The sequence below is a fragment of the Gekko japonicus genome, unplaced genomic scaffold, assembly GCF_001447785.1.
Source record: "Gekko japonicus isolate JY-2015 unplaced genomic scaffold, Gekko_japonicus_V1.1 scaffold1969, whole genome shotgun sequence".
Classification (NCBI taxonomy): Eukaryota; Metazoa; Chordata; class Lepidosauria; order Squamata; family Gekkonidae; genus Gekko; species Gekko japonicus.
This window is the reverse complement of record NW_015173195.1, coordinates 226,879-298,967: the sequence shown is the minus strand read 5'-3', so window position 1 is coordinate 298,967 and position 72,089 is coordinate 226,879. Positions and strand designations below refer to the sequence as shown.

Genomic DNA, 72,089 nt, shown 5'->3' with positions numbered 1-72,089 from the left:
CAAAGTAAACATAAACCAAAAAAAACCCCTGAATAATGTCCTTTTTTATTTGTTTGTTTGTTCAAACAGGAAATTGGATTGGCTTCCCTGGGAGCACCAGATGAATTCATCGAGAAACTTGCTACGGTAGCTCTAGAATTTTATTGGGATTTTCAATATGGCCCGGCACTGATGGACTTTGAAGGGTGCAACTGTTTTTAGGGTGGCACTGTAGAGTACATAAATAACACTGGAAGATGGGCCATTGCTCTACAATTTCATCATTTGTTTGTCTTGCTCAGCATAAGATCACCAGGACTTTATGCACAGATACAACTAATGTTTGTACTTTATCTTACCTCAGGTTTACTGGTTTACAGTGGAATTTGGACTGTGTAAAGAAGGCAGTGACATAAAGGCCTACGGGGCTGGGCTGCTGTCATCATTCGGTGAATTGCAGGTATGGACCCATTGCTGTTATTCTTAATTCTGCAAAGCAGTTTGATTGTTTTTTAAAACAATAAAAATTAGGTGGTAATTCCATTTATAAGGTTGCAATTTATATGCATCATAGGGTTTTAACAGTAACTGTGATGGTCAACAAATCACAGATTGCTGTATAACTGGTGGCTGTGAATGTGAACTTTGAGCTGGAAGTCAGCCATTTATGAGCCACAAGCAAGCCACTATCTCTCAGTCCTCCCCCACCTGTTACACTGAGATGATAATACTGACCATCCTTATAGAGTTCCTGTTGCTGCTGCTGCTGCTGCGTTATTTACAGACTCTATACTCTCCCTTTCTGCCTTCATCAGGGCCACCAAGGCAGCTAACAATAACACAATTTAAATAATTAAAACCAAGTTAAAATGCACATAAAATAAAATACACATTCATAAAAAGGACAACTAGTGACACGGCAGGAAGGAGGGATCACAGAGAAAACGCCAGATGAAACAAAGAGGCACAAGACAGCAGTGAAGGGGACAGGCGAGCCTCCCTGGAGAGAGAGTTCCAGAATCTGAGTGCCATGACTGAGGAGGACCTCTCCTGGGTTGCCACCTGCCTCATCTCAGAAGGTGGGGGCTACGAAAGCTAGGAGGATGAACGTAGTGGTTGGGCAGCAGTTCCTAGTCGCAAGCCATGTAGGGCTTAAAAGGTCAATAGAAACACCTTGAATTATGCCCAGAAACAGACTGGGAGCTTGTGTAGATATGGTCCCTATGACACAGTACAGGTTGTTGAAAGGAGTGTGAATTTTAAAAGATGGCAATGAGCAGGGACCACTTAAGAACAACACTATGGAAGTACTCAGTATTGGCTTTATAACCAGTCTGGGAGAGGAGATACCATTGCCCTTCTGTCAGAGAGATCAGACTGGATCAACCATTATGCTAAATAATTTGTAGAACAATGTCCCTGCTACAACATAGTTATCTGTCCTGATGAAGAAAGAGTCAGCATCAAACAGTCTGTACTTTGCACCTTAAAAATGCGTAGTAATCTGGATACCCAATTCACTGTGAGCTGGCTGTGTTCTCAACTGGAAAAATATTTTGATAGACCGGCAACATCAAGAGCACAGTGAATGCTATAGACTGAGCCAAATATGGATCTGGGTATGCAGGAAGCTCTGTTTATGTGGCAAAGGAGAAAGCATGACTTATGGGCCCAAATGATGTGATATCTTGAAATATACTCAGAAGGGCTCTTAGCCATCCCTATTAGGAGTCCTGGTTGGGTTCAAATCCCAGCTCCACCTGGACTGGTATTAGGTGCTTTGGACAAAATCACTGTCCCATAGTTCATGTGTATAAAATAGAAAAGATAATGGCCTATAAGCCACAGGTCTGTTGGACAGATGAATGAGGCAAGGATACGTTTTCCGTGGCTGGGATCCTAACTTATGTGAGCACTGGGGGTTTCCAGTCTTCAAGAATAGGGTAAGGTAAGGTTGCCAAGCTCCAACTCAGGCGAGGGAATCTCCTGGAATTATCACTGATCTCCATACAACAGAGATCAGTTCTGCTTAGAAAAATGGCTGCTTTGGAGGGTGGAATCTATGGCATCATACCTTGGTGAGGTCCTGCCCCTCTCCAAACCCCACCCTCCCCAGTCTCCACCCCCCCCCCAGATCTCCAGGAATTTCCCAAGCAGAGTTGGCAACCCTAGGTGGGGGATCCCGGAATTACATCTGATCTGCAGCTACATAGATCAGTTCTCCTGGAGGAACCAGCAGCTTCAGAGGGCAGACTGCACGGCATCATATCCCTGGTGAACTCCCTCCCCTCCCCAAACTCCACCCACCCCACGCACCACCGCCAGATCTCCGGGAATTTCCCAAGTCAGAGTTGGCAACCCTGGTGGACATAGCAGCATGCATGGAAAAGAGTTTCCTAACCTTCCCTCTCCTTCTGGAACGTGCCATGTCCCCCAACATTTTTTACCTCGGGGGAGGGGGTCACTGAAGGTTTGAAATAGCATGGGAGGTGAAGTAGGAGTGTTCCCTCTAAGCTGAGTTGGTGTGAGCTAGCTCACTGTTCTTTAGCCTCTAGCTCACACATTTTTGTCTTCACTCAGGAAGGACGGCTCCAGAGCAAACTAATTTTTGCAGTAGCCAAATTGCTCGCTCACAGCTTTAATGCCAGTGGCTCACAAAGTAGAATTTTTGCTCACAAGACTCCGCAGCTTAGAGGGAACATTGCTCCCTTCCATGGACAGAAGTGGAAACGGAGGCTAGGCTCTACGCTCAGACCTCTGTCCTGTCACTCCATTCTAGCAGGGGAAGATCTTTGAGTGGAAGTAGCCTTAGGCACACACAGCCAACGCAGACATGTTTCTGGATATGTGACTACATCATCACATTGATCTTGGCCCCACTGAACTGGATGAATGCATCGTTTGATCAAAACCTCTCTGTCTTTCCCCTTCAGTATTGTTTGTCAGATAAACCTGCCATTGAGCCTCTCACCCTGGAGAAGACAGCAGTCCGGAAGTATCCTGTGACCGAATTCCAGCCCATTTACTATGTTGCTGAAAGTTTTAATGATGCAAAGCAAAAGTTAAGGTAACAAATCTCTCCCTGTTAGTGGAGGTCCTTTTAAATGTTCACCCTGCAGGAAGGGACACAGAGCAGAGCTGAATCCTGACATTCTCCTACAGTTTATCCAGGCTGAAATTAAATACAAGGAACAGCCTGAAAAAATGTATGAGGAAAGAAGTCTTGGAGCAACCCCAAATTCACCTTCCATCCCAAATGGATGAAGGAACACTGGCGGTCAGTACCTGTAGTTTCACCCATGGTTCTCATTCTCTGTGAAGCGTCAATGGCTGAGATGGGGAATTAATTTTATTATATATAAATACAATTATGGAACATGGGTGCCATCATTAAGCTCTAGTGTAATTGCTCTACAAATCTGTCTGATTTAATGTGGTATCTCCACAAGAGTGTACAAGAAATAGTATACAACCAGATAGAAATACAAATATATACATATTGATGTAAAATTCATGGCTTTTAAAATCCATTTTGGGCATCCAGCTATAACCACTGGCAATTTAAAATGGCATCTGAAAATGTCTGAAATCTTTCCCCAAGGCCTGTGCTTTGCATGCAGAAGGTCCCAGGTTCAATCCCCGGCATCTCTGGTTAAAAGGACCAGGCAGTCGGTGATGTGAAAGACCTCACCTGAGACCCTGGAGAGCCACTGCCCGCCTGAGTAGACACTACTGACCTTGATGGACCAAGGGTCTGAGTCAGTATAAGGCAAATTCATCATGTGTTCATGTACCTTGAAACCCTGGAGTCTACCCTGCGGTGTTGTCGTGTGCACACCTTGAGACATCAGCTCATGCTGTGCCCCACCTCTACAAGTGTGGGTTGGGAAACTTTGAGCTGCAGTGCAAGTGCTGTGCTGCAATCTGTACACACAAGGGAGAACTACGAGCACATCTGGGAGAACTATGAGCACATCTGGAGGAACCTTTGGAAATCCTGCACTTGCACGGTCAAATGGGCAAGCCACTCTTCAGTGAGATTGGATCTGTCCAAGGAAATAAAATTAATGATGATCCATAGATTAACAGTGCAACCCTACAAAAATTGTTGGTAGTGAACCCTGTTGAACAGACCTGCTTAATATTGCTCTCTAAGACCTTCTAGGCCACTCTCAAAGATATCACAGGATCTGGCAAATGTTTTAGCTGTCTGTTCAGTGTATCATTTATTTTCCGAAGCTGTCTACCTTTTACCTTTTACGCTGTTTGTGAAGGTTGCCATCATTAAAGGACAATGTTCTTAAACACACATTTGGATGCATTTGAAGTTTCTGTTTTCTCCTTCAGGAAATATGCTTCCACAATTCCTCGTCCATTCTCAGTCCGCTACAACCCATATACCCAAAGGATTGAGGTCCTGGACAATGCAAAACAGCTGAAGAATTTAGCTGATTCCATCAGCAGTAAGTAGTTGTATTTGCCGTTTTATTCCCCCTTCAAATAAATGCCCAAATCTAGATGCACTTCAGCATTCATAGAGGCCTCTTGGGTCACTGTATTCATTCAAGTGAAGTCAAATGAATGTGCATTTGCTTTCTATGCACTTTGGAGTTTCTGACATCATAGGAAATAAATAGTGCAACTAATCAAAAGAAATTCTCTCCATCCCAGTTAAAAAAAACAGGTATATTCTTTGTTCAGCAGAATCAGCTCACCTATACATTTCTTTGGAGTATACCATTTTCTCCAGTTGATTGTCAGTCTGAATTATTTTTTCGTAAATAATGGGCTGATTCACACCATCAGGTGATGACCTGCTTCTTGCAGAGAACAAGTATAAAGAAAACAGTTGTGAGTGTCTGACCCACAAATCACACAGTCAGCAAGACTGGCAAAGAAAATGCTTACTATGTATTACAATCTGAAGCACTACAACACAATAAATCAATACCTACAAATCATAAGAAAATCCTAGTGCAAAGAGACATCATCAACGTTCTCTCCGGATTAAATAACAACGTTTCAAAATTGGATCTTCCTCAGGAAATGTTAGAGTGGTACAAAAATTATCTTGTTCATAAAGTGCTTTACAAGAAGTCATGAAAGATAATACATTCAGATAGCACGCTGATCTCAGTAAACGTTCCGGCTCAAGTATGCTGCTAAGCTTCTAATGGATCCTAGGCGTCTCACTGCTTCTTGCAGTACGTGTAGACCTTCTGTATCACCTCTAGCACAACACTTTTCACTGGGGATATTCCATATATTCAGCATGAGGAACAAAGGTGAGAATAGACTCTACTTCCCCACCTCATGTCATATTGCCTCACTTCTGAGTCATGGTGTTCATGTGGCTGAAATCTCAGAAGGACTGGAGGCAGACAGAATGTAGATTTCCTAGCAGTCTAAGGATAAGTCTTCAGTACCTGCCTAGATCTTTGCCTATCCTCTTGACCCACAGACAGAAATCAATTTATGCAAATATGCAAAAAATATGTCCTCTGTTACTAGCAGTAAGCAGGTTTCCCACTTTCCATTATTTTATTGTTCCAGTATATTGCTGTCCACTGAATTTGCACATCCATCCTTAATTCTGTTTTTACTAGGACAATTTGTGAAATAAATTCCAGGGCTGGATCATGCAATTCATGGTGGCTTTCAGTTCCTTCCATTGTTTAAGACTGCAACAAAGCAGACTTCACACAATCATGTTGCATGAAGAGTCTTTTTGTGTGGTGTTTTACTGATATGCACAAATGTACTGTGCATTGGTAAAACACCATGCAAAAAGAATTTCGATAAAGCCATTTGTGCAATCATCTCAAGGTTAATCTTTTGTAGTGTTTTATCAATATGATTTGCCCTCTGCAATGAGATAGCCTATTCTGACTCCTCCCCCAGAACATATCTAGAAGAAGAAGAGATTGGATTTATACCCCGCCTTTCACTACCTGAAGGAGTCTCAGAGCGTCTTACAATCTCCTTTCCCTTCCCCTCCCCACAACAAACACTCTGTGAGGTAGGTGGGGCTGAGAGAGCTCTTTCGAGGTCTGTTCTTGAGAGAACAGCTCTGAGAGAACTTGTGACTGACCCAAGGTCACACCAGCAGCTGCATGTGGAGAAATGGGGAATCAAACTCAGTTCTCCCACATTAGAGTCCGCGCTCCTAACCACTACACCAAACTGGCTGTGACAAGGAGGCTGCAGTCATAGACGTTGATCTCATTGGGCTGCCATGGAAAATACTCATCGTCTAAGACTTTGTGGGTGGCATTCATGGCAGGGCAGTTGTGCTGTTTGCCTCTTTCTGTTGATTCGAGACAGGTTTTAAAATGGAATGGAAGCCAGTGTGGTGTTAACAGATAGAGTGCTGGGGTCCTGCAAGGAAGACCTGGGTTCAACAAATACCTTCATATCTTTTTCTGACTGTAGCCTTCCTAATCTTGTTAAGATCAAATGGGAAGGATGCTCAGTATGTGTTGCTTTATGCACCCCAGAGGAAGGACACGAGGCCGTAAACGAACTGACTTTCTTGATTTCTTTGTAGATGAAATGGGACTTCTCTGCAATGCTCTCCAGAAGATCTAACGAAGATGCCGTCACCTCTATCAACACTTCTGGTGGCTCTGAGAGCTTTGTGGCAAAAGGATGCATTGAAACAAATATCAGACATTTAGAAGAAAAATCAGGACACCAATCATTAACATTTATGTAGCCAATATTTCATATTATTTTACTGTAATTGCTCTTTGCAATTCATTATAAAGAGACATATGGTAAGTTAAAGGTCTGTAGGCAAGTAATTAAAAGTAAGCTTTGCAGCCTGCTACATGATTACCTATAACACAAGTGTAAGCAACTCATTGCCATAAGCAAGACAATTCCGGGCTCCTGTTGTCAAAGCCGCATACTTTCTAGGTCTTAGGATATGCCGCAGGTAATGCACAAGGATCTCAGTCTTCTATAAGAAATTCTTTCCAGAATATTTAGTAGTAGAGATACAAGACCTTGAAGTCAAGGAGTACCAAGTTCCTTGGAAAATTTAATATTTGATCAAGGGTCCTATTTAGGGGCAGCCAAATCGCTTTCTATCGGCATGATTTAAAAAATAGATTGGTAAATCTATCAGGTAAGAATATTTGTATGGTTATGTTTCCATTCATGCAAAGACTAGCAAGGGGTTCTTTCCTGATGTAGTTTTATCATTGCTATCCTTTTTCACGGGAGTTTTTGAAAAAGGAGAGGTCATATGGGAAATTTAAAATATGTACAAAAATCATAGGAAACAGAAATACCTATGACTGTGATATTTACATCTTGAAACACAATTGCAGACACAATTACAGACAGGAATGGGCAACGTCTTTGGCCTGGGGGAAGTGTAATCCAATTTGACTCTGAGCCACTTTAACTCTCCCCAGCATTTACAAACAGAAGGAAAACAGCACAGAAATTGTAAACATTCATTTCATATTGTAATATATACGAAAACATTTTTTTTAACCTCTGTTAAAATACAATCTGTCAAAAATTCAGTACATATCCAAAGGTCACTTTCACAGACAGAAATTTAAGAAACGGGCACAAATGTTCAGAATCAGTGTATCATAAATAAATAAATCTGCCACTTGCCTGTACTAATAACTGGAAATCTTCAGAAACTGGCCTTTATGTTTTAGTTATAGTTTCAGAAGGTAGCTTTGTTGATCTGCAGTAGAACAGCTAGATTCAAGTCTAGGGACCTGATGGGACCAACACGTTTTTAGGGGTGTAAGCTTTCAAGAGTCAAAGCTCCCTTTGAATATAAAGAATTAACATCTATGGTAAGTAAACAGATGTTGTCATCAACATGTACACCCTTTATTGTCTGAATACAATGAGTAGCATCATGAATAAAGGTGGTAGAATTTTTAACAAAAGGTTCTAAAAAGAATTAACAAATTGAGCTAATGATTCTAAAATAGAATCTGTACCTGAGATTATTGGTCTACCTGGTGATGGAAAACCTTTCTTATGGATCTTCAGAAGAATGTGCAATGCAGGAATCCTGTATATGTCTCTCATATGAAAGGAAGCAGTGGAATTATCAATATACCCTAAAGATATAGCTTCCTGAATTGTGATTTTGATGATAAACTTAAAATCTCAGAAGGAGGATCCTTATTGATAGCTCTATGACCGTCAAAATACCCCAACTGATGATATATCTCATGGAAATAGCCTTCCTTATTTAAAATAACAATAGCACCTCCTTTAGCTGCAGATTTAATGACAATATCCGTGGTTTTGGACCATTGATCCAATGCTAGCTTCTCCGACCGAGAAAGGTTACACCAGCTTCTTTGCTGATTAGTCTCAAATTTTTGTACATCCCTCAATTCCACCTTTTCAGATGTAGGATTTATTTACCCAAGGAATATACCAAGGCTGTGATCACACGCACAATTAGACCCGCCATAGGTGTGAATGCCTGGTGGATTTAAAGGCATAAAGACCACAACATCTGGGAAGCGCCCCACAGCTGTCAGCAACCCATTCTGCTCCGCCGCAGAAGTGGAGTTAAAAGACACCAGGGGAAACCCTGTAGTAAATGGGTTGTGACGGGCCATGGACAGACTTTCCCATGCCTGATCGCTCCAGCGCATTCTCATGGGGTTGGGATGGCTTGGTGTGACCATCCCAACTCCGTGCTGTTGTTCCCCCCCCCCTTCGCAGTATGTGCATCATCACAAACTCCACAGGGAGCCCACAGTGTGGAGGTGCAATTCATCAATCCCTCATTTAAGTGCATGGGGGGGAAACCGCACAAAAAAACCATGACTCATCTGCAGTTGCATCTGATCACACACTGATGGACTACGCCCGCAACTTCAAATTCCTCTAGAAGAAATAGCCTCCCTCCCCCGCATTTTTCTGGCAAGTGTGACCACAACCCAAGATTTAGATTTAAAACATCTATTAATAATATCAGAGGGAGGACCTAAGAACTGTCTTAATCAACCGTGTCAATTTAGACAAATCTGTTCTAGTCTGCAAAGCATTGTATTTGAGAGTAGGAACAAATGATAAACCCTTGTTGAGAAATGAATGACGTCTGTGTTGGACTCAATTCATATGAAGAGAAATTCATGCCTAAATTCTTCTCTTTCTGGGATTTGACCACCCTTGAGTGTTCCTGAGTCTCATGGAATGTTTGGGGAGTGAACCCCGACCCCCCCCAAAAAAATCTCTATTGAAATTGTCTGCCCTTTCCAAATCATCAGAAGGCTCTGCTGTGTCATCACTGTGTTCACTTTCAGGAGGAAAACTGGACATTTCCTGACAATGGGCTTTCTTCTGGTGTAGAGGTTTTTGATTCACCCATGGATATACGTTCTCATTGATGTAATCTAATTCATCTCTTTTAAATTTCTTGACTTTCAATGATTTACCATCCTCATAAAATTGTCTTTTTTTAATTAGTTTTCTTTCATACGTACATATATTATCCATAATTGGATGATTTACATTTGAGTCTGATTTTTAACATTATTATCTATCCATTTGTAAAGTCTCGACCATTTTTCCTGGAAACAGTCTTCTCCTTTTCCCTGAATCAACAGGCTCAATTTGTCCATTTCTGCTAAATTCAACAATTTCAAACTTATTTCTTCCCTAGTCGGAATTTTTTCAGATTTCCAATATGTGGCCAAAAGTATTCTGGCTGCTGTTATTATAAGTATAACTAATCTTGCATCACCATGACTGAGATTTTCTGGTATTATATTTAACAAATATATTTCTGGATTTAACATCAAATATATATTCATCATTTCCCAAATTATTTTCTGTATTTTCTCCCAAAACCGTTGAATTTTTACACATGACCACCACATATGATAAAACGATCCTACATCAGCTTTACACTTCCATCCTCATATTTTTTTCTAATTCATGTGGTTATGTGGTTTCCCCATCTGCTGATATATCCAGCGCACAGTGCTGTTGTGATATATTATTTTCTCTTGAACATTTACTATTGTCTTTGTGCATAGTTTGTAAGACATTACTTCTGCCACACATTATATACATTTTTAACGATTGAAATTCAGCTGCAATTGTGTTTTTTGTATTGGTAAGTTTATGTGGCACAGTTTTTGTTCTAGGTTAGATATAGTTCTTTGCTCTTCTGTATGAGATACAGTCGTTTATCAGAGGTCCTAACCTGGTTGGGGTTTCTTTCGCTTGTTGGTTTTGCTTTGTTAGTAGGACTTCTTCCCATATCTTTTGGTGTTTGCATATCATGGTTAGAGTATCAGGTAAGGTTTGCGGAGACTTGAGTTCAAATCCTCATTTTTCCATAAAGCTTACTGGGCAATCTTAATCAGTCAGTCACTCTCACTCAACCTAGCCTAGCTCACAAGGCAGAGGGAACCATGCTTGTCACTCTGAGCCGTGTGGAGGAAGCTTGGCATTTGAATAAATTGTAATCGAAACAGGTAATGTTCCCACAATATGGCTCCAAAAATGAGTGAGATCTTCTGTGAAAGGGAGAACCTCCTATGCTCACAGAACTCTACCAGGTCCAGCAATGAGGACTCTTGCTGTACAGGATGCTAGGTGATCTGTTCTCTCCCGCTATCCGTGGTATTGTGAAAAAAATGACTCTTCTTCAAACAAGGGAGAATGAGAAGTAAACAACTGCCTCAGAGAATTAGCAAAAACTTGATAAACTTGTCTCCCCTTCAACAAGGCTCACTTACATGTCATTCAACTGGTGATAGAATCCCTCTTGATCCCTTTAGAAGCCCCTAACCCAGTCCTGCAAGCAGAAACAAGTTCCCCTGGGTGCCTAGAAGGGAAGGGAGTTTACCACTTCACTGGTCCTTTCCAGTTGGATGTGTGGCACGAGATTATGGAAATACAAAGATGGCCATAGACAGGCTAGGAAAAATCCAGTGGAGAAATAGAGCCCATTCTTCTTTCAAGCAACGCATTTTGTGGTGCTGAAGGAAAATCATCACCACAAAGAAGGTTTCCAGTAGAAATATGATAGCAGCATCTCCTGAAACGTCATCAATATGCTTTCATAGCAAAGTGAACATGACTTGTTTGGAGTCCCTCAGTTACACTGATCCATTCCATTCCTGATCACTGCACCTCGATGTTCTCTGGGGCAAAGTCTGCTGTGGACAGAGTTACCACCAAGCTAACCAGCTTTGCACCCTTGTCCAGCCACTTGGTCTTAGCACCGGTAGCCGCATTTGCACAGTTCACACTAAATCATCTCCTTTTACACGAGAAGGGGTAGCATCCCCTGGTGTCATGGTTATCTCAGTCCTTAAATTGACATACTTATATAAAACATGGAATTGCTTGCATTTAATATATTCTTTGTGCCTGCAAAGACAGATGCATTCTTTAAATTACTGACAGTGGCTAGATTGTGTTGCCTGCTTTTTACTCTTGCCAGCCAGTGGCATCTGTTTGACAAGTGATCACAAGACCTGTTGCAGAATAAACTAGGTTCATGGGCAGACACCGAAGGCACACAGAAATACTAAACAGAAAGTCTCTATTGAAAAATATCAATGAAGTTATGAAGAACCAGGACATGCGTCCCAGGATAAAAAGGGATATTTTAGCCTGTTGCTGTATGGGTCCCATTTTGGCCCAATAAATCTCCCAGGAAGGTGGAAGTGAGACAGATACTTAGCCAGAGAGTAACCGTACTGTCCAAGATCTAAAAAAGAAAGCTGGGAAATCAAGACAAAAAGTACAAGATGGAGACTAATTGCAGTAATACCACAACAATTTATTTTTGTAAAGTCCTAGCATACAGCCACGTTACTTGAAGCTAAATACCTAATTTAAGTTACATTTAGTCCAAATCGTGTTCTTTTCAAGTGGCTAGTTCAGACCAAACCAATCCAGAGAGAAGAGATAGGTGAAGGGCTATCAAAAAAGGACAAAAATGTGTGGTATAATAAAATAGGAAGGGATTTCAGATTAAAAAGGAAGAAATCCCTAGCCAGGTAAGGAGTGCCGTAGGAAGTGACTGGCTGGCAGTAGGGCAGACTGGCCAAGAATGAGAAATAGAGAAACTTAGAAAAGAGGAATAAATAGAAAGATGTGGAGGCTTAAATTCCAGTAGAAAAGCAGAATAGTAGAGAAGAAATCATATTTTACCTGTCTTCAAGAGGAAATGTTTGGTGCTCTTCTGCCTGTGGTTATGGAAGAAAGTTTTGGAGGAAGAACCAGCTTCAAAGATGGAAGGCTTGGGATGCCCTTCTTATGCATGTGATTTTACCAGGGTGCCAATGGAGGAGTCCTGCTATCAGCCTAGCTTGGTACAACTGGGGTCCACAATGGCTTTGGTCCCAAGTTTAGGATTCTAGCTGCCCATTTGGTAGACTTTTGGTTGCACTCTGACTGGTGCAGCCTTGGGATCCAAGACTCCATCAGTCAAAACCCAGGATCCAGACTGTGATAGGATAACTTCAGCTGTCCTGCATTAGGGCATCTGAAGGTGCTCAGGAAATGTGCTGGAGAGGATAATTGAGAGGGCTGTGTTTGTAGGTGACTGTTAGAATGGGAAGGAAGGCTTAGATATTTGGAAGAAGATGAAGAAGAAGAGATTGGATTTATACCCCACCCTTCACTACCCAAAGGAATCTCAGAGTGACTTACAATCTCCTTTCCCTTCCCCTCCCCACAAAAGACACCCTGTGAGGGAGGTGGGGCTGTGAGAGCTCTTTCCAGAACTGTCCTTGAGGAACTGCTCTGAAAGAACTTATGCCTGACCTAAGGTCACACCAGCAGCTGCGTGTGAAGGAATGGGGAATCAAACCCGGTTCTCCCAGATTAGAGCCCGCTCTCTTAACCACTACACCAAACTGACAGTAGCCAGGAGACCGGTTGATGGCCCTTCCTAGGTTTATCATTGAATCATCTGGGAGATACACTGTAAAGTAGCTTTCCAGTGCTTTGGTTATTGTCCTGAAAACCTGGGTCAGTGTTTATAGCAAACACTGATTCAAAAAATGGATTTTATCTGTGTTATCTTGGATTATTCAGGCAGTTGCCTCCTCCCTCTTGAAAGAACCTAGAGGGATTCCTGCCTTTGATTGAAAGACCCTGCTTTAATATCAAACAGATGCACTTCCCTGCATCTGAGGCATCTGGAGGCCGAATGATCTGGGGGTGCAAATGGAGAAGAAGAAGAGATTGGATTTATACCCCACCCTTCACTACCCAAAGGAGTCTCAGAGCGGCTTACAAACTCCTTTCCCTTCCCGTCCCCACAACAGACACCCTGTGAGGTAGGTGGAGCTGAGGGAACTCTGACAGAAACTGCTCTTTTTCAAGAACAGCTGTGCCAGAACTATGGCTTGCCCAAGGTCGTCCAGCCAGGTGCAAGTGGAAGAGTGGGGAATCAAACCTGGACTGGTTCTCCCAGATTAGAGTCCACACACTTAACCACTACACCAAACTGGCACAATCCTTCCAAAACATACCCCTTCAGAAATGAACCATTAAATCTGATGGGACATTTTCTAGATTAAATTCAGTCAATTTCTAGATGCAGGCTATTAGTAACCTGTTTCAATATTCTATACTTTCTGAGTCATTTTCATTATTTCCGTTTCCATTTTGGGGTGTACTAGGAGGGTACAATCCATCCCAATTTAAGTTTTTCCCCCCATTAATTTCCAGGGAAGAGATGTGAACATACACTTAAATCAATGGGGTCATAAGGATGTTTAACTCATTTAAAATCGTGCCCACAATAGGCAATGTGATAGAAAGAGCCAGGAACAAATTCAGAGAGGAAGGCGTTCTTAATTAGAGCATCCAGTGAAAGTGGAGCCATCCGAAAACAGCAGATAATATAGCCTTCTGTTGTAGAGCTTTGGTTTGGAGGTATGTGCAGGGCATATGAACTGAGACTGATGTATAGATGGAGTACCGGGGGACCGAATAACTGGAACGGTGGAGCAGATGTGGCTTTGCTTTTGCTGTATATCTCCCTCCTGGAACTGACCACCTGTGGGAAATTCACAATCTGTGGCAGGCAACTCGGTTCCAGCATCACGCCTCAAGAGCTTTTTATTTTAAATTGTTTTTTGTGGGTATCGAACTTAAAAGACGCTGGATCTATTACCATCCTTCTCGGTCCTTTCGACCTACTAGATGCGTGTAGATTTCATTATGTCAGTTTCACTCATTGTTCTGGAACTGGAGCGGGAACCGCTTCCCTCCGGCTGAAATTGCCGCCTGCCTGATCCCGGCTTTAAACTTCCGGTATAGAATTGTGCGCATCACCTAACGATCTATTCGTCCGTCTGTTGCAGTCCTTTGTCATCATACCAAGAAGGAAGCGATAATTTAGAGACACTTTTAGAAATAATGTATTATGCTCTCTCACACACTGCTGTCTGCCTATTTTTCTAGATAAACCCGCGGTTCTCCTCACAATTCCTGGTTTTCCTCTGTGACGAGCAAATGTTGTGTTCGGTTCAAGTACTTTTAAAAAATTCAAACCTTGATTTCTCTTGTATTCAAGCTCAAAGGGACTTGCAGAAAACTGCTGACTGACTACTTGCCTTGTAATTCCATTGAGCCGTGTGTTGAGTGACCCAGCCCCTGCCCGTTATTCCAGATTGGTTCCTTTTATCAATGTGTTTCACCGTTCTTATGATTTATGGAAAGTGACAGCAGTTTCAAAAGCACAAGACAGTTAAACTTAATGTGTTATTAAACTGGGGGGGGATGTACAAAGCCCCTTTCTCAGTCTTTCTTGATAGTTAAAAGATGTCTCAATAAACAAATATTTCTACTTATCTAGAATGTTTCCCTCAAGGAAAACTCTAGGAGTTAGATCTCCTTCCGCGGGGAATTGGTCGAACAAGTTACACAACAATCGTAATGGCCCAAGCAAAACATCCCGCGGGAATATCTATCAATTTGACCCTGATATGGAATCCGGAATGGTGACAAGGAGAAGACGGGGTTTCAGCACTTCGGATAGCAGCCGCACAGAGGGACAGAGAGGGAAACGGGATGAAGTCTCATGTACCACGTTGGACTCTCGAGATGACGATCCTGGTTCTTTGTCAGCAGAAATGTATTGTAGACTGCGCGTCCACCCCAGGGAATGAGAGGAATAACAATGGGCTCTTTGACCTCCCACTTCTACAGCCCATGGGAAAAGCGCGTGCTAAACATTAAATCCCTCCCGCCTTTTACTGTTACAGGACAGGTTATGCAGGTATAAGACATTTTGGTCCCATTAGTTTCTTTACGATAGCACTGTAAGACGTGGTAAGTCCTAGTAAGTCCAACAGTGTGGACCAAAAATTCCTTATATTTACTTGTGTTCACCTTACATAAATGATGATGAGAGGAAGAGAGATGATGTTGATGATAATGATGATGATGAAGAAGATAGATGATAGATAGATGATAGATAGATAGATAGATAGATAGATAGATAGATAGATAGATAGATAGATAGATGATAGATAGATAGATAGATGATAGATAGATAGCTAGATAGATTAGATAGATAGATAGATAGATAGATGATAGATAGATAGATAGATAGATAGATAGATAGATAGATAGATAGATAGATAGATAGATGATAGATAGATAGATGATAGATAGATAGATAGCATTTTAGCAGACTACTACTAAATGTAGCTCATAAATGTAACCTGGACAAACTGGGAAATGTCAACAACCTGGTGCTAACCACAACAGACAAATTGGGAAATGCTTGCTAATACTGACCTTTGGAGGGCGGCTCTTGCTGGACCCTGTAATCATGGTCGGTGCTTTTTGTTTTGTTTTTGTAATGAAGGGACAGCCTTAGAAGCCGTTTGCTCCTTATGGTTTAGTCATTATTATGTTTTTGTTCTGAACGTTGTTCTTGTGCCTGGCAGTTTTAAAGCGTCCTTCCTTTACAAATGGAACTCCATTTTGTTCCCACCTATCAGGAGATTTGAGGTCGTGTTCGCGCGATCATGCTTTCCTTTCCCAAATGAAAGGGCACAGGCAGAAATTACTCGGCCATCAATCCCCCTGGTGGAGGAGGCATATTCAGAAGTGACACCGATTTTATTAAACGAGGCTTACTCTCAGGAAAGTGTTCTTAGGGCTGCATCGTCGGTGTGTTTCAGAGGAATGTAACCAATATAGGTAACCAAAAGTGATGGAACCAAAAGGGCGGGGGAAATGGGTGGATCCTCTAATCGCCTTGCGTTTGAAACAAAGCATGCGTTTGAAACAAAATTTTACTTAGGGCCAAGATCCAGCCGAGTTCTTTGCAAAAACCACATCCTATCGCCCAAATGCATGGTGGGTTAGTTTTGTTTTGTTTCTAAACAAAAGGCGGGCGGGCCAGATCTTCGCACAAAAGTTCGTGCAAAGGAACATTTTTGTGTTAGATTGCTTTAGTTTTTAAAAAATCTAAAATCCAGGCATATTTGGAGGGACAAACAGTTTACATAGGCGTGCTTCTTCCGCCCAATAACAAACATTTCAAGTGGTCAAAGTGCTGGAGTCCTTACAACACCCCTGCAAAGTTACTGTGATTATTCTCATATTTGGGACCAGGAGAAGAGAGCTGTGGCTCGAGAGCGGCTTGCCCGAGACCAATCTGTAGGATAAGCAAGATTCCAGCTAGACAATTGCACCATTACACCATCCTCATACACCCCCCGGCTCGCTTCGATAGGTTTAATATCAGGATGCAAAGCAGAAATGGCCAAGAGGCTACAGAGGACATTAATTGTATCTGTTTGTTCGTTTATTTATAGCCCGCCTTTCTCGCCGAGACTCAAGGCGAATCACAAAGCAGAAAACAATGCACAAGACATCCAATACCCATTGCAATAGGACCAGGGTTACATAATTAGAAAACTACGTGATCAAAAAGCAGGATAAGACCTGACACACTGTAGACAATGCAAACAGTAGAAAGCTTCTAATTCAATTGATCGCGCTATCCTTTTTTTTGTGTGTGTGAAAAGATTGCCACTCTAGCCGAATCCAGTTATACCGAACACGATTTGTTTTATTATAGCCAGCTTGCAATCCCCCCCCCCCCCGGACGTTTATTCTCAAATAAACGAGTTCCAGAAATTGTCCTGTTGACTTCGAGACATCCACTATCCTCCATCAGATGCTTCAACAGGAAGGTGGAGGAACGTTTAAGGTAACCGCTGCACAGTTATTGAAATTGCCTTAAACTGGGCAAACCAATAAACAGATGGGAGAGTCGGCCTGGAAGACTCCAACCGACCCCCTGGTGAGGCGCCATTCCTCGTGCCCGCGCCCCGCCGGGACCCTGCTCTCCGAGCGTGCTGGGAAATATTTTATTGGAATGGGTGGAGGTAAGTCAGTTTTTTCCACGGGGCATAAAGCAACTTCCGGGGATCCTTTTTTTAGCTGGGGCTTCTTCTCCCCAGCTTTCCGGTCCTGATCGGAATGGGGCCTGCGGGTTTGGGATGTGATTTTTAAAACTGCGAGTTCCTGATGCGTCCGCCTTCTTCTTCTTCTTCCGAGGAGTCGGTCAAGCCGCGTGTCTGGGCTCTGGGCGCCAGGACGGCGCGGGATGCCACTGGCAAGAGACCGGGGCTCGCTTGTCTCGCGCTCTGCTGCGCACGGGGGGGAGGGGAGGGGAGGGGGCGCTCTTTCCTCCAGGCGCGGAGAGCCCCCAGAGGCCTCCGCCCCGCCCCACTGTCGGTCTCCCTCCCCCCAGCCTGGAGCCTGAGAGCTCCGATCCGCAGGGAGGGTGAAGTCTGAAGGGTCCAGCCAGGTGGGGCCTCTGCCTGCCCCCGTTGCCGGGACGGGACGACCAGGGACGAGTCGCAGCGAGCAGAAAGAGAGCGGAGGAGCCGCTGGCGATGGAGACGTCGAACAAGGCGCGGGATCCTCCTTCCCGGGGAGGAGAAGAGGAGGAGGAGGAGGAGGAGGAGAGGGTCCCGCTGAGCCTGACGTTCGCTGTCCGCAGAGCGGCACCTCCCGGGCGGCCAGAGTGTTCGAGGTACGATCCGATGCCCGCCCGCCCGCCGGAGGGCAGAGCCTTCCACCCCTGTCGCGGTAGCAAACTTGGCTGGGCCATCGACTCTGTAGGCTGAACGGAGAACTCGGAGGAACTGCGATTCTGCTCTTCCCTCCGGGAGCCCTTTGGGAAGTACCAAGTGCCCAAGACCTGGGTGATGACAGGGATCCCCACATGTCATGACAATGCTCACTTCCTTTGTGGCATCCATTCTGCTCTTTGCTCAGAGACTCGCTCGGCCTGCTGAGGCCAGGTGGACAGGGGTCTTCATTACTGAAGTAGCAACGTGTCAGGTGTGAGTCCCAGTCCATTGCTTGGACATTATTGCTGTCGTTCAGAGTGCAGAAGAACCCATTAGGTCAAAGCCGGGGGGGGGGGACTTGATTACAGAAGAACCCATCTTCCCAATGTGGGATGTCCTGTTTCTCAGACAGCTTCTTTGCTACATCTGTGGTACTCCTTATAACACGTCCCCCCCTCCATAATAAACATGATGCTTTGTTTATTTGGAGAGTGTCTTCAGATTTGCAAAAGTGTCTCCTATGAACACTTATCTTGCTCAGCTTCTCAGCACATCCTCTTGAAGTTTCATCAACTTTATTTTTAACAGTAACATGGATCTTTCCAACAAACTGGGCATCTACTTTTTAATGTTATGAAAGTGTGTTATGATATTGGTATAGGTTGCAGGTAGTTTCATTGGTCCAAAGGTAGGCTTGAAAAGAAAAGTCATGTAACACTTTTGATTAGGACCCTAGGCTGTTTTGTGTTGTGTAAGCAGGTCCTAGTAAATAGTATTATAAGACATTTGGGGTCTGAATATTGATAGAGATTCTTTTAAATCTCTGACTGGACGATTTTGTGAGTTATGAGTTTTGTACTGTGTGTAATCAGTTAAAAACCTGCTGATTTCTGCACATAACAACAACCAAAACTGTGAAACAAATATCAACGTAATAAAAATACCATCCGTTATATAGTTTTCTTATATATCTAAGTAATCCACTTACAAATTATGTAAACAAGAGACTGTATACTGAGTATTACAAACTGTAATAGTGTACACTTGAACAGAGGATAGTGACTCTGGAGTAGTGAGCAAACCCTGTTTGGTTTTTTCTGCAGGTGAGTGCTACTCCTCCAAAACAATGACTCTTTCAGAAACACAATTCCGTATATACATCCACAAAATAGTCCGACACTAATGTTTGTAGCTTTTCCTGGTTCTCTTTCCTCTTTCCCAACATGTGAGCAAGCCTAATATCTCCACATTTCACTTCAAAGCTTCAAAGCTTTCTCAGGGTTTAAAGAAAGATTGCTTCAAAAGTGGATATTCTATCACTTAAGCATCAGGACACTGTGCTGGATTGTGCTGATGTGGAAATGATCATAACATTATTTCTCTGTTTGTAACATTTGGCATCTTCCATATGAGCCATATATATTGCTCTGAGAATCTGGCTGGGTCCCTTAGTTGGGGAGGGGGAGATCGGGCTCTAGACTGCTTATTCCAGATTGTTGCATTGCTATTTTAGTGTTTTTCATTTTGCTTCTTGTCATTGTGCCGTGCTGTGAACAAAAGAGTCGGAAAAGTTATGTGTATGTGTGTGTATATGAGAGAGAATCTTTACATGTCTTTTAAAAAATACAAATATACATGTTTGTATTTTACAGAAGTTTGAAGCTAAAATCCATCACCTTGAAAGCAGAGCAGCTAAAACACCCAAGCATCTGGCTGATGATGACCTTGATTTCTTTGTGAAATGTGAAGTTCTGAGCTCTGACGTCAGCAGCCTTGTGAATTCCTTAAAGAGGGTGGCAGAGAACGTGAAAACCCACAGAGAAGAAAGAGGTATGTAATAAGTGAAATGTCTGTTTTCCCCAGTGGATGAAATTGGCTTTTTAAAAGACCTTTGAAGATTTACATTCCCATTCTTCCATATTACACGCTAAACGCTAAGATCAACTCCGAATTAGAATATTCACTTGGAAATAAATATTCAGATGAGTCGAATGAAAGGCAGATTTTGGAATGCCCCCCCCCAAAAAAAAATCAAGTTCAAAGAATGGGCGAGTTGCTCCGGTGCACACAGTGCTGCCTATGCCTGCCTCTTGCTATGGTCTTGCTTTTAGTCTACCAACCTGGGAACACGCATCAGTGCAGCCATAAAGAGGCAGGCAGGTGTGCAGGGCTGACATTTATTTCAAGAAATATTTGAATTGTGTCTTACAAAGCATCTCACAATGAATTTAAAAAAAAATTAAGATAGCAACAAAACACAAGGTACAAAAAAGAAGAAGAGCTGTACCATCAGAACCCAGTTAGCAGCAGACCACTGCCCGGGGGGCCAGTTGAAGATATTTGCTCCCCCAGGCAAGGTGCACTCATTGCTTTCTCCTGTGCTGCTGCTGGCCAGATCCAAGCTGAGCCACTGTAGCATGGCCACAGGAGCCTGACCTGAACCTAGACAGTGGTGGCAGCAATGCCCCCTCGAAGCTGTGGTGTCTTGCGAGCAAAAATTCTACTTTGTGAGCTACTGGCATTAAAGCGAGCCATTTAGCTACTGCATTTTGCTCTGGAGCCATCCTTCCTGAGTGGAGACAAAAATGTGCAAGCCGGAGGCTAAAAAACTGTGAGCGCGCTCACACTAACTCAGCTTAGAGGGAACACTGGGTGGCAGATGTCCCCATTCCAGGGCCAGTTCCAGGTTTTGGAAGGCCCTGGGCAGACAGTGCCCACCACCCCCATCTGCCTGCCCCAAGGGCCCCCTCATGGCTTCGTTTCCACCCTGCCTGTGTGTCCTTCTCCCACTTGCAAGCCCTTCCAGTGCCTATGCTCAGTTGCCTTTACCTCCTGCACTCCCATCCCCTGACAGCACCAGCTAGTGGATGCAGCTGGGAGTGCTGCTGCCATGGCCACCAGGAGTGCCAACGCTTTGCACCACCACACGTCCTTCCTTAAGGACTCTGGGCAGGTGGGAGCACAGGCACAGAGGTGGCAGGGGAGGTGCCTTAGTCAGCAGCCGTGGGCCCCACCAGAAGTCCTGGGGCCTGGCAGCTGCCCCACCTTAGGGTATGCTGACATTGCCCCTGCCCCCATTTCTTCCTGTGCTACCAAAGCCAGGACCTAGCAAGCCCCTCGAATGGATCACTGTGCCACCCTCAGCAGTCACATCATGTGTGGCTTGAGTAGGGAACTGGACTTCCTGCCACTGCCAAAAGGACTCTTTGAGGCCAAGTACTCTCTGGAATAAAAGAGCTTTTGCCAGGCATTTGCAGGACAACAGAGTTGGGGAAGAGTGAACTTGGCTAGGAAATGAGTTCCATAATTTCAGCGCCACTGTCAAGAAGGCCCTGTTCTGAAGACCAATGCAGGCCCTCCATTTGCGCCTCAGACTCACACAGCCTGTGTCATTTGTGGCACACATTCTCTAGACTGGACACCAGTGTACTAAAACCAGCCAGGCCCAGTGTGTGTAATTAGTAAACAGAAAGAGGCTTCTGAACCGTCTTGCTGTATAGGTGTATAGACACACATCCAGCAATGGTGTAATTCTTGAGTAACCCCAGATAACCCACACAGATACCCTTTATGCACATCTCAGCAGCCAAACCAGTGTGCAGGCAGCCTTTGCTGCTCATACAACTCTCTGTATCAAGACCAGCAGCGGCAATCCAGAAAACAACATTATAATCCAGCCCAGAAATTGCCAGCTCAGTCCAGCTGAACTGCATATTTTTATAGACAATATGATGGGTTACTGGGTTAAAATATGATTTATCTATCAGGAGGGTTGTGCTGGGACTATTGTTTTCATCAGTTCCATCATCCTAACTCATAAATATAATGTTCTCTGTGTAGTGCATATGGAACTGTGGTTTGCAGGCACTGACTGCTTGCCTCTGTGGTTCATTTGTTGTTTGAAGTTCTACTATATGCTGATAACATAACTCTTAGATTTATTTTCATGAATAACCTGAACATGTGATGGATGGATGGATGCTGATGACCCCTTATACCAAAGTGAGAAATTATTGACTAGGCTTGAAAGAACAGCTGTGTACTGTATTTGACAGGTCTTTGTGTGAATGGTCTAACCCTTGAGGCCATCCAAATGATTCTATACACTTGTCAGGGATGCTCTAGGCTGATCCTGCACTGAGCAGGGGGTTGTTCTAGGTGGCCTGTATGGCCCCTTCCAACTCTGTGATTCTATGATTCTAGATCAGCAACAGCTCCTTCTTCTGTGCGGTCCTCACTGAACATGCATGTGCCATGTACTTACAGTCTATTCTCCAACAGCCTTGTGGTTTCCAAAAAAGATACGGGACCTTGACAACTGCCATCACCTGATCTCTAAATATGACCCCGATTTGGATCATGAGCATCCGGTGAGTTATGAAGACACTTTCCAAACTGTTTCAGTCTGAAGGTAATTTAGTGCACATCAAGTACCATGCAAACAATCATCTATAATTAAGCCTTTTTCATGTTGTGATCCTATTGAGACCAGTTGTGTCAATGTACTTTTCCCATGAAGTCTCTCTTTGTTGCTTCCCCCTGCTCTGCATGTCCGGAGGGTATTGTGCCTTTTAATTGGGGCTGTTTGGACCTCTTCAGCCATTATAGTTTTGGGGGAGTGACTGGAGTGCGTGGAGATCCTGTTCTCTGTTGCTGGTTGTTTTTGAGAGAATAAACTAGTTATGCTATAGGCCTGTTGAGCCTCATCCTTACTACTACCAGACATATCACTTCTTTGGGCAACAAAGACAGGATCCTTCCACCATAAGAACATAAGAGAAACCATGTTGGATCAGGCCAATGGCCCATCCAGTCCAACACTCTGTATCTCACAGTGGCCAAAACCCAAGTGCTATCAGAAGGTCTACCAGTGGGGCCAGAACTACAGATGCCCTCCCACTGTTGCCCCCCCAAGCACCAAGAATAGAGAGCATCACTGCCCAGACATAGTGTTCCATCTATAAGGTATGGCTAATAGACATTCATGGACCTCTGCTCCATATGTTTATCCAGTCCCCTCTTGGAGCTGTCTATGTTTGTAGCCACCACCACTTCCTGTGGCAATGAATTCCAGGTGTTAATTACTCTTTGGGTGAAGAAATACTTCCTTTTATCTGTTCTAAGTCCAAAGGAGGTCGAACCATAGATTTATACAGGGACATTATGACACTGGCTGATTTGCTTTCAGTCCCTTTCCTAATAAACCCCTGCATAGCGTTTGCCTTCTTTATTGCCGTCGCACACTGAGTCCATATCTTCATTGAGTTATTCTCAGGAGCTGGGCCGGGAATAGTGCAGGGCAAGCCGTTAGAGCCTGAAGTGAGAAGAGCAAGGTCTCCAACTCAGGCAGCATAGTCCAGGTCCGGGCCAAAGTCATGCACAGAGTTGAAAGGTCCTCAGGGGTCTGGTCCAAAGATCAGTTTGTACAGCCGGGTCTGGAAGTCCAAGAGTTATCCACATGAGCAGGTTCAGGGGTGAGAGGAAGGCAAAGTCAGGGAACGGTCCAAAGAGTCCAAAGAGTCCAAAGGAATAAGGCAGAATCCGATGCAGTGGCCGTAGTATCAGAGGAATGTTGACTTGTTGCTTCCATGCTTAACCCATCTTCTGCTTCCCCATTTATGCTTGATTCACAGCTAGGTTGCATTTGGCTAGTGTGTGGGCGATCTTCCTGGCTTGTTAGCCCCTGGTATTTCCGGGCTGCTAGGTGTGCGCTTTTCCTTCTCTTGAGTAGTTTTTATTTATTTTTTTAGTAGTTTGGCGTAGTGGTTAAGTGCACGGACTCTAATCAGGGAGAACCGGGTTTGATTCCCCACTCCTCCACTTGCACCTGGCTGGATGACCTTGGGCAAGCCATAATTCTGGCACAGCTGTTCTTGAAAGACCAGTTCTCTCAGAGCTCTCTCAGCCCCACCTACCTCACAGGGTGTCTGTTGTGGGGAGGGGAAGGGAAAGGAGTGTGTAAGCCACTCTGAGATTCCGAATGAAAGCTGGGGTATAGATCCAATCTCCTCCTCCTCCCAACTCCTCCTCCTCTTCTTCTTCATTTATTTGGGGAGCTTTTATCCCACCCTACCCCATGAGCAGGCTCAGGGTGGCTTACAACATATCATCATACTGAGCCCTCTGCCACCGGTGTTCCAGCAGCTCCGGGGACAGGGGGAGGCAACACATGGGGTCTTGTCTGATCCCAAGTCCTGGACTTGGGCCACTGCTTTCAGGTGACAGCTCCTCAGTTGATCAAGTGACAGAAACTTCGGGGGGTCAGCCATCAATGGCCAATTGCAAGCTGGGGCCTGCTTCTGTTGTCTCCTCACCCCCTGCAGCACTTCTAGCTATCTCTGGCTGACCCATGACAGTTATCTACCACGACCTCAAGATCTCTCTCCTGATCAGTTACCGCCAGATCAGACCCCATCTCTCCTTATATATAATTGAATAGTGGGTGCCAAAGTTCTAATTCTAAAATGCACTCCCTTAGTGTATGGCTGATGGCACTGCTCCTCAGCATATATCGCCACCAATCAGAAGGCAAAGCCCGGGTCCCGCCCACACCACAACTGCTGCAACAACCTGGTCTTTTGCATATGGAAGCTGATTGGACTTCAGTCCATTCCACACCTCAAACTCCCCCCCCCCCGCAAGGCAGTTGGAATTTTCAGTTGCATAACACACCTCATAGGGGAGAGGAGAATGGGTAACAATGGTTACCACTCTCCAGGTGAGGGCTACAGATAACTCAAACATACAAATGCTCTTCAGGTAGCAGAGATCAGTCCCTCTGGAGAAAACAGTGGACTCTGTCATTAAACCCTGCTGAGGTCGCCACAGGAAACTGACACTGTTGGCCCAAAGCCAGAGCACTCTCCAAGAGCCTCTTTCTAGATCCCGTTGTATTTATTTCCGCAACGGGCATTATTTCTAGTCAATGTATATTTATGGTTAGGACTCTTGGCTCCAATGCGCATTGCTTTCTACTTGCCCATGTTGAACCTCATTTGCCATGTTGATGCCCACTCTAATGTATTTGAAGAAATTCTTATTGTCGGTCTTTATGTTTTTTTGCAATATGTTCCTCATTGTCCCCTTTTGCATGCCTGATCATAGACTTGCATTTTATTTGCCAAAGCCTGTGCTCCCTAACCTGAGGTATCTGAGCTTCCAGGATTGTAGTTTGAAATAATATCCAAGCTTCCTGAAGGGATTTGATCCTCCTTACCTTTACTTTCAGTTTCTTCTTCACAAGCCTCCTCATTTGAGAGAAGTTACGCCTTCTAAAGTTGAAAGTGGTTGTGTTGGGCTTTTTGGGCAACTCCCTATTTGCATAAATACTATACTTAATAGCATTAGGGTCACTGTTCCCAACTGGTGCTATCAAGTTCACATCTCTCACCAGGTCTTGACATTATTTAGGACCAAGTCCAGGATCTCCTTCCCCAGGTCGGTTCTATTATCATCTGCTCCTTGGCACAGTCATTGAGAGTATCTAGAAACCCAATGTCTTTCTCCTGACTTGAATATATATTGACCCAATCAATGTGTGGGTACTTAAATTCATCTATTATGACACAGTTATTTCATCTAGCTGCTTCCTTCAGTTCTTTTGCTGTTTTAAAATCATCCTCTAACCTTTCATCTGGTGGGCGATAACAAAGTCCCAGAGTTAAGCTTTCCTTTGGGCCCACTATTTCCACCCATATCATTTCTGTAAGCGATTCTTGGTTTTACTGGACTGTATACTCCCTCTGACATACCTAGCCACTCCACCTCCGACCCTTCCTTCCTTATCCTTTCAGTATCATTTACAGGGCTCTAGTCAGGGGGGAGCTCTCAGGTACGGAGCTCCGGAATAGAACCTCTAGGGGGCGGGGCGGTCACGTGGTGAAGCCCCGCCCCCTTCTTTACCCCGCCCTCTGCTTCGATCCTCATTCCGTTTGGGAATGAGGATGAAGCAGGAGGGTAAGTAGCCGGGCCTTCTGACACACTTCCGGTGATGTCAGGGGGCGTGGCATATGCAAATAAGTTATGCTAATGAGTTATGCTAATGAGCTCCGGCAGCTCTTTTTCTACAACAAGACCCCTGATCATTTATATCCAGGAATCACTGTATCCCACTGATTATCCTCCTCTCACCAAGTTTCTGAAGTGCCCACAATATGTTCTCCTCTGACACTAAGCATTCCAGCTCCCTCATGTTACCTTGGACACTTCTAGCATTTGTATATAAACATCTGTAAATTCCCAGACACATTAGGCCTGCAACCTTCCTCCTGTGGCCTCTAGACCTTGTCAGGCAGTCAATATTGTTTGTTACCCTCTCAGTGGCCAGTCCTAATCCATTTCCCTCTAGAACAGTAACAGCTACTCCTTCATCTCTTAGAGATAAGCCATCGTGAACCAGAGACATTCCATCTCCTGTTGGCTTTCCCCCAAGATTTAGTTTAAAAACTGATCTGCCACATTTTTTATTTTAAGCGCCAGCAGCCACCTGGTTCCTTCTCAGGACAGGTGGAGGCTGTCTATTTTGTACAGGTCCTGCTCGTTCCATCATGGAGGTCACTGGGCCTGTTGCCTACAAAGTTCAGCCTGCAGACGGGTCAGTGTGGCATTGGCATGTAGATCAGTTGAGAAAGTGATGTGATCATTGTCAAGTGGAGAGATAATAGCCGAGTCCTCAGAGGCACCAACCGTAGACCATTCCGGGGTTGTTCCTCCTCCTGCTATGCCCCCTGATCGCTTGCCAGAGCCATCACACTTTGGAACTGTATATGCGCCACTGCCTACAGAAGGGACTGAAGCAGAATCACCTGGAGACCCTACACTTGGAAAGAGTATCCCGAGAACTAACTGTGAAAGAGTACCACCTTGTTGGAGGAAGGACTGTGTTGGCTGGGTGTGTGTGTGTGTATTATGCACGTCAGGAGGGTATTGTGCCTTTTAGTTGGGGCTGTTTGGACCTCTTCAGCCATTGTAGTTTTCATCCCACTGACTTGCCAAATTTTCTGACGGGTATAATGAAACATAACCTCAAACACTAAAATCACCCAGAATGTAAATTCATATTCTTTTTAGAATACAAATATTGAATTTCAAAACTCAGATCTCATTTTCACAGTCACTTAAGACTTTAGATGGAGTTTTGTGGCCAGACATTGGGCTGCATATTTATTTCTTTTTTCCCCTGATTTTAGGGATTTGCTGATCCAGAATACAGGAAGCGGAGAGCCTTCATTGCTGACTTGGCCTTTAACTTCCGACAGTAAGTGCTGCAGGCAGACTAGGACGTTAAAATGGACCAGGAGATGACAGGCAAGCCCACACCCATCGTCAGCAGGGCCGGACTGCCCATTTAACTTCCAGGGAAATTTCCTGGTGAGCCACTGCCCTAGAGGGCCACTAGGAGCCAGGAACAAACAGAGCCAAGCCCCAGCCACTCTGCCCAAGCCTCAGTGGCCCACTAGCCCAGACCTCTCCTCGGCAATGGCCACTGGCATCAGCTCATCAAACTGTCTCCTCCTGCACAGTTTCCAGTTTGGGGTAGGGTTGCCAAATTTATTTTGGCCGGGAGCGGGGGGTCCCAGCTGGAATCCTGTGTGTGCGTGCGCCGCGTGCGCATCACCCGGAAGTGATGTCACATGCTGGGGGTGGGCCACGGCCATTTGAGGGGGAAACTCTATGTTTTCCCCTCAAATGGCTGTGGCCCGCCCCCCGCGCGGGACGTCACCTCCTGTCACTTCCGGGTGACACGCACGCGGGGGTGGGGTTTCCCCCGGGCCCGATTTTTGTCTCGTCACGCGGGGGTGGGGTTTCCCCCGGGCCCGATTCCTCGCCCCCTGGCCCGATTTGGGAACCCTAGTTTTGGGGAAAATGCAATGGGCAAGCTAATGCCCATTCTCATCCTCACTGAGTTGAGGGGCCCCTGTAGGTGGCTTGTAGCACAGCAGGGCCTGCTCTGCTTGACTTGCTCCAGGGCTGTTTTCTCTGTAAAATGGAGCTCTTCCTCCAGGCCTTCGACTAGGAGCTGCCACTGGAGCCATCAGAAACTGAACATGTTACGGCCCTATATCACAACGTCGGTACATGGCCCTCTTGCTTCAGACCATGTATACTAACAACCGCCATCTGTATTTATTAACATATATGTAAATTGCTGCTTTTGTGAATTTTGACAATTTTAATGTATTTATTGTTTTATCTATTTTATTGTGTACCTTGAGCCAGTTTGCCCTGGCTAGGCGGGAAACAAATCAAAAGTAATAAATACTGTGCTGTGTTTCCTGTTGAAGCCAGTAATTAATAAATAAATAAATAAATAAATATCTGACTCTGGCCTGGTACCTCAGCGGGAGTGCTGGCTAGCTCACATAGTCAGCCCTTCTGCTTGTCTAATCAATGCTTGCTTCACCTCCAGGCCACCCATAGCCGAAATAACTCTTCCCAGATCTTTCCTTAGCATGTCACCTGTGCCATCTAAATGTATTTCAATCCAATATGCTCTCTGTTCTTTTAAAGGGGTGATCCTTTACCAAGAGTCGAGTACACTGCCCAAGAAACTGCTACGTGGTGAGTGTTGGTTTTGCATGACATCATGATTGCTACGTGGTGAGTGTTGGTTTTGCATGACATCATGATTGCTCATCAGCTATCGAAGCACACAGGGAAGCTCCAGGGCTGCACCCATCTAGTACTTACACTTCTCACAATGCACGTCTGTTTTGAAAATGGCATGTGATAGTTGTGCATCAGCTGGGTTGGGTGTGCAATGAACACATTCAGTATAACACCAACCTATCCCGTGAAACACATTATCTAAGGATTGTATTCTGTTACAGCCAAATATGTGGGCTGCACAAATTGAGCCTCCCCCACCCCAGAGGCATCATATAGGGCAGGCATGGGCATTTCTTCATCTCTCCAGCCAACATAGCAGTTCAGCACACTGTGTGATTCTAATGTACAAGGTATGGATGTTAAAGACAGAGATCCCTTGGTTTAAGAGGTTTGTGTGGCTGATAGTCATGTGTTGAAAACACTGTTATTGTCTGTATGAGAGGTTAAAAGGGGGGGAAGTACAAAGCAATGTCTTGGGATGTCCATCTTCCCTTCTTGGCTCAGCAGTGCCAGGAAGGCTTTCAGGAGCTGTGCAGTTGCCTTCTCCTGCCTCAGATGTCCTGTCCGGATCACCTTCCTTTCCACAGTGAGACCTGATGCATCAGAATGACACTTTCGCATTGCCATTTTTGTCACTCGTCTGTCCCTATTGCTTTGGGTCTCCCCCCCCCTTTTCCACATGTGTTTTGCTCCCTCTGGGACTACTAGAAAGTTCAAAACACATGGGGGGGGGAACCCTGAAGCAATAGAAGCAGACAAGTGATGAAAATCAGAATGCAGAAGAGCCCTACCTGAAGTATGTGTGTGTGTTTACCTTCAGGGACTTTCCCAAATAAGTGAATACTAAAAAGGCACCACCACCCTACTCCTTGAAGTGGTACAGTCCACCTACCACCAGAATTCTCTTTCTGTTGTTTGTGTGGTCCAGAACTGAATACCTTCACCTCAGCCCTTCCCTTCAGGCCATCTTTCTCGGAGGTCAGCCCCCACCCCACCCCAATTCAATACTCCGTTATCCATCAAACAATGTTACTTCCTCATCCCTCCTTTGCTAGCCACAAGAGTGAATTGCTACTTCTGAGGGAGGAACTGTTTGTTTAAAACATGCAACCTTTCCACCCAACTTAGAGTTCAAAACCCCTTACAGAGTTGGAGCTGTCTTGGGGCACATGCTGCCTGACGGTCTGGAGGTCCCAGTGGTGTACTACTCCCACACTTTGTCATCTGCCGAATGCAACTAAGCACAGATAGACAAGGAGTCCTTGGCAATTGTGGCGGGGGTGAAGAAGTTCCATGACTTCCTGTATGGCCAGCTCTTCACTATCTTAACAGACTACAAGCCACTGCTGGGCCTCTTCACTCCAGACTGTTAGATGCCTCAAATACTGACGCCGCAGGTCTTGCGTTGGTCGATCTTCCTCACTGGCTACCAGTACAACCTTCAGTACCGCCCAGGGAAGGTGATGGGATACGCCAACGCCCTCAGTCACCTGCCGCTGCATTCTGCGAACCCCGATCCAGCTCCCACACACCTCCTCATTAAGGAACTCTCCAATTCCTATGCATGCTGCGGACATCACCCACCACTCCACCAAGGACTGCATCCTCTCCCGCATATTGGACTGGGTGTGGAGGGAATGGCCCAGCAGCCGGATGGGCCCAGAGTTTACAGCATTCTCATCTTGATGGGATGAGCCGTCTGCACACAAAGGGTGCCTGCTTTGGGGAAGCCAAGTCATGCTACCACCCCCCCTGTGCCAGCATGTCTTATCGGCCCTACACTAGACACAACCAGGGATCATTCAGATGAAAGCTCTTGCCCGCAACTACATGTGGTGGCCAGGGATCGATGTAGAGATTGAGGCTTGATTCGAGCACTTCCAGGCATGCCAGGGGACCCGACCAGAGCCCCCGCGAGCTCCCGTACAGCAGTGGAAGCCCACCCGCACCCCATGGTCCCAGATGCACCTGGACTTTGCTGGCCCCATTCAGGGCCAGATATTCTTCGTATTGATGGATTCCTACACCAAACCGCTGGAGGTCATTCCTGTCACCTCCACCTCCTTCCGGGTGGCCATCAGGGCCCTCACCCAGATTTTCTGCATGCACAGCCTACCCAACACAGTCATGCGATGGTCACCTCAAGGCTAGACTACTGCAACGCTCTCTACATGGGGCTGCCTTTGTCGCTGATTCGGAGGCTGCAGCTAGTGCAGAATGCGGCAGCCAGGCTGGTTGCTGGTGTCTCTAAATGGGATCACATCCAGCCTGTGCTCAAAGCACTGCACTGGCTGCCTATAGCATACTGGATTCGCTTCAAAGTGCTGGTGCTTACCTTTAAAGCCCTACATGGCCAGGGTCCAGCATACCTGAGGGACCGCCTTGCCCCACATAGGTCCCAAAGAGCACTTTGGTCGGGGTCGCAACATCGTCTTGCGACCCGGGCCCGAAAGAGGCCAGGCTTGCGGCCACAAGGGCCAGGTCCTTCTTGGTGGCGGCTCCTATCTGGTGGAATGAGCTCCCGGAGGAGATCAGGGCCCTGCGGGACCTGTTGCAGTTCCGCAGGGCCTGCAAGATGGAGCTCTTCCGCCAGGCTTTCGAATAGGAGCCGCCGCCACCACCACTACCACCAATGGGGACCGTTTAGCAGCACCGCCGGAGGCTAAGTGGCAGATAACATCAGGAGGCCATAGTAACCTCCCTTGGAATGAAAGGGCATGTGCAATATGGAGAGAGGGTTTTAGTCACGCGGGATCCTTGGGCGTGGCCCATGTATTAACTGTTTTAAATTGTTTTATTGTGTTTTATTGCACTATGTGCCATATTGTTGTAAGCCACCCTGAGCCCGCATGCGGGGAGGGCGGGGTATAAATAAAATAAAATAAATAAATAAATAAATGACAGACAATGGGCCTGCTTTTACATCTGGAGAGTTTCAGGAGTTCTTGGGCCACTACCTGATCCACCACATCTGGTCTTCACCATTCCACCCAGCCACCAATGGACAAGCGGAAAGGATGGTGTGCACCACCGAGGACTCCCTCAGGTGGCTCATCCACGGTGACTGGGAACACCGGTCAGCAACGTTCTTCTTGGGTCACCAGGCAACTCCGAGCTCTGCCACTGGCTGCAACCCAGCGGAGCTCCTTATGGGCCAGTGCCTCACAACCCGGTTAGACCGGCTGCACCCAGACTGAGCACCAGAGAACCGCTCGTTTTTGGAGGTCCAAGAAGGGCCCAGAGGGTTTTCCCCAGGTGACCCCGTCTACGCTTGGAACGACTCCAACAGTCCTGTGTGGGTTTTCACGAGGGTCATCAGGGTCACCGGTCCCATGTTATACGATGGACAAGTCTTACGCACGGATGATGGACAAGTCTTATGCAGGCACAATGACCAACTTCGCCACCGTCTCCTACTGGAGGTTGCCAAGCCAGCACCAGCTGCCACAGAAGCCAGCCGCCCAGAACCACCACCACCGCTGCCGGAGTACAGCTTGGAGTGGGACGCAGCGCGCTCCAGGGACCAGCCTGACCATGCAGAATCGCCCACACCCATACCGACTGTTCCAGAGCCCCTGGACTCTGTTCCTGATTCATCATCTTCCCCCAGCACCACGACAGCGACCCCAGACCCGGCTCCTGTGGCTTCACCACCACCGTCCGAGCCTAGACGCTCTCACCAAGAAAGGTGCAAGCCAGCTCACCTTGAAGACTGTGTGTGTTAAGGTGCTTTAGAACTTAGGGGGGAGGGGTGTTATGTATTGGGACTGGAACATTTCAGGACTGTTTTTACCAGAGACTGGCTGAGCTTGGAGCACTAGAACAATAGCCCACCAGGACTCTGGAGGTGACCAATGAGGAAGTTATGGGTCTGACAATAGCCTATAGTTAATAGTTGTTTGGGGAGTGGCTGGTGTTTGCAAGCTATTTAAACAGAGCCGTTGCCCTGGGTCTTTGTATTGTTCTGGCTGAATCACAAATAAAGCAGAGCTGATCACTAAGCTTGAGGTCGGACCATCCATGGAACCCAGTATTTAACAGGGGCAGAACTGTGGACCAAATATTTTGCACTTTTTACATCACTGTTGAATTCTGCACCACGGCTGAGGATGCTCCTACCCCAGCCATGCAAGGGTCTTCTGTCTTGTTCTCTTGACCTTTTCCTGACTGCTTGGTGAAAGGAGTCCCTGGCCTGTCCAACGTAGACATTACTAGCAACAGCCCCTGTTGGAAGCCTATGCAGTTGTTTCTCAGCCCATAGCCTTGAAAGCGACGCCCGTGCTTGCTAAACATCGATGTTTATCTAAAACAGAGAGAGCCATTGTGGGATGCTGGCTCTCACCCTTCCTAGCAACACTCCGGCAGCAAAAGAAATAAGAAACACAATACCCAAAACAGGAAAAGGTCATTTGCCTTGCTCAGCATTTCCAAGAATGAGCTCAATTTTCATAAAACAATGTTTACAAATGTGTTAGAACCCCAGAGCTGAAGTTAAAAAGAAAACCAACCCAAAAACATAGTCACTTTCCATAAGGCTCTCTGCCATTGCATAATTACATGTTTCCTTTCCAAGAGCTGAATAGGTGGGTCCTTTTTTAAAAAAGAGAGAGAGTGAAAGTCTCTTTCTAACACAATAATTGTAAAATGCAAAACAGAGGTCAAATCCCTCCTAAAATGTGCATAGGCACAATATTCGTGTTTTGTGGCATTTAGGATATGTTCTGAAGTCTGGATCTGACTGCTTCAAATGGTTTTTTTAAGGGCCAGGCACTTCCAGTGAATGAAACTTATGTTATTGAACATATTTACATTGTGAATTGAGTGCACTATCCCATCCAATAGATTTTTCACTTTGGTATCAAACATACTAAGGACTTAAAAGCATGGCAAGTGGAAGTATAATCTTAAACCCATTAGTTAGCCCAAACCAAAGTATTCACTGAAGTCTCTTCATTCTGTGATATGGAAATTATGTATGAGGTGGGCATCCTGTGAAGAAGCTGTATATTACTTTGCTTAGAATCATAGAGTTGGAAGGGACCTCCAGGGTCATCTAGTCCAACCCCCTGCACAATGCAGGAAATTCACAAATACCTCTCCCCCACACCCCCAGTGACCCCTGTTCCATGCCCAGAAGATGACAAAAAACCTGCAGTATCCCCAGACAACCTGGCCTGGAAAAAAATTGCTTCCTGACCCCAAAGTGGTGATCAGCATTTCCCTGGGTATGTAAGAAAGGGCCACAAGAACTAAGCACTGATGCTACCCTTCCTGCCCTCCCTCTCATGATCTGCTTAAGTTCACAGAATCAGCATTGCTAACAGATGGCCATCTAGCCTCAGTGAAGGAGAGCCCACCACCTCCCAAGGAAGCCAGTTCCACTGAGAAACAGTTCTCTCAGGAAGTTCTTCCTAATGTTTAGCCGAAAACTCTTCTGTTTTAATTTCAGCCCGTTGGTTCTGGTTCAACTTTCTGGGGCAACAGAAAACAACTCCTAACAACCCTCTATATGACAGCACTTCAAGTACTTGAAGATGGAGATCATATCACCTCTTAGTCGTTTCCTCTCCAGGCTAAACATACCCAGCTCCTTCAACCTTTCCTCATAGGACTTGATCTCCAGGCTCCTCACCAACTTTGTTGCCCGCCTCTGGGCATGTTCCAGCTTGTCTATCTCCTTCTTAAATTGTGGTGCCCAAAACTGAACATAATACTCTAGGTCACCAGAGCAGAGTAAAGCGATACCATCACTTCATGTGATCTGGACACTATGCTTCTGTTGATACAGCCTAAAATCAAATTTGTCTTTTTAGCTACTGCATCACACTTCTGACTCATGTTCAGTGTATGGTCTACTAAGACACCTAGTTTTTCTTCGCACATACTACTGCCAAGTCTCTCCCATCCTATAATTATGCATTTGATTTTTCCTACCTAAATGCAGAACTTTACATCTACCCCACTGAAATTCATTTTATTTGTTTTAGCCCAGTTTTCCAGCCTGTCAAGATCGTCCTGTATCCTGACTCTGTACCATATTTGCTACCCCTCCCAATTTAGTACTTGTTAAGTGATTGAAAATCTTTTATTCATGATTCAGATGTCTTTTTTTTCTTCAGCTTTTTGTGTGATCCATTCCCCAGCCGTGTGAATCAACACAGCACTCCAGAGTGCATAGCCAGAGCCTTGCAGTTCCACCTTAGGAACATTTATTCTCAGATCTGAGCGTTCTGGCTTGCTTCACAGTCTTTTAACTTAGTTCAGTTCAAGATGCTCTTGGATGAAGGATCATTTTGGCTGATCTCTGTGTTATAAAATGGGTTGTTTTCTGCATGTATACTGATGTTTACCATTGTGAATCGCAAAATATCTCTCATGACTTTCCACTGCACATGGAAATACAAGCATTTCCCATTCATATTTAATGCAGCATACCAAGAAAAACATGTTGCTGCATAACATATGAAGCAACCTTTTGTCCCCGTTGTGGGAAAGATGTCACCAGGGATGAAAAAATTCATTATTTTGTCATTCTGCACTGACTACTAGTACTATATTTATATGGTATCTGATGCGTACTTGTAATAACTGGTGTGGTCTTAGTTAATGTTCTATGAGTCTTCTTCCAGATTTTTTAATGTAAAATTTGTTACTTTATAAAATATAATTTGACCTCCTAGTAATAGTTATTTGGACAAGTCATTCAGTCCTGGCCAGGGATGCCAGAAATTCGAGAGGAATTCACCTAGTCTTACTGGAGTGCTGTAAGCTTCCTTCAAAATTTCTTGTATGTTGCACCTCAGAGGGAACTTGCAAATTCACCTCAAATGGTGTTTTGGGTGCAATTTGGTGCCGTCTGTTAGCCAAATCTCATCTGTGATGGAGATAAACATGTGTATTTTACGAGCACAGTAATCAACGAGAGTATGGATTGGTCGCAGTTCCTCATCAAGTATACATTTGGTGACAAAGTGAGATTTGTTGCCACAAAATGTGTGAAACGGCTCTAAATCTGCCATTGCCCCATCCTCATTATTAAGATACCCATAAAGAAATATGGCTACATGGTCAGCTGGTCTCAAGAATGGACTCCCATTTCCAGCTTCATTACTTCCCTGATTTTTATACTATATATTTTTATATAGCCTCATTGTTAACATTTTTGCTGTCAAGTCACAGCTGACTTATGATGACCCTGTGGGGTTTCCAAGGAAAGAGACGTTCAGAAGTGGTTTGTCATTGCTTGCCTCTGTGTTGCAACTCTGGACTTCCTTGGTGGTCTCCCATCCAAATACTAACCAGGACTGACCCTGCTTAGCTTCCAAGATCTGACAAGATCGGGCTAGCCTGGGCTATCCAGGTCAAGGCCTAACCACAGATTACTACCATTTATTCCATCACTTCAGATAACTCATTCAAACTCCCTCTTCCTTTTTTCCAGATTTTAATACTCCAGAAACTTTTACCACATATACAATGGTTGTCCTTGACTACAGGCAAATTTATAGCACTTTTTTGTTTTAGCAAAATCCTACTAAATCTGGTTTTCCCCCTTTTGAAAACAATACTTGTTATGGGAAGAGGAAGGACATCTCTGTGATGTGTCATTTAAATGATACTGTTCCTAGAGAGGGCAATTGCCCGCTAACGACTGTTCTTGCTTTCAGGAGAGAGATCTACCAAAAGCTGAGAAGTCTTTACCCTACCCATGCTTGTAAGCAATACCTGGATGGCTTTCACCAGCTTGAAAAATACTGTGGATACCGAGCAGGTTCCATCCCTCAGCTGCAAGCTGTCTCTACATTTTTAAAAGGCAAGCTGTTGTGACACCATGACGTTTTAGCTATGTGTAGTCTGTTGTGGTTGGAAGATGCCACTCAATGATGTCTTCATATGAACTACCAGCTTAAGCACTTTCCTTCCTGTTTCACAGATGAGCTATTATCTCTGTGCTCTGGAATGAGCCAGTCTGCCAGAACTTAGTTAGGGGCTGAGGACTGTGGCCTAGCAAAGGAAAACTGAGGTTAAAAGTTCAAGGCAGAAATGGATTTATGCTTTTTACAGCTACCAAACAGGCAGGAAAATAAAATCAAGTGAAGTGTTTCCCATTATGGCATCTCCATGCTGGTAAATTGTTCATCTTTTGTTTTCTGTCTTGTCAAGGCTGGCCCTGTCTTTGTGCAATAACATAACCAAACTCTGGCCGGAGTAGGTTCCTGTCACTCCCCAGTAAGTCACATGAAATGAAGCAAGAAAGCTTTATTTTAAAAAAAAAATCAAGAAAGGTTATTAAAAACAAAGCATATAGTTCAGTGGAGTCATCATGCACAAAAAATAACAGACTCTCTGACTGTGCTACTTACGTCTGCTTTTGGCAGCACTGCTGGTTGTTACAGCAGATGTATGATGTTCACAAGCTTACACAGAGTATCTTCAAGCAACGGTGGGTGGGTGGAAGAAAGGGGATAAGAAGGGGATGTTCTTTTTCTGCTATATTCTATCTATATATCTAATAGTCAAGTCGCCCCCTAGTGTGCGGATAGCTAAATCCGCGCACCGGGGGCACCTGGGGGGAGGGGGAGTTTTGTGGACACGTGGGGTGGTCCCCAGGTGTGCACAAAAATCTGAAAAGTTAAAAAAACCGGGGGGATACTTAAATCCCCCTAAAACTGACAGAGCGTTCCCTGCACATGCACAGGGAACGCTCTGCAGCCGGCCTCGCTGTCGCTGCCTCGAAGCCAGCCGGCCAGACCCATGAGAGGAAGGGAGGGCACAAGGCCCGGCCGGCTGCAAGCCTGCGGGAGGGCGGCCGCGAGGCCCGGGCGGCTGCAGGGCACTGGCCCTCGCTTGGGGGGGGGAAAGCAGCGAGGCCTGGCGGCTACAAGCCGCGCGGGCCTCGCTATGGAGCCGGTGGGGGAAGGAACCGACGGTTCATAGGGGGGGAGGCGGGGGGAAGATCCAGCAGGGGGGATGGAGGACAGGGAGGAACCAGCAGGATGGGGGGGAAGCTTACCTGCTCCTGCTGGTTCCTCCTCCGGCAGCTCAGTTTGGAGCTCCCCCCCCTGCGAGTTTCGCGGGTCTCCTTTCTTGTAATATATAAATTGCCGGCCATTACCTCCTGACCTTCCCAACCAATCACAAGGCTGTCTCCATAGAACTTTCTGGGGTGACAGTGAGTTCCCCCTCCCATACCAGATTCACAGCTGAACTCTGTGAACTAATTAACAGGCTTTCAAGAGGGCCTTGCCAAGTAACTATGGGGGCGGGGGTGTTGTCTGACACCTGCAAGCAGTCAGAGCACCAGAAAGCAAGAGTTTTAGCTGGAATTGTCCTCTTAAGATGGCTTCTCTCTTGACCTGTCTCTACTGGACAGAGTCTCTGTCCATAAAGAAAGGTGGCAGTCTTACACAAAACAACTCCCCTTTAAGCACCCAGAATCTGCCTTGCCTTGCATAGGAAGTGTAAAGAGCCTTATTGCAACAATGAATGTAAACTGTCCAGTGTGTTAAGGACCTGCAAACTTTGTGTAGTTAGCTGTCTCCAACCATCTCTTTGGGTAGCCAAAGACTGAAGCAAGGAATGGAGTCAGAGATTTCATGCACATCAGTTCACCAAATGGCATATTATTCTGTCTTGTCGCCACTGTCCAACACTTATTTTCAATATATTTATTATTATAACTTCTAGAGCGCTTTCGGACTGAACCCCTCAGAGCCATTTAGAGTGTTTGAAATGTCTCAAACATATTATTTCTTAAAAACTGAGCTACTTATACCCTTCACATTCAGTTAAAAATTCATAAGATGGCTCATAACAGAATAAAGCCACAACATCCAAATAAGACAACAGCAACAGTATACAATGACAGGAAGGGGTAAGGAGACAGATAATGTCAATAATTATTACAACAGCCATGTAAGGTAGAGCAGTGTTATTATTTTTTAGAGCAGCTGTGGTGGCTAGGCAGAAGGCTTGGGCCACTCAGTGAATTCACGGCAGAAATGAGTTGAGCCGGAGACTTCCTAAGAGATAATGGAGATAATTCACTCACTTGATGAGTATATTCCTGGTGGGCTGGGCTTATCATCCTGGGTCATATTGTTTTGTAGAAGTCACTGTGGGAGTCCTCTTAATCAGGGAGGGAATCTTCCTACCTTTGCGCTATGTGTTAACGGTGGTCATTAATGGCGCATGGCAATCGATACAAATATATACAAGGGGGACCAGCAATTCAAAGCAGTACAATAATAATGATGAGAAATTGCTGTAAAGTTCACAAATCACAATGAATAGACAATAATAACTAGTACAGAATTGACGCTTGATGATGTTTATAATTTCTATGTTTTCAAAACACAGGACGTCAAATACGGAAGGTGAGCGATACGAACATCTCGAGTGGTTGTTCGTTTCGAGACAACTCTTTTTCAACCAAATTCAGTTCTCTGGTTGTCTTATTGTGTTTAGCTGTGATATCAATCTTATCCAGCATCCGTAAAGCACATAGGCTAACAAGTTTTAACAGCATAAGGGCTAACAAATTCTAAATTCGGACAACAAGTCTAGACTTGACGTCCTGTGTTTTGAAAACATAGAAATTATAAACATCATCAAGCGTCAATTCTGTACTAGTTATTATTGTCTATTCATTGTGATTTGTGAACTTTACAGCAATTTCTCATCATTATTATTGCATGGCAATCGATGGCATAATGAGCAGGATCCGCATGGTGAGCTTATTGTATTGAAAGCTAACATGATGTAGAAGCTAAAGTGTTGGACTAAGACTGGAGAGACCCAGGTTCGAATCCCGTTAGCCATGTACCTCAATAGGTGATCATGGGCCTTTCGGCCTAATCTACCCCAAACGGTTATTGCAAAAATAAAATGGAGTGTGGGAGAGCCTGAGCATTGGGGAGGAAAAGCAGAATACAGATTTAATACTTTTACGATATGGCTGGAACAAAGTGCTCTTTAACATTTATTGTTGCTGTTACTGAAATAAGTTGACTGGTTTTGACATGAAAAGTTGCAGCAAAAAGTGCAAAAACATTGTGTGTTTCCCCCAAAAAATTAAACTGGGGAAAAGAAAGCGTTGTTCTGGAATGGGTGTGTTTGTATACCTAAGTGAGTTCTAGTCGAAAGCAGGAATAATTATAGCCAGAGTATAAACAATTGTATGTAACTCTGTTTGGAGGCCAAGAGTGGAATGGACATTTGTTCCTATAGGTTCCTTGAGGGCAATTAGTCATGACTTCTCTTTCAACTCTCTCTGGGCTTCCAGAAGTGATGGAGCAGTCGTCCAAAAAGCCCTGCCTCACCTCCAATTCTTTATTGCAGTTCTGTTTTTATTGGAGAGCTATAAATCACAAGTACAATTTTTACAAGTTACTTCTTTACAAATGCGTCTGCAACTCTCCCCCCCCCGTACAAAACTTTTGGAATGTCCAGACTTAAGAATCAGAGGGCTCTTTTTCAAACCATATGTATTATTCAATTTTGTTTCTTGCTATTTAAAGGACTGTTAAAGTGAGAAGTTTACAGAATCATTTCACGAAAGGAACAAATTGGGCAATTAAGCATTAGACAGAAGGCAGGGACTGTGACAACTCAGCAGAGGAGTCCTCTGCTAAAAGTAAAAGGCCTCCTCAGTTGACAGGGGGAGGGTGTGTGCATGTATGTCAGAGAGATTTCCATGGCATCACATTCACAGTGTGTCTGAAAAAGAACAGCACCTGCTAAGTTGAACCTAGTAATTCTAAAAACTTCATACAAATCTAAACATTGGCAGAATTCTATCCTTGTCAACCAGAAGTGCCAGAGACTGAACCTGGGACGTCCTGCATGCCTGGCACATATTCTACCAGTGAGCTATGGGGCCTCCCTCACCAATTTCAACCCCCCCCCCCCAAGAATTCACTGAGGAAAGGCAAATGGGGAGGAATGGGATCAGTTTCTATTAAGGGAGATGCTGACAAGAATGCAAAAGATTGTCTTAAAAATGCAGCCATGATGACTCCGGGACACAGCATCTGCTTTGCATTCAGGGGGTCTCAAGTTCAATCCCCAGCATTTTGGGATTAGATGATATGTGATGCAAAAGGACCTCTTCCTGAGACCCTGGAGAACCACAGCCAGTGAGATCAGACTGTACTGACCTTGACAAACAAATGGTTTGACTCGGTATAAGCTAGCTTCATGTGCCAGACATTACCTCTGTACCCAAACCCATCCTCAAAGGTGGTCAGGGTGGCCTATACTGAAGCCGCTTAAGTGTCAAGCAAGCTTTGCTTTGGCAGGAGAATTGAATCAGGTGCCATCAAGACCACCATCAAATCAAAGAATGATCTTTAAGAGAAACCACACTGGGGTACTGAGCTTTGGGAAACTTTAATAACTTTAATAATCAAGTTATTCACTTTATCTGTAAAGGCATTAGGGTTGCAGTGACTGTTGCTGCAAGTTAGTTCATCTGTTGAATGAATCATAAAGGCAACAAAATTGATTGTTTACCTGTTTGCTTGCCAAACATCTCAAACTATTTGTGAGGCAGTTTACGGTTGTGCAGTAGCTGTATTACTCACTAGCCTCGCTGCTGTGTCCCTGCTGCCTTCTTTTTGTGCATGCACTGTACAGTACTGCTACACTTACCTATGCATGTGGACATTTCACCAGCTTTGCGTGTGCATAGTTATCATCAGTTGCATATGTACACTTAAACATTTAAATATAAGTTAAACTGTTGGCATGGCAAGCAACAAACAAGTGGTGGCAATTGGAACAAACTGATAGGTCAGGTGCCTTTAAAAAGTAAGAATCCAAATCACTGAAACGATAGAAAACGACCACTCCAATTGCCTTTGCAAAAATTATGCTTGTGCAAAATCCCTGCCAAACCACACAAATTGGCAGCTAGACTAGCAGTCATGAATGGCATCAGTGAAAATCAGGGTCTAAAATGGATTCATTTTCAAAGATATTCACGATATATCTACCCTTGATAACCAAGGAAAGAAGTATGCCTCTGCAGCAGTGGGTTGTGAGAGCCAAGTGCACATGCATGAAACCCAGTTGTGCTAGCTGCCTGCGCCAGGCAAGAAGAGTGTTTTGGCAGGATCTCGATGTAGTTGTCAGTAAATCAGTGGCAAGATCTCAAGTGGTGACCAGGCTGCTGAAGGAATTTGCACGCCCCTGATTGGCATGTGTCCCACCACACCACTTAACAAAGTTGGAAGCCTTCCTCAGGCCAAAAGAGCCTTCCTCCAACTTCTTCCTTCCATGGAAGGGCCACTTAAGATCGATGATGGCTTCTTAGGCTGGGGAACTTCCTTCCGCCTAAGGCAGAATGCATGTCTTTGTCAAGTTTCTGATTGCCAGCACGCTGCCTGTTGGGGGGGGGGAGTATTTGTGTGTGTGTCTGTGTCTGTGCGTGCACCTGGAAGTCATGGTTGACTTCTGGTGACCCCTAGTGGGGCTTGGACATTTCAGAGAGGTGGCTTGCTATTGCATACCTCTGTGTCCAGGTTCTAGTATTCCTTGGAGGTGTCCCATGATCCAAGTACTTTCCAGGGCCGGCCCTGCTTAGCTTCCTAGACCTGATGAGATCGGACTTGCCTGGGCTCAAAGAACTTCTTGGGCCCCGGTCACACGGGCAGGAAAATGCGGGGGGGGGGAGCGTGGCTGTTTGCCCTGGAGCAAAATAACACACGGCTGCGCGATCAGACATCCCGTAGAGGTCCCGTCGAGGTCCCGTGGTTAGGGGGGAGGTGCCGATCACAGAACAATCCTGAAGCGTGGCAAAGAAGCGGCCTCTCTAGCAAAAGGCTCCGCGGGTTTAACCCCTTCCAGGGCTGCAGAGGAATGCAAACTGTGTCCTCCGTCCGGTCCCCTCCAGAAGGAGCTTCAGCCGGGCCGCCCTCCCGCCACGCCCCCCCTGCCGCCCGGTGCAGAGAGTTCCTCTCGAGCAGGCCAAGCCAGGAGTGGGGGGGGTACAGAAAAGAGGAGGGGGCTGTGTTGTTTGTTTTTAAATGAAGTGTGCGCATGCACCATTGGGTGCTTGTACGCATCCCGTGGAGACTTGGGGGAAAAACCTTTTAGCGATGGGACCGTTGGGTGCTTGTACGCATCCCGTGGAGACTTGGGGAAAAAACCTTTTAGCGGTGGGCGCTGGATGCCACAACCTACCACCGGAAACACGATCAGGCGCCCGCCCTTGCCCTGCGGTTTCCGGAAACTAGTACCTCGGAGGTACTAGTTTTTTACCCCGCATCTTCGGCAGGAAGCCTCGGGTTCGCCACGGGAGCTCTACGCTTCCCAGATGTGGCGCTGTGAGCGCACCCGGAAAATCCGCCTATCTTCTGTCTCTGTAGCGTGGCTAATGCTCCATGTGACCGCAGCCTTGATTACTCTTTTGGCTGTGGGTAAATAAGTACCACTTCGGTGGGAAGGTGGGAAGGTGCATCTTGGCGTTTAGTCATGCCGGCCACATGATCATGGAGAATTCTTCAGACAACGCTGGCTCTTCAGCTTGGAAATGGAGATGAGCACCACCCCCAGAGTCGGATTCGACTGGCTTTCGAGCAAGGGAAACCTTTACATTTATCTTTATGCTTCTTATATTCCTGCACAGACAAGGACAATGTCAGGGTGATTCCTAGAAATAGTTTAAGGGCCACACCCATTCTGTTCCCAGATTTTACAGCTCTATTTATGTTTCTTCCAGAAAGAACAGGCTTTCAGCTGAGACCAGCTGCGGGGCTTCTCTCTGCTCGAGATTTCCTTGCTGGCCTGGCATTTCGAGTCTTTCAGAGCACACAGTATATACGGCATTCATCTTCCCCGATGCATTCCCCAGAACCGTGAGTAGCCAACTTATGGCGTCCTTGTAGGGTTTTCAAGGCAAGAGACATTCATACATTCACTGCGTAATGACCTTGGTATTCCTTAGTGGTCTCCCATCCAAATACTAACCAGGGCGAACCCCACTTAGCTTCTGAGATCCAACTAGGTATAATGAGATCAGGCTAGCTTGGGCTATCCATTGCTGAACAGCATACAGAAATACAAGTACACAATCATGAGCATACAGTAATGCAAAATGTAACCTATAATACAATGAAAAGGTGTTCAGGGGGGTATCAATAGGGTCTCAGTCAAGGCATGGTTGAAATGGCTGTGATGTCTTCCGCCTCAGGCCTCGCTGGTGGTAACTGGAGGTTGAGAGGAGGTGGGCTCTCAACTAGAGTTTGCTTTTCAGGAAGTGGCCAGTGGGGTCTATATGCCAACAGAAAAAGGTTCTAGGAAGTCTTCAAGAGTATTCCTAGATTTAGCATTGACTTATTTTTAGCTGCCACTGTCAGTACTTTTTTGACGGGTTCACAAAATGCCTTTCTCTGGCCACACAAGAATGTCTGTTTCAGAAGGTAGCCCTGTTGGTCTGAAAAGTAGAACAGTTAGTTCCAAGTCCAGGGGCATCTTAGAGACCAACAAGAGTTTCAAGCGTCAATGCTCCCTTTCTCAGACATGAGAAGACAAGGATGTCTATGATCTATCATTTCTCAGTCTATATTCTGTCTATTAAATTCTGCTAGTCTTACATCAAAATCCAACAACAGCATATTAACAAAATAATCTATTGATTTTAATGGCCTTTGTTGACATTTCATTGTGACGGAAAGCAGTAGTTAGGCAGCATGTGGGTGATTTATGACCCTTAAACTTGGATCCATGGATCACCATTGAGCACATTAAGTATATGAGATGCTTTTATTTCCCTTCTAGCTCCAGTAGGCAGTGCTGACTTTGAACATTCTGAGATGTGACTATAGGCTCTGCATTTGTTTCCAGTTAGGGCTGTATCTCTTCAATGCAATCATCTAGCCAACATAAGAATAATAAAAAATAAAAAATAATCTTTCAATTTATTGATCGCTCAATCCTTGCAGAGCTGCCGGCTCTGAGCGATTTACAGTTACTCATGTGTTGACACAGGACTAACGATGATGGGGGTAAGGGAGGACAACATATATATCATTTTTAATCACACACACTTCGCAGTCGACAGGGGGTTTGGTCAGCTGTAAGCATCAGACATGTTCCGGCAGCATTCTTTAGTCGGCATCGCTTGATGTCGTCAGCATTTTTCTCGGTCGCAGCGCACCACTGCCACCGTCTGGCCGGAATGGCCCATTGCAGGCTTTTCTTTGATGCTGCGTAGATCTCTCTCGGCTTTTGAGCTTACGCGCGGACCTTCCGTATGTCAGCTAACACCTCCCCCACCGGGGGGGGGGTTAAGTGTACCCACCCTCTCTAAGGAGTGGTACCCATTTTATCTACTCGCTGAAGCTTTCGAACCGCTGGGTGGATGGCAAGCTGGGGACACGGCTGGTAGCTCACACCAGTGCGGGGCTCGAACTGACAGCAGTCCTGTTCAGCTCAGATGTTTAACCAGAGGATAAATCCCCTGTGCCACCGCTCCCCTATGATGAATGAACGAACGAATGAACAAGCTGCTATTGTTTGGTGTGGTTGTCAGGTTGCAGGAGGCAAGAAAACTGGAGGGCCTCTTCAAGCTGATTATTTTTCTGGTGCTGTCATCCACCACCATTCACCACTTGCCACAATGGGCAGATAATGAGTACCAGCTATAATGTGCAGGGTGTAACAACAGGCAGAAGAAAACAGGATCTGGAGAGGGCCAGGTGGGAGACTTCATGGTTGCTTTGTCTTCTGCTGAATTTAAACGTATGTCCACATTCTCCAGGAAACAATAGGGCAATCACCGTTTTCCAGGTAAAAGAAACACAATTCATGATGTTTTAAAACATTATTTGTTTTCACAGTGATTGCTGTCATGAACTCCTGGGCCATGTTCCCATGTTAGCGGACAAGGAATTTGCACAGTTCTCACAGGTAATGTCCCTATCCTTGTGTTAACTCTTAACTATTTGTACTTCACAGGAAGTTACTGCATGCTCACATGCCAGCATCTCTGCCCTGGGGGACTGAAAAGATACTAGCAGATTCCTGGGATTTCCAAACAAACATGGCCTTACTGGCACTATTTAAAACTGGCACCATTTTAATTGGTTTGTGAATGATTTGGAATTGGGGGAGAACAGTGAGATGACCAGGTTGGTAGATGCTACCAAATGATTTGTGATGGTAAAAAAATGAGGCAAATTGTGAAGACCTACAAGGAGGACCTATCTGAATGAGGGGGTAACAATGTCAAGTTCAGGGCACATACGTGTAAGGTGATGCATGCTGGGACAAAATAAGCTAATGGTAAGTATATCCTGATCAGGTCTGGACTGTCTGAGACCAAGACCTAAAAAGATCCTGGGGTTGTAGTGGGAAGCTCAATGAAAATGTTAACTCCGTGTGCAGTAGCAGTATGAAAGGCAAACTCCATGCTGGGGATTGTTAGGAAAGGGGTTGAAAATAAAGGTCAATATTGTAGAGCCTTTATAAAGGAATATGGCACAGCCCCATTTTTTAATACGATGTGCCATTCTGGTCACCATGTCTCAAAAAGAATAATGAAGAGCTGGAAAAAGTACAGAAGAGGGTAACCAAGATGAGTAAGGGGTTGGGGAACCTTTCTTATGAGAAACTTTTCAGTTTAGAAAAAAAATGACTGAAGGGAGGCATGAAAGAAATTTATAAAATTATGCATGGGGTGGTAAAAAGAGATAGAGAGAGCTTTTTCTTCCATAATGCTAGAACTCAGGGACACCCAATGAACTTGATGGACAACAGGTTCAGGACAGACAAATAATTTCTTTACTCAACGGGTGATTAAAATATGGAATATATTGTCAGTGGACATAGTGATGGCCACAAACCAACCACTAATCACCAAAGGGTGGTTAGACAGGTTCGTGAAGGATAAGTCCTTCAGGGGAAGGCCTCAGCTTCTATGCCCCATTTATCGGCTACCCTGGGTTCCTGTTTTGACCTCGGTGTGAAACAAGATTTTGGATTTGAGGGAGCATCAGTCTGATTCAATAGGGCTCTTCCTATGTTCTTAGAAATCCCAGTGAACTTTTTCTGCAGATTTCCTTTGGGTGACTTTGCCCAGCCCTAGAATCTGCAGTATCTCCAGTAAGTAAATGGGAAGAGTTAGTCGTACTGATGGTGTCCTTTGGCGACAACCTTTTCTCCAAACGTTTAGTTGATTCTTATTGGTGCACGTGTATTAGTATACATACAAATCAGGGCTTTAAAGCCTTACATAGCTTTTAATTGTATGTGTTCTTACAAATGCTAAAGTTATACTATATATTAAATAGCAACTCTGTGATTAATTACAAGTATTCCCCATTTGTTCCCAGTTGCTTCTGTTTTTTACATTGTTGCTTCTTATGCACAGTAGCTATGTTTTTGCTAGCTACTGAAACTGGGGGGGGGGGGCAGTCTGGGTGGTGTGTACATAGCCATGCCACACCTTCCCAGAGTCCTCCAGTGGACTGCACCTCTGAGAACCACCAGTATGCATGAAGATGCAGCTGCTGATAACTGCAGAAGACCTTCCTTCTCCCCCGTTCTCAGAGGCTGTATAGGCTGCCACAGGTAGATTTGGCCATAGGTTGAAAACAGGGCAAGTATTATTCTGTATTAGGATGAGAATTGCTGAGGTGAACTGCTTTAAGTATGGACAATCTAGTCCTCAGTTCTGCCAATTGTTGTTCAAATCATGTGGGTGTGGACCAGTAAAGCCTACAGTATTTCATTTTAGAAATAAGAACATAAGAACATAAGAGATGCCAATGTTGGATCAGGCCAAAGGCCCATCCAGTCCAACACTCTGTGTCACACAGTGGCCAGAAATACCAGTGCCATCAGGAGGTCCACCAGTGGGGCCAGGACATTAGAAGCCCTCCCACTGTTGACCCCTTCAAGCACCAAGAAGACAGAGCATCACTTGCCCCAGAGCCCCTATCTATACCTTGTGGCTAATAGCCACTGATGGACCTCTGTGAATAAGATGTTTCACTTCCATACATTTATTTTCTTTGCTAAACAGGAATCCAGATAACAATTAGCATTTTGTATTTTACATTGTTAATGTATTTATTTTATTGGATTTCGAGTCCACCCTCCCCTGCACACCAGGGCTCAGGGCGGATTACAACAATAATTATAAACAATTAATATACAATAATTTAAACAATTAAAAGCATAATGAAATTAATAAAACCTACCAGAGCGAGATGGTGATAGGAGACAATTCATAAGTCCCTGAAGTACATGATACAATAAATGAAACTGGGGTCCAGGGCGGGGGAGGATTATAGGTAAACAAGACTATGTAGATTTTTATCCCTAAGGTAAGGACCTCACCAACAGAATTCATTCACATGCCAGGACTATATGTTTGTGCAGACAAATTCACTGAAGATACTCCAGGGTGATTATCCACAATAGCTAATTCGACCCTCCATGCTCAGAGGCAGTATACCTCTGAATATCAAGTGCTGGGGTTAAACAACAGGGGACAGCTTTGGGCTCCTGAAGGCATCTGCTTAGCTGGTGTTGGAAACAGGATGCTGGATTAGACGGATCCTTAGCTGGATCCTGCAGGACTTTTATCTTGTTCACATGACTTTCTTATACCCGCTCAACCTCCCGGTATCACCTGCTTGCTTGCTTTAGGATATTGGACTGGCTTCTCTTGGAGCATCTGAGGAAGATATAGAAAAGCTGTCAACTGTAAGTATACATCACGTTAACATAGTGAAGCCACAACACCAAAAACTGCAGATTTAAGCAGAGTTACCCCTGTCGACTTAGAAGGAGGTAACTCTACTTAGGATGGCATCAAAAGTGCTCAGAAGGCAAGATTTTTGAAGCAATCTAAGGGGCTCCTCCACAAATTGCTCAGGGATTTCCAAATGACCAAATTTGTATTTTAGAAAATCCAAGCACCATTTCCCCCAAAGTAAAATAAACAAACAAATAAATAAATCTCTAAATCACTTAAAAGCCACCTCCTAACATTCCATCCCAGACGCACAACAACCAGTCAGATAATCCAAATAAAACATGCCCCATTTGTTACTGCAGCTGACATAACTAATGAAAACTGAAAAACTAATAGCATTAATATCCACATATATGGCCATTATTCAGGCATCTGGTTGCCTAGGATACCGAAGAAGATCAGAGGGAGAGGGTACTTGAGTAATCATATGACTGACAGAGACATTTACCAATCAGAATAATTACCTGCATTAGTGTTAATTGCTAAGGCTGTGAACGAATGCAATAAAACTTATGATAGATCAGATCGAGTTACCTGCAGATCTTGCCACGAAAGACCACTCTGATGATAGGTCAGTTTTTTCAAAGGATTGCTTAAAGTCAGTCACGTTGCTGGATCATTGGCTTGTGGGAAGTGAGTTTTAATTTGGCTGCAGATAAACCAGGTGGCTGTTGCTTGCTCTTCTTTTCCTCCGCAGCAGGACTTCCCAGTTAGGAGAAAAGTTGAAGCATCCCACCAATATTTTTTAGTAATACCCAGTTCCACCTCAGTATCCATAAAATTTATATTTTTTAACATTAAAATAATGAGGCATTTTTCAGTTGAAGACACAAGCTATCGTCAGATCATAAATTCTGCACTGCCCAATGTTGGAATTTATTTATTTATTTATTACTTCATTTATGCCCTGCCTTTCTACACAATAATGCCCCAAAATGGCTTATGTTGTTTTCCTCTCCACTGTTTTTTATCCTCACATCAACCTAGGGTTGCCAAGTCTATCTTCGCTGGGAGCGGGGGGCTCCTGGCTGGCGTCTTATGCGCGCGTGCCCACGTCACCCGGAAGTGATGGGAGGACACCAGGCACGATGGGGGCGAGGTCACGGCCATACAAGGGAAAACCATAGAGTTTTCCCTTGTATGGCCATGGCCCTGCCCCCAGCGTGCCCGGCGTGCCCGTGTCACTTCTGGGTGACGCGCACATCGGGGTGGAGTTCCCCCCGGGGCCCGATCCGGCGGTGCCGGGGAACGGGCCTCTGGGGCGGGGTTTTCCCCGCCCCCCAGGGGGACTTGGGATCCCTACATCAACCCTGTGAGGTAGGTTAGGCTGTGAGAGAGAGTGACTGGCCCAAGGCCACCCAGCAAGCTTCCATGGCAGAGTGGGGATTTGAACCTGGGTCTCCATAATTCTAGTCCAACCCTCTAACCTCTACACCACACTGGCTTATTACACTTGCCCAACACACGTTCATGTTTCCCAATGTACTTTTTCCAGGCATGTGACTACACACCAAGATAACAAAGTGCTAGTGAACACTGGAGGATTGGGGGGGGGGGTCCTGAAGAAGAATTCATGATCATGATCTAATCATTCTTCTTTCTTTCAATACTGGGGGGGGGGGAAGAAGTAAAGGCAATCCAACAAAACTGATCAGTAGAACAGACAAACGTCACCACACAGGACACAACCCTTTTTATCACAAGATGTGATGGCCACTGACTTATAAGGGCCAATGCATATGCTATAAAGTAGGCAAGGTGGACATGTGGACACCACAAGGACCTTGGGTCAGATGTGCACCGGGAGTTCTCTACTGGTACTTCAGTTCCCAGGTGCAGTGGAGCCCAATTTAAATTGAGACTGTGGTGTTCAAGAAGAAAGGGACTTCACCTTCTCACCATCACCAACACGCCATTTTCTGGACCTGAGATGGGCCCTGGAAGCCTCCATTTGCCCCACTGGGAAAACTTACATGTAGGCATTAGTAAGTTTCCCAAACAGGAAACTAGTGGCTCTTTAGGGGCACTTCATGTCAGGGAAACATTGTGGGGGGGGGGAGTGGAACTGAAGCGTTTTCTCCTCGTGTGCCATGGTCCCAATCCAGACTGGGATCACAGGTGCCTGGGAATTAAATTCCCAGCTGGGAACTCCCAGAACATGTCTTTCAGAGGTCGATTCGGGGGGGATCGCAGTTTCCCCGGGTGAGGTGCGGGAGGCGGGGCACACGACGAAGCCCCACCCCCTGCTTCCGGCCGCCCTGCTTCCGGCCCTCATTCAACCAGGAGGAGGCAGGAGAAGAGGGAGGGTAAGTTGCTTCCTCCCTGCCTCTCCCCACCCCTGCCTGCCTGGGGTCAGGGAGGGCCTTGGCAGGGCTTCCTCCCACTCCCAACGGCCTTGCAGATCCACTGCCGGGGCTTATGATGTCAGGGGATGTGGCATATGCTAATGAGTTATGCTAATGAGTTCCCCTAGCTCTTTTTCTATGAAACAACCCCTGATGTCTTTAGAAAAACGTATAATGCGTGAACCAGCCTTCAAATTGCTTTTAGAGGTTTAGTCAAATTTATGGAGGATAGGCCAACCATGGTCAAGGCTGAATGGAACCTCCATTTTCAGAGCAGGACCCCCCCCCCCGAATGCCAGTTGCTGGTGGGAAAGAATAGGGAAGGTCTGCTTTTATTGCCCTGCTTGTGGACTTCCTTGTGGCATCTGGTTGGTCATGACAGGAAACTGGATGCTGAATGAGATCTGAATGAGGCCTCTTTTTATGTCCTTATGTGTTTCTCAGCTCTACTGGTTTACTGTTGAATTTGGTCTCTGCAAACAAAATGGATCTATCAGAGCCTATGGAGCAGGTCTCCTTTCCTCTTATGGTGAGCTGGTGGTAAGTAAAGAGCATTTATCAGTCCCTGATGCAAGGCTCCCTCTAAGCTGTGGAATCCTGTGAGCAAAAATTCTACTTGGTGAGCTCCTGGCATTAAAACTGTGAGCGAGCCATTTGGCTGCTGCATGAATTAGTTTGCTCTGAAGCCCTCCTTCCTGAGCTAAGACAAAAATCTGTGAGCCAGAGGCTAAAAAACTGTGAGCTAGCTCACACTAACTCAGCTTAGAGGGAACACTGCCCTGATGTCTGATCATTTGGAACAGCTGCTGCCTAGGGAACGTGGATATCCTAAGCATTTTGTATTAAATAAATTTACCCACTATGCTCACTAGAGGGCAGGGTGGAGCCTCCTATGCATGCAGTTTCGAATGATATTTCTGCTTAAGAGTGAAAGACACCAAGTCATCAAGCTGTAATTAAATAATAGCTAAGGATATTGAAAACCCTGCAGATTATTGCTCACGTTCAGCCTGGTCACAGTCACCGTGCTCTGAATGTTTGTTTGGATCAGAAACAATCTCTCCTCGGGTACTACTTACACAGCCAGTTTGGACAGAGAAGGAAATCCCTTGGATTGAATCCTGGGGTACATACGGCTGCTGGTCATTGTGGGGTGCTGTGCCCCCTGTGCCGCTCACAGGCCCCTTCGGCTATGATGAGCCTGCTCCCTGACTAAGATCATCATCTTTGAGGACCGTGCTCAGAACGCCTCCCCCTTCTGAAGTCAGCCAGCTGGCCACAACTTTGGGTAGGGTCCCTCCCCTCAGCCATCCACCTGGTACCATATCTAGAGGCACACAAGATTTTTAACATCTGCCTTCTCTCCACAACTTTTCTCAAATTTTAAAAAAATATTTAATATTTTTAATATTGAAATGTTAAAGTAGCTATTTTAATACTTTATTCAGTATTGCACTCTTCCTTGATACATTGACCTTTTGAATGTGCTTTGATCATGATTTTGTTTTGTTTTGCTTAAATTCACTGTGCTGGTTATTGTTTTTCAATTATCTTAGGCTACTGTCAGTTTCCACTAACTTCTATAGGCTGCTTAGAGATGCCAGCTTCCAGGTCCTGAGGATCCTCCAGAATTACAGTTCATTTCCAGACTACAGATATCAGTTCTCCTGGAGAAAATGGATGCTTTGGAGGGTGGACTCTGTGGCATTGTACCCCACTGAGGTCCCTGTCCTCCCAGGCACCATTTCCAAATCTCCAGGAGTTTTCCAACCTGGATCTGGTAATGCTACACTCCTAGGCTTGCCAAGTCCCCCTGGGGGGTGGGGAAACCCCCACTCGATGGTCCCGTTTCCCGCCAGCCCAGATCGAGGCTGCCGGGGGGAAACCCACCCACCCCCAAGTGCGGGGAATGTGCAGACATGCCCGGCGTGATTATGTTATCCGGAGGTGACATCATCACGCTGGGCACGTTGCAGGGGGACGCTCTATGATTCGAGGGAAAACTCTATGGTTTTCCCTCGATTCATAGTGGTCCCGCCCCCAATGTGACTGACACAATGACGTTGCTTCCGGGTGGTGTCATCACTAGGGTTGCCAAGTCTATCTTCGCCGGGAGCGGGGGGCTCCCGGCTGGCGTCTTGTGCGCGCCGCACGCTGCACACACGTCACCCGGAAGTGACGGGAGGACACCAGGCACGCTGGGGGCAGGGCCACGGCCATACAAGGGAAAACCATAGAGTTTTCCCTTGTATGGCCGTGGCCCCGCCCCCAGCGTGCCCGGCGTGCCTGCATCACTTCCGGGTGACCTGGACGTCGGGGTGGAGTTCCCCCCGGGGTCCGATCCGGCGGCGCCGGGGAACGGGCCTCTGGGGCGGGGTTTTCCCCACCTCCCGTGGGGACTTGGGATTCCTAGTCATCACGCCAGGCGCGCTTTGTGCACGCACCAAAAAACTCCAGGAGCAGGACTCCCCTGCTCTAAGGTAAGTTGCACTTGGCAACCCTATACGCCCCTCACACTTCCAGCTCCCAGACGGCTGGCAGAAGCTCACTCCACCCTGTAAAAAACTGGTTTTCCTACACAGTTTCTTGTTCAAGTTTTAACATTGGTTCAGGCATTTGGCCTAGTAAAATGTCTTGATAAAGAGGCCTTGCAAAAGAAAGATTTCTTCCTCTGAAACAAAGAAAACTGTTTAGGAGCTTTGGAGACATAGATAAGAGAGAAGGGAGGTAACCCAGCTGCAGGTCATTCCATTAGGCCTGGTAACTCCAAGGACATGAGATAGGGAAGGGTGCATTCCATCTTGTCAGCACATGAGCACATGAGATCATAGGTGGGAGAAAGGTGCTTGCTCAGTGAACCCAGTGCAGCTGTAGAGTGTCTGGTTGATTGACAAGCCCCTCTGATTAGTTAGAGCACCTCCTTAGCAACACGTCTGGTGCTTAGGTTACATCATTTGCCCTACACCTGACTTGCTAATTAGAATCAGGCCAACACCGGGCCTGGGCCATAAAGTAATGGTTCAAGATTTCAGATATTACCCAACGGCAGACTGAAGTCTTGAAAGTTCCACGCTTCAAAGTCGAAGACAAGGTTTCCAATCAGTAAGACCCACCAAACAAGATAGCATGCAGGCTAATCCAAGCACAGGGTCAGTCCACAGTAAATGCCTGTGCCAGTGGCCACATTTTATTTATCCATTCACTCACTTAACAGCAAACCCTCATCCCACAAAAGCAAAGCCTAGAAGTTACTACGATGAAAATTATCATGTACCTTAACAACAGCTGCCAGAAATTTCACCACAGACAGAGTACTTTATCTTTATCTCTGAGTAACCAGGATGATTTCGCTTCTGAAGAGAGAAAGTCCTGATTAAATAATGTGAAAATCAGTCCAGCTCTTAGATCTGAAAATTTGGGGCAGTCATTATTTATCCATTATCATCATCACATTTGTATTGTCTATCCTCCAAGGAGCTTAATGTGGTATCGATGGAGGGTTGTCCCCCCCTTTCATCCAAAAAATCTTGCCAGATAGGTTAGGCTAATAAGGGAATAACAGCCCCAAAGTGCCCAGTGAGGTTCAGAACTGAAAGGGGAATGGAATCCTGGTATCCTTGGTGACCGACCCAAGCCCAACCCACAGTTCTCTCCACCACTCTGTTTCTCTCAAAAGGGAACCCAAATTGAGCCACCGACAGTTGTGGGTTTGGCTTTAAAGGTATATATATTGATACGGAGTATGCAGCATTTTGTTCAAGTTTTGTTTGTTTTTGTCTTTGCATCTTAAGGGAAGATTTCCGTCCTTTCAACAAGCATCAGGCCTAGAAACTATCTTACAAGCAGGAGACAAAGTCTATATGACCAAGCCTGAATCCCTAATGACAGTTTGCCTGTTGGCCAACCCCATGTTTTCTGAGCTATAGGAATTTACCCAAGGCACTTAGCACTGTGCTGTAAATTTTACTGTAATGTCAGCTGTTCTACATTATGTAAAATGAATTTTATGTTAACACCCAGGCTGGAGTCTAGCCTGAGTACCGTAAAATGTAAAGCCCATACTTTGCTGTTGGCAGACGCCACTGGGTTGCAAGCTTCCTTTGCAGAAAAACAAGGGTTCCCTGAGCTGTGCTGGGCTAAATCAGGTCATCTGACCATTTCTGAGCATCTTTTCCCACAGAAAAGAACGAAGGGTTCTGCTTGAAAACTGCATCTGAGGCCCTCCAACTTTTCAACCCGCTCGAAACATTATATTGCTACATATTTCTAATACATCTGGTCTAGATTTCAAAAGTATTCTCCAGAGGGATATCTTATATTCTATACATGGCTAACCAAGAAGCCAGAGTTCGATTTACTTACATTTTACGTTGCTTTCTGTTTCTCTCTCTCTCTCTTTTTAATGCATCGAAGCAGAAAGAGTCATCCTATAGTTTTTCCTCCTCCTGTAGTTGTTATAACATCTTTGGGAGGAATGACAGGGTTAGCAATACAATGTTGGGGGGAAATATGGGGAAGGCAACAAAAGCTGACCTTGGCCACAGCTGAAATAATTCTGGTTATCAAGTCATGCCACTTATTAAGTCGCTCACTTAACAAAGCAGTCGGAGAGTGATTCAGCAAGAACACAACTTTATTCTTCAACTCGAACACAACTCCAACACGGATCAACATCTGATAGCCAGAACAGCCCTTACATTGCAGCTGTCCTGCTTTTAAACATTCCCGGCTAATGTAGCCACACCCACTGTACAAATACCAACCAACAAGGTTGTTCACATAAGGACCAATCACGGATGTTCCCACTCAGGGAGTTTGCTAGAAGGTTATTGGTTAGGTGCTTCCTGGGCTAGTAACACGATTGGATGGATTTGGATCCTAGCCCAGGATGAAGCTTTACATTACACTTCAATTAGATGTTTCACATCATATCATGCATTCAAGGCAACTTTGAATACACTACACCACTGAAGGTGGGGGAAATGCCCATCTTTGGGGGGGGGGTGGTCAAGCCTCCCATCACTACTCAGTTTAACCATTGTGTGGTCCCTCTAAAGCCTCATTGGTGACTGCATGGACAGAGCTCTGCTGCCTTCTGACTGTGGATCCTACCAACTTAACTGTAATACAAATCTCACTGCAAGTCAATGGCTGTGTGCTGCTGGTATCCATAAATTAGGTCACTCTTGTTGTTCTTTACTAGTATGCTTTATCAAAGGAGCCAGAATACAAACCTTTTGATCCAGACGTGATGGCAGTCCAGCCTTACCAGGACCAGACTATCCAGCCTGTGTACTTCGTAGCAGAACATTTCGAAGAGGCGAAGTCTAAGCTACAGTGAGTGCAAAAGTGAAAATCTATGCCGAGAGATGTACAGTGCAATCCCTAAGCAGTGTTGTATCCTTTTAAGTCCACTGAAGCCAACTGCTTAGAACTGCACCGTTAACTGTATCACCAAACAATGGCGGTATGGCCAGTAGAACTTCACTGTTGGACTATGTTGCAAATGGCCAGATGGGGACAAGGAAGGCAGACACAGACCTCTAGGGATGAGGGAGGAAGGTTCTCCAAGCCCTACGTGGAGCTTCCATTAGCAGATGCTCCCACCCTGAGAAGGATCATCCCTAGGGATGGGCACGAACTGGGAAAATGCGGTACAGTTCGTGGTTTGTGACGTGCCCCTTTCACAAACCACAGACTGTCACAAATGTTTAGCTGCCTTATGAGCCAGTTCACTTCAGGAGGTGGTAGAATGGCCCCCCCCCCCCGGCATGCTAGAGACACCAAACTCTGGCTGACTCTTCTCTACCTGCCCTCCAAGTTTGGTGAGGATTGGATGTATGAGGTCTGAGTTACAGCCCCCAAAGAAGGTGACCCCAAGAAAGTACTTTCTGGGGAAATGACTGGTCAAGATTTATTACGAACTTCAGTTCGTGAGCCAGTTCATGCCTTTCCCGAATCATCCCTTTGGTCATCACTGGGTAAATTGTAAGGCCAGCTCTATCGTGCAACAGTGTGCTTCTGAAAAAGATGTTAAATGTTATCATAACATTGTGGGGATGAATTGTTTCTCTTCAAGGCTTATTGATTGCTTAACAGTCTAAAAAAAAATTGCACCATGTCTTTTATTTTTTTCTTCAACAGAAAATATGCTCTTCAGATCAAGAAACCTTTCTCTCTTCATTATGATCCCTTCACTTCCAGCATAGAAGTTCTTGATTCACCACAAAAAGTAAAGGAGATTGTCTATTACTTGAAAGATGAACTGAAAAATCTCTGCCAGGCCTTTGAAAAGCTTTCCTGAAACAGTTGGTCAAAACCTTCCCTAAGTAAGCATAAAGTATCGAGTCCATAATGTATAACATAGTATTAAATTAAAAGGAAATCACATAATGTTTAGGGAAGGAAGGAAGATGTTCTAGATAAGCTAACAGATAATGTGATGAGAGAGGAATGAGAGAAATGTTATTTATGAAATGAATGTAGAATTTGTAGAATTAGGGAATTAACAAAACAATTGGGGGGAAATATATTTTTGCCTGGTGTCTAAAGACTGCAAGCTTGACTCTGTGAGAGTCCTGTACAAAAGAACATGCTGTGTCTCTCAGGACCACCCACCCTGTCTCCATCAGTAGGAGCATACACTGCAGGGCCTCAGATGACCATCTTAACCGGTGAGCAGATTTGTATGAAAGAGGGCAATAAGGATGTTGCAGTCTAGATATGGAAATATTTGGAAGCACTGAATAATGTTCTATTCAGAATGATTGCAAATAATTTCAAATCCAGATTCTATAGTTCCAGCCTTAGCCATTAACACCAAAAACACCAACCACAAGAGGAAGGAAGTGAAACCTGGTTCTCAGAGAGATTGGCCTGTCTTCTGGAGGAAGGAAACTGAAGCATTCCCATCAAGGGTGAGGGGGGCAGAGAGCTCCATGTCCCCCCCATCTGGTGTTGCTAGGGATGCCAGGCCCCCTCCTCACTCCAGAGGGGGGATTTGGGGGACATTCTGGGGTGGGCGGAGATGCCCCCAAGCCCTGCCCCAAGCCCCACCCCCAAGAGTGACCTCCTGGGGCCACCCCTCACCCTTCCCTTTTGTGAGATTTAAAGGGCTTCAGCTGAAGCACGGTGGTCACTCTTGGGGTGGGGGTGGGGCTTCCCCACCGGCCAGCTGGCCAGTGGCAGATTGGAGCCCCCAAAAGCAGGGGAGCCCCCACCTAGACCTGTGGGCTGGCAACCCTAGGTGTTGCCATGGTCTTGCCAAGGGAGGGGAGAATTGAGGGAGAGCAAAGCCTGTGAGGGATGTCTGTCTGCTGCACACATGAAACCCTGAAGCAGGCACAAGCATCAGATGGTACTTTCTGACTGGTCCTTTGGAACGGAAAGATGAGTGTAGCTGCTTACATCATTCTCCCCCAGCCATTTGCTCTGCGTGCTGAAACAGCCTCCTCTGCATCCCTTGTGACATTTGACTCCTCTCTACCCACTAGTGTACATTACAAATAAAATAGACAAACTAGATTGTGGATTAATAAGGAAATGTTATATTAAGTTTAGGCCCCTTTGAAGTGAAGTCAGGCATAACCATAAGATTTGTTAGATCCAAATAAATAGATTTTGATATTAAATTTTGCCTCTGTGTGTGTGTTTGGTTGGTGTTCTTCTGTATCAGAATTAGCTACTGGTGTTTATTGGGGAGAGTTTGCCAGCAGTATGAAACATCAGCACGGTAGAGGAAGCTGGCACATGGGAAAGGCTGCAGGAACATTGCAGAGCTTCCCTGAGGAGCCCTTTGAGTAAGAAAGAATGGCACGCTCCAGTCAACAGTGCAGGGGATGCCCTACTTCTGTCTGCTGCCTCCTCCAGCTGTCCCTTCCCTTCTCCCCTCGGCTACTCCAGGATTGTGTCCACTCCCTTCATCAGGCTGTACAGGACTGAGTAAAAGTCAGAGCTAGATGGTTTTAAACAGAGCTGAGAGCAGAGCTGAGTCTCTGCACAGAGCAGAATTCTATAGCCTGCCTGCTTGAGGAATAAGATCACACAGGCTTGTTACTAGGGTTGCCAGCCCCCAGGTCCCGGTGGGGGTTCCCCTGCTTTTGGGGGCCCCAATCTGCCCCCAGCCAGCTGGCCAACAGGGAAACTCCACCCCAACCCCCCTAAGAACGACCACCCCACTTGCAAAAAAAGCCCTTTCAAAGGTCTTTTTGCAAGCCGAGTGTGCACCTGTGACTACCCCCTGCCTCCTGCTAGATTTAAAGGGCCCGCCAGCTGATCAGCGGGTCATGTGGTCCCCACTGTTATGTGCAATCTTCCACTCAGGCTTAACTGGCCTTGTCTGGGCAGGCCACCTAGTTGGAGCTTGAAGCCCAGAGCAAAGGCAGGCAGGATCCTGGAGCCTGCCTGAGGATTGGCCCCTGGGGGCAGCCAGCCAATCTGGAGCCTGGAGGCCATTTGAACTCACCAATCGCATGGGGGCTGGGAGTGGCTTAGGTGTATATAGTTACGGCAGTTGCCCCATGTAAAGCATTCCTGTTGAAAGGCAACAAACTGCTGCTTGCTGAAATCACTCTGCCTTCACCTCTGCCATGTTAAACCCACTATTTAACACCTGCCAAGCAGCTGAAGGCCTTTAAATCTGGTGGGAGGGGAGGGAGAGGGGTGGCCAGGCGGGTGGTTGCTCTTGGGATGAGACTTGGGGTGGGGCCTGGGCCATCCCCGCCCACCCTGGAACTCCTCCCAAATCCCCCTGCTGGAGTGACGAGGGGACCTGTCAGCCTCCAGGGGTGCTAATTACAGGTCTGTCTTTCCCTTCTTGCTACACATACCCATTTCCACGCCTAACAGCTGGGAAGATTCTTGCAACTCAATGCCTGCCAGTATATACATTTTATCTGAAAACTGAGCCACAATTGACTTTGTATATATGGTGAATTCCAGGGTTCAAAGGTATGCCAGAATTGTCAACTTCATGCAGTTGTTAAGATTATCATTTCCCTCTTTTGTTCCTGATTTTAAAAAAACCAAAAAAAAACCAACAACCCAAAAACACTTCACTTTTCTCTCTATATCCCTGGAGAGGGTGTGGGGAAAAAAGACAACCAGATTTTCTGTCAGCTCTTTTCTCCTTTAAAAATTTTAATTTGGTTTCTTTGACTTTAAAATTAAAGCAAGTGGTATTAGTTGATCAATCTGACAATCATTTCCATGGTTCTCAATGGAAAACAGATTTCCAGGTGTAACTTTGTGCACAACATACACACTGCAGCCCCGTAGCTAGGGAATTCTTTGGGAGGGGCCCCCCGCCAGCTAATTAAATGGAAGTACAGTGCAGGTGGTAAGTTGGAGCACTTTGGGGGCAGCCCAGGAGGGAGGGGGCCCAGAGGAAACACTAGGGGGCCGGGCCCCATGGGCCCCATGTTAGCTATGGGCCAGACACACTGGGATGAAATTTGCAAAAAAATTGTCTTCCTCCCCACAGATGATCGTCCTTTGCCAAATTGCAAAGAGAAAAGAGAAAGTGTTCCTATTCTGGAGGCAATTAAATTCCTTCCTTGCAGAAGGAGCACAGATAGACATGGCAACTGGCAACAGCAGCACCTGAATGAGTTCGTCCGTCCCCCCCTTTCCTGGAACACTCAAACAGTGTGTATTTGGGGGGGGGCATACACGAGTGGAAAAAACAGAGCACACACAAGTGTGAAAACAGTATGACTGCTGCATGCTTTAATAATGATCTCACATGAAATTAAAGGGACATTGAGACAGGTGTAAAAAGTAAGAGCCTTATCCCAGCTCTTACATAGAGGGAACTCAGAATTTTTTAAAAAAATCACATGTCACTAACATTTGGCCTCATTTAGTTCTGTCTTTCAAGAGGGGGACCTTCCAGCAGCCCAAATAGCTTGGCTTAGCTGCACTCATCAAAGATTGGAAGCTAAGCAGGGTTGACTGTGGTCTCAGTACTTGGACGGGAGTGGGAGACCACCAACGAGGACCAGGGTTGCTATGAAGATGAAAGCAATGGCAAACCCCCTCTGCTCCTCTCTTACCTGGAATGCCCTGTGGACGGGGGTCGCAGTGGGTCAGTTGCAGTTCAATGGCACATTCAACTTCTTCAATGAGGGAGAGATTACCTGCCTTAACCCTTTCCTTATCTGCACTGTGCTTGGCCTTCATAGGAGAAACAGAGAGTATAAGCAACTGGTTTACTTCAAGGAGACACACTGGCATGCCTAACTGCTCCACTACAAGGAGAGTAAGCTACTGTAGTGCTGACTTGGTGGATATTCACATCTACTTCCTGGTCTACTTTACTGGACATGGTGGCCCATAGGGGTGGAGGCACTTCGGGAATGATCCTGAGTTAGAGGTTTTAGAGACAGGACTGGGTAAAATGTTGACAATACTAAAATGTATCCCTTCAAGTTTAGTTTCAAAAATATAGTTTTTTTAAAAAAATACAACTTTGAATTTGAACATCGAAATGCTAGGCCTTTGTTATTAATATGAAAAGTCATTTGAGTTTAAAAGTGAACGGGCTTATGAACTGGAACAAAGTTTGAGTCCAGTGACACCTTTAAGAGCAGCAAAGTTTAGTTCTGGGTATAAATGTCTGTGTGCATGCACACTTCATCAGATATCTGTGGTCATGCACACAAATGCTTATACCCAGAATTAAACTTTGCTGGCCTTAAAGGTGCCACTGGCGTCAAACTTTGTTCTATTGCTGCAGACCAACATGGCTGCCCACCTGAATCTGGCTTGTGGATGGCAGGAATTAGATCAGAGGCAGGCAACCTTCTTTGGCCTGATTGGGGGGGGGGGAGTGCAACATCTACTTGTGAAGATGTTGGTGTGCACACAAACAAAATGGGGTGGAAGTCAAGGGTGGATCTTGGAGGCATGCTTGGAGGAAGCCAAGCCCCAGTGGCGCTGCCAGTATCTCAGGGATTTATCTTCGGCAGGTCTGGGAGGTGATGATGAGAATAAACCAAACCTGTTGCCTTCTCCCATTCTGCTGATCTCAGCAGTTCTGCCAGTACCACAGCTGTGTCAATGGAAGGGTGACAAGCAAAATGGTGTTGTGTGTCACTTGTCAGCATGCATGCTGGCGCTTTCCCCCCCCCCCATGTTCGCAAATAGTTTTGGGATCAAAGATGTTCACAAGTTTGGAAGACGGGAGGCCGCGTTCTTCAAAGTGGTCCAGTTCCTGCCGAAGCAACTTTGTGTGTTGTGGATGATCTCCATCTTAGCATAAACTGGGAATTTCCAGTTTTCCAGTTTTGGGTTGTTTTTTTAAAGAGTATCTTTAAAAATTCTTCACCAAGCAAACTGTTGTGTTTCACCACAACCTTGAATTGCTAAAAGAGGCAGAGGAGGGAGATAAGCCAATGAAACAGCTCTTCAGCACATTCATTTGGCTTGCCTTTCCTTTGTTTTGTCTCACCCTGAACTGCTATGCATCATCCCATCTTGTAGTAATTTGGGTCTATTTCCTTCCCATCAGAAGGCTAACAACTGCCTATTATCTAATCATTCAAGGTGCAAAAGAGTATTTTGATTTGTTTTACACTTTTAATTGTGTTAACAGAGAACTGTTATCAGGAAGAAAGACAGTGCCAGATAGGAAGAACTATTAACATGTTTTCTCTAGATGGATGTTTTAGGTCTCAGGGTAAGTGCCGTGCATGTCAACTGGGAGGAAAACTAATTTGGCAAATGCTCAGATTAGTCCTTTATTTGGAAGAAATGAAAAGATCTGATAGATTTGTTTGGCTGAGTGCTCAGATTCCCTGGGGGGCCTCCAGACAGCCCCCACACCACTGCCTTTTCCTGTTAGTGCTGCAGTGAGAAAGGGAAAGAACTCACTTCCTGCACAAAAGGGGTGACTATGGAATCCGCCTTTGCATTTGTGTACACATTTGCTGCGCCCTAGACAGAATCCAGCATGTGCTCTAAAGAACATACATGGAGCACTTGAACATGTTTTCCCCTCCTCCCCAGTTAGTTTCACCTGAGGGAGCTAATGTACATGTTCAAAAACACACTCATACATTTCTGATTCTTCCACTGGGATTAATGGGGCCATCACAGTGAGCCAGGAATTACAATGCTGCTTTGGTTTAAATGAACTAGTGTTTACATTGTTTTTAATATTTGTTCTTCATTGCCAGTGTTAGTATATTTTATGTGACTGCTAGCTGCTGGGGGGGGGGGGGGCTTGTGCAAAAAAAAGTGGTAGAAATGCTTTAATAGATGAATAACATGATATTTACCAGGTAAGCTTCCTTTAAGTGCAAACTAGGGTTGGCAGGTTCCATCTTCTCCCTGGTGGGGAGCTTTGGGGGGAGTGGTCTGGGGGGGAGGGGCTATTCCCAACACGATGACATAATGCAGAGTGACATCATTGGATCGGGGATGCAGCACCGAGCACACACTCCCATGCTTTCCCCATCTATTTAAAGGGAACCTTCCCTTTAAATTCTTGAGGAAAAGCAGGTGTTACACATGCCTGCCCTGCAAGCCACGGATTTGCCACTTGCAGGGCAGGCATGCATAGCACCCACTCTTTTCAAGTGGGGCTGTGGATGACTTTTGGGGGCAGGACTTCTCTCTGCTGGCCAGCTGGCCAGCATCTGGGGGGAGCCCCCAAAATCGGGAGATCCCTACCCCCACCTGGGGACTGGCATCCCTAATGCCGACTGAGTGGTAGAATGTTAGTGGCAGAGTATCTGCTTGGCATACAGAAGGTCCTAGGGTCAATCCCTGGCATCTCCAGTCAAAAGGTGATATGGAATACCTCAACCTGAGACCCTGGATGTCAGCTAATGCTGCCATGTAATGGAATGTGGGGGTTGCTGTCCATGTCTCTCACACCCCCTCCCTGCTTCTTTATGTCTTGAGCTGTTATCATAGTAGTGTCCTTGAAGCTGTGTATTGCCTGCTCCTAGCTTCCCACTGGGTAGGGGTGTGGAAAAAAAAAATTCGGCCCATACGGATTCGGCTGAATCGGGCAGAATCAATTTCGGCTGGCAGTAAGACTCCCACATGTCAGTTTCGTCAGTACAAGGGATTGGGGAGTCTCTTGGCCAGCCGAATGTCAATTTCAGCCCCATTATATCCTATGGGCCATTGAAGTCAATGGCGAAAACATAGGGTATATTCTGGGGGCTGGAGGGAGGGGGCTTGAGGGAGAGACTCCAAACATGCAGAGTAGCTGCTGGAGTCTCTCCCCAAGATACCAACCAAGTTTCAAGAGCATTGGACCAGGGGGTCCAATTCTATGGGCCCTCAAACAGGTTGCCCCTATCTCCTCCATTGTTCTCTATGGTGGGGGGAAAAGTTACCTTTCTCTATGGTGGAGGGAAAAGTTACGAAATTCGGCGGCAATTCGGCGGCAAGCCAATTCAGATCAGAGAATCTGAAACGGCCTGCAGCAGCCCGAAAGGGGTCCGAATGGGTCGTTTTCGGGGGTGCATTCGGTTCAGACGAACCAAATGTACATTCCTACCACTGGGAATATAACCATTGCTTTTTGCCTGCGTTCCCAGGTGCTTGCTCATTGGCCTTTTCATATCAGGGGGTCTTGTATGAAGGGGGTATATCTGGGGTTCCTTTCACTATCCCTCCATTCCTCAGAGGTTCATGGTATCTTAAGTACTTGCTCTCAATAAACTGAAACTTTTGAAGGAACATTGTTGAGTGTGATTGACTGAAGCCCCTGACACTGGAGAGGTGCTGCCAGTCTGAGTAGACAATGCTGACCCTGATGGACTGTTGTATACTAAGGGCTGCACACGCGGTCGGGCTCACATGTGCTCAGCAGCCAGGCCTTCTTGGCTGCGTCCTCAGTACCTTGGGTCTGGAAGAAGTACTTTAGCTGTTCGACCCATGCTTTCCACAGCTCGGGGTGAGTTGAGTCAAAGACGGTGATTCACGGAGCAGCAGCCATAACCGGAGAAGCGATGTGGGGCACGGTGAGCGGATTCTCAATGCGCAGTGCATTGCTTTCAGCGGACTCTGGAGTTTCGGGTTCCGGTGCTCGGTCAGGCATGCTCTTCAGTATCCCATCTTCATCGCCAGTGCAAAGTACTGGGTCCAGACGTGTTGTTAGTGAATCAGCTCATAATTTATTAAAGGCAGGAGAAAACTGAGACAAGAAGCCAGCCCCGGGAGCCCGCTTAAATGCCGGTACAGGTAACACCCTGACACACACCCAACACCCGTGATTCATTTATTTACAGTGCACCCATAATCATTGGTCCCTCTTAGGATCCGGACTGACCGACTGGACCATTCTAGGATCCTCTGATTCTATTGTTCTTAGTTGCGAAGCTCTGCCTGTTCGCTTGGCCACGTGCGAGCCCGACCGCGTGTGCGGCCCTTAGTTAGTATACAACATGGACCCAATTCAATATGCGCCAACTTCGTGTGTTCCTTTAGTACTGATTCTAGCAACTTTGCTAGCATAGAGAGCGCTCTCACAACCTTGAATTCCTTAGGTGAAAGGCAAGACACAAATATAAATAGACAGCTTTGAAATTCTGCAAATCCCATTGTAGAAGCTTTGTTTGCATGGCACGCTAGACAAATATCCAAGCTCGCATCCTGAAGACTGAGGGCACTTGAGTTTGGGAAAACAAATTCCACCAATTCTCCCCTGCCATTGCAAGCACTGGCAAAGGAAGACACTGCCAATTATAGGCTTGTGTCAAACCTTCCTTTAGCAGGTGATAGCAGAGCAACTCCAGGTTGGATCTACGCAGTGCACAAGTGAGCCAAGCAGACTCATAGGACGCCAGAATTTGAAGGGGACAGCAGCACAGGAGGGGCAAATGGGCATGGTTTGCTGCCAATACCCACCTCATGGGAAGAAGACAAGCTCCAGCAGTGCCAGCCTTGCCTTCCTCCTGTGCCCAGGGACTGGGGGCGGGGGGAGGTTGACAGCCCATCACCTCCCTAACATCTGCATTCAGGGATGGTGAGCTCCCAGCTGCTCGTGGTGCAAGTTAGGGAGGTGACAGGCCCCCGTTTCCTCAAGCTACATTGCTCAGTGGGGAAATGAGCCACAGCAGGGTCACCTTTCCTCTGTCAGTGTGGATCTGTACCCTCTGCAATGTGGCTCATTAGCAGAGCACCCACTTTGCATGCACAAAGTCCCAGGTTCTGTCCCTGGCATCTCCAGTTAAAAAAATGTCTGAGTAAAAGGTAATGTGAAAGACCTCAGCCAGAGAACCTTGAAGAACCACTGCCAGTCAGAGTAGACAGTACTCACCTGGATAGACAGAGGGGCTGGCTCAGTAGTCCTGTTTACATGCTACAGTGAAACCACATATATTCTGAATATAGGTGCATACATATGTTTGTAAGAAAAAGCCAACCTCTGTTCACTTTACAAATGAAACCAACAACTAGGGTTGCCAGGTCCATCGGAAATGCCAGCAAGGGGCATGGGGGGGGGCCTTCCAGGATCCAGAAGTGACATTGCATGACATGCCTACATCAACCAGAAGTGACGTGGGCATGCTGGTGATGTTGGGGCCGACGCTCTGGTTTTTGGACAAAACTCCATGGTAAAATTAGCCTCAAACCATAGAATTTTGCCCAAAAACCAGACCCCCCCCCCGATGTCACCGACATGAAGAAGAGATTGGATTTATACCCCACCCTTCACTCAGAGTCTCAGAGCAGCTTACAATCTCCTTCTCTTCCCCTCCCCACAACAGACACCCTGTGAGGTAGGTGGGGCTGAGAGGGCTCTGAGAGAACTTCTCTTGACAGAACTGTGACTGACCCAAGGTTGCATGTGGGGGGGGGGGAGAGTGGGGAATCAAACCCGGTTCTCCAGATTAGAGTCCGCTGCTCTTAACCACTACAAGAAACAGTTGAATAAGAACATCAGGCACTTTGGAGTTTCATCAATATGCTAATTGCCAAGCGACTATACCTGACATTAATTCAGCTCTCAGAAACAGATGCTCTTTAGGCCAGTTGCCTGCTGCAGTCAAGAGAATGAGAGTGACATTTTTCTCCACTGTATTCACACTCTATCCAGAAGATGGCAGTGTATCATTAACATTTAGGCATCTCAGCTCTACCTCCAGGAACAGAAGGGCCATCTTTTCCTTCTTGCGTTTTGCTATTTTCTGTAGGAAATGGATTACTGAGGGAAATAGAAGGGTGTGTGGAAAGACCCTTTGTTTATTTTTCTTTCCAGTGCCTTTCTAGAAGTGAAATGGAGAGCCAAGCTCTACTAATTATGTCAGACTGGGTCTTTTTAAAAGGAGGCTCCCAAAGGAAGCTTGGGAAATTCCTAGAAATTTGGGGGTGGCGCCCAGGGAGGGCAGGGCTTGGGAAGGGGGAGGTGCTCATGAAGTATGTGATGATGCCATACAGTCCAGTCGCCAAAGCAGCCATTTTCTTCAGGGGAATCGATCTCTGAAGCCTGGAGATCACTTGTAATTCCAGGAGATCTCCAGGCCTCACGTGGAAGGCTGGCAATCCTGTTTAAAATCCCTTCTCACATTTATTTACAAACTGAAAAGAGCTCTATGGGCCGAAGAAATCTAAGACCAAAAATATGGCTATGGATGTGTGGTGGGACTAGAGACACAAATAATGCTGAACTTTCCCATCACATCTTAAACCTTTCTACATTCTGGAGGTCCCTATAGGGATGCAATAAATATATATAAAAATCTTTCCCACTTATCTTTGCCACTTCATATATCATGGATTCTTCTACAGTAAATGCGCTGATAATTCTATGGTTCCTTCCCTCTCCCTTCGTTTTGTGCTTTTAATGTAAAAATCTGATGGTTATTAAAACTGTTTTGGAGTTACTAAGATCTCTGTTAATGGGGAAAATTAATGTACATCCAACTCATTAAGGCTTGAGGTTGAGATTACAATAAGGTGAAAATGCTCAATTAAGTAACAATATTGTTGGTATAAGAAAATGTAAAGTATTTGGTGATTATTAAACTGTATAGGAATTTCCAGCCTATACAGTTGTACCCCTGTAATATTAAAAGAAACCCTTAAAACAATGTTATATTTTACATTAAACTGAAGCCACTGTGAAATACACCTTCTTGTAAAAGAAATGTATGATTAAATCAGAGTCTGATTATCTGGTTAATAAAGTGCTTTTTACAAGTGTAGGAGAGATAAAACTAATTAATCATCAGCCTTTAAAATTAAATGCATCTGTATATTACCAAAACCTCAATCAAGCTCTAGGTTTGCAGAATAATATGAAATATTTTTAAAAATAAAAAATTAAATTGGGGGTTAGAACCCTCCCCCCCCCCCATTACAGAAGCAATATCTGCTTCTTTAAGGAAAGTGTGCCATTGAGCTCTCATGAGACTTGTGAGATCTCGGTGGCCATTTTGGGGGTTGCTAGCCAACCTGCAACAAATGATTGGATTCCATTTGTTAGTGTCAGTGCAGAGGAGGGAGCAAGACAGAAAAAAGATTGGACAAAGGGAGGGTAAAGCTGGAGGCAGGAAGAGCAGAAAAGGTAAAGAGGGAAATCTGAAGAGGAGGAAAGAGAGCAGAAGAAGGTGGGTGGGTGACTGGGGTGCCCAGAGGCTGCCAGTGGGAGAAAGATAGGTAAGTAGGTGGGTGGAAAAGAAGGATCAGGGAAAGGCTTCAGGCACTGCCATGGGGTGGCAAAAAGAAAAGCAAGAGGGAGAGGTGAAATGAGATTCCCCCCATGAGTCCTTATGAGTTCCTCACTTGTATAGTTTCTATTTTTGAAATATAATAATATTCAAAAATAAACTCATTGTAAGGCCTTTTAATTTTTTAATCCATTCTCCATTGGAGTAACCTACTAGAGGCAAAGCAGCTGTTCCAAAATTTAAGCTTTGACATCCATTCTCAGAGTGACGCATTCTATTAAAATAGGCTTCTCCTCCAGTGAATTCGTCTATTGATTAAACTGATCAAGGCTTCCAGCATTCTTTTTAAGCATTTATTTAAAATATTTGATTGCCATATCTCATTGAAATAATGTCCCAGATAGTCTACCAAAACCAATTCAAATCACCAACAATAAATACAAAAACACTACACTAAAAGAATGCAGTCCATGATGATGCTAAAATAGCATCAAGTAGCAATAAAAATATCCTAACCGATATAGGGATACTCTTATCAATAAAAAAATGCAGATATCATAGTCAGCTGTAAAACCCAGTCTTAATACTGAAATAGCAACAGAATGGTATAAAACCAGACAGTCACTGGCAGTAATAAGATCTTATCAGGCACTATTAAAATCAAAGTAGTGCTAGAAGTAGAGGAATGATCTCTGGTGGAAGTCATTAATACAGCATAAATTAAGGGAGGGCTTGTGTAAAAAAACAATAACCATGTCTTAACCTAGCTTCAGAAACATCCATGTAACATTTAACAGCCCGCAGAATTAAACTAAGGATTAGATCCTGCCTAAAATTTCTATGGACAGGACTTTTCTGTTTCCTCATCTTGCTGCAGCCCCAAATGTCCCCTAAATGCTGTTCCTGGAGGGAGAGGGGACCCCATGAATAGCTTTGGGGGAGTTGGAGGTCTGTTATGCGGGGGAGGAAAGTGGCAAAAACTGCCTTTTCTTTCTATCTGCAGAACTTTTAGGTGGGACCCAAGATAGCATATACTGGATGAGGGGGGAAAGACTGATCGCATGGAACTGTACAGAGTATAAAACGTGTCTTTCTGTTGTGTGAGATTTGTTCCAATCAAGCTAAGGCCAAAATTCTCAGAACCAGGCTTTTATGAGCCAGGGCCAAAATTCTCACCCATACATCTGATATATCACCTATCTGATATACTAGTTCAATCTCATCAGATCTCGGAAGCTAAGCAGGGTCTGCCCCGGTTAGCATCTCGATGGGAGAACACAAAGGAAGTCCGGTTCTTACGCAGAAGCAGACAATGGCAAATCACCTCTGAATGTTTCTTGCCTTGAAAACCCTAGGGGGTTGCTTTAAGTCAGCTGAGGCCCCAGTGAGGTAGCCTTAACTCTCTAGTTTCCAGGACTGTGCCCAAAATAGCTACAAGTCTGTGTGTGTTTGTTACAGGGTTATAGAAGCATGACATAGAGATGAACCAGAGAAAAGAAATGCTCCTACCACAACCCAATGCTTTGAAAACACTCAAGGAAAGTCATTGCCTTTGCGGGTGCTGATTCAGTACTGTGGTAATATGACCTCCATGTTCTGCATTGCCCCACAATTTCCCTGCCCCAGTCTTCCATAGTAGACATCCCCCCTCATGCTACCAGGTAGACTTTTTAAATTTTTAAATCGGTAATTGACAGATTTCTATAACATTTTAACACTATAGCAATTTAACTACATGCATGCGTTCAATGCCACCAAGTCGCAAGTGACTTATGACAACCCCAGCAAGGGGCTTTCAAGGCAAGTGAGAAGTAAAGGTGCTTGGCCAGCCATCGCCTTCCTCTGCAGAGTAGGGTTGCCAGCTCTGGGTTGGGAAGTACCTGGAGATTTGGGGGATGGAGCCAGGGGAGGAACCTGAACAAGGTAGAGCGCACACCCCAAAACAACCATTTTCTCCTAAGGAACTGATTCTTAGAAGGTGAGGGGTACGGATACCAAAATGGTGAGGGGTCTGGAGGCCAAGTCCTATGAGGAAACATTGAAGGAGCTGGGTATGTTTAGCCTGGAGAGGAGACAACTGAGAGGTGATAGGATAACCATCTTCAAGTAGTTGAAGGGCTGTCATATAGAGGATGGTACAGAATTGTTTTCTGTTGCCCCAGAAGGTCGGACCAAAACCAACAGGTTGAAATTTTGGCTAAACATTAGGAAGAACTTCCTGACAGTTAGAGTGGTTCCTCGGTGGAACAGGCATCCTCGGGAGGTGGTGGGCTCTCCTTCTTTGGAGGTTTTCAAACAGAGGCTAGATGGCCATCTGACAGCAGTGCTGATTCTGTGAACTTTGGCAGATCATGAGACAGAGGGCAGGAAGGGTTGCATCAGTGCTTAGTTCTTGTGGCCCTTTCTTACACGCCCAGGGAAATGCTGATTGCCACTTTGGGGTCAGGAAGCAATTTTTCTCTAGACCAGTTTGGCTGGAGATCCTGGAGGTTTTTGTCATCTTCTGGGTGTGGAATAGTGGTCACTGGGGGTATGAAGGTGGTTGGTATTTGTGAATTTCCTGCATTGTGCAGGGGGTTGGACTAGATGACCCTGGAGGTCCCTTCCAACTCTGTGATTTTATGATCCCTGAAGTCTGGAGATAACTTGTAATTCCAGGAGATCTCCAGGCCCCAACCTGGAAATCTGGCAATCCTATTGCTGAGCCAGGGAGGAGGTGTCCTCCATGAGTCCTTCAACTTCTGCAGATGTCCAGTGCAAACCATCACTGGCATTGACTGTATGCTCCTTACATTATGAACTAAGGATAGATTAGGCATTCTTCTTGACTACTTGCCACCTGGTTCTCCAGTGGACATACCTATGAGTTGGCAGAGACACTGTAGAATGTGTCTTCAGTAGTGGTCTCCAGTACAAGTACTGAACCTACTTAGCGTCCAAGATCTGATGAGACTGCACTATACCATGCCATTCCCTGTGTGAGTAAAGTTCTGTCAAGTCACAGCCAACTTCTGATGACCCCTTGGGGTCCTCAAGGCAAGTGATTAAGCGGATGTGGTTTTCCACTGTCTTCCTCTGCAAAGTCTTCCTTGGTGGTCTGCCGTCCAACTACCAACCCTGCTTAGCTTTCACGATCTGATACCATCAAGCTGTTCTATACCATTCCACATCACGCCAGCTTCCCTATCAATTTGTTAACTATAAAAAAGTGAAATAGTGCCCTGTTGGGGTGGAGGTGGGGAGTGTCAGCCATAGAGGCCGAGGCAGGGAAAACGGTGTTGATGTGAAGTTGGACTGGGAAACAGCCAGATGTTGCTGTCCACACAAGCTTTGCTGCAATGTTCTCTCCCCCCTTTGTAGTAAAACAGGTTATAGAAAGATCACAGGAAAGGTGAAAGGTGTAACGTTGGTGTGTGTGTGAAGTGCCATCAAGTCACAGCAAACTTATGGCGACTACAGCAAGGGGCTTTCAGGGCAAGTGGGAAGCAGAGATGGCTTGCCATCGCCTTCCTCTACCTCTCTTCTAATAACCAACCCTGATTAGCTTCTGAGATCTTGCAAAATCAGGCTATTCTATAATGCCTTCCCTTTGGAAGGTGTTATAGAGCACCACAATGGTAGGTGGAAGCAGGAATAAAACCCACTTGCAATGAGCATCCAAGCCAAGCAAAGCCAAACACCCCACATCGAA

At 45.6% G+C, this 72,089-nt stretch overlaps 2 protein-coding genes across 2 annotated transcripts in view; both read left to right on the top strand.

Annotated features, from left to right (window-relative positions):
• Positions 1 to 6,594, top strand: part of PAH (phenylalanine hydroxylase) — a 60,006-nt gene extending 53,412 nt beyond the window's left edge. Inside the window, exons 9-13 of the mRNA XM_015422628.1 lie at positions 70 to 126; positions 344 to 439; positions 2,913 to 3,046; positions 4,327 to 4,442; positions 6,527 to 6,594. Coding sequence (XP_015278114.1) covers positions 70 to 126; positions 344 to 439; positions 2,913 to 3,046; positions 4,327 to 4,442; positions 6,527 to 6,567 — 444 coding nt within the window. The 3' untranslated portion in view covers positions 6,568 to 6,594. The remainder of the gene's footprint in view (positions 1 to 69; positions 127 to 343; positions 440 to 2,912; positions 3,047 to 4,326; positions 4,443 to 6,526) is intronic.
• An 11,276-nt stretch (positions 6,595 to 17,870) lies between these two features.
• On the top strand, positions 17,871 to 57,072 carry LOC107119992 (tyrosine 3-monooxygenase-like). Its single transcript, XM_015422627.1, is given in 13 exon segments — positions 17,871 to 17,970; positions 17,973 to 18,010; positions 19,703 to 19,880; positions 22,332 to 22,420; positions 27,239 to 27,306; positions 28,560 to 28,610; positions 36,326 to 36,471; positions 43,381 to 43,516; positions 45,500 to 45,569; positions 48,315 to 48,371; positions 51,213 to 51,308; positions 55,972 to 56,105; positions 56,913 to 57,072. Coding segments are annotated over 13 exon segments (1,323 nt in total).
• Positions 57,073 to 72,089: the final 15,017 nt, after the last annotated feature.